The sequence below is a fragment of the Ictalurus furcatus genome, chromosome 3, assembly GCF_023375685.1.
Source record: "Ictalurus furcatus strain D&B chromosome 3, Billie_1.0, whole genome shotgun sequence".
Taxonomy (NCBI): domain Eukaryota; kingdom Metazoa; phylum Chordata; class Actinopteri; order Siluriformes; family Ictaluridae; genus Ictalurus; species Ictalurus furcatus.
In genome coordinates this window covers 35,594,400-35,664,634 of record NC_071257.1, presented here as the reverse complement: position 1 = coordinate 35,664,634, position 70,235 = coordinate 35,594,400, and the positions used below count along the sequence as shown (strand labels likewise).

Genomic DNA, 70,235 nt, shown 5'->3' with positions numbered 1-70,235 from the left:
ATAGACGGTTCTACCATGTACTAGTCTGAAGGGGTTGAGTACTTCCGCAAGCAGCATTTTTACAGTTCTAGATTTTCTTTGAAAAACTTGCTGACCAAGAATGCATTATGAATTCATTGTAAAAGAGCAGGACTTTGCAATAAAAATACTGACAGGAAGAATATGTGTATTTATCATTTGCTATTCGGACAAATTTGCAGGACTGATCAACAGTTATCGCAAACGATTATCTGCAGTTATTGCTGCACAAGGGGGTCACACCAGATACTGAAAGCAAAGGTTCACATACTTTTGCCACTCACAGATATGGAATATTAGATCATTTTCCTCAATAAATAAATGATTAAGTATAATATTTTTGTCTCATTTGTTTAATTGGGATCTCTTCATTTACGTTTAGTGTCATGTCACGGCAAACCAGCAACTCCAGTTCCCAGAATGCCCCACAAACTAGGGTTATGGTTATGGAACCCACAAACACGTCACCTTCTCCGGAGGACTTATCACACACACGTGTTCTCAATCACACTACACTGCTTAAGAGACTCTCTCTCTCACGCACACACAGCCATTGCGAAGTATACGGTCATTTGATTTGTCCCTGACGTTCACCGAGCCTTTACCTCATGTTGTTGCTCTGTTTTTTTAATTTTGTTATTCCCTCGACTTTGATTCTCTGTCTTACCTAGTTTGGGTTGTTAGCATGATCGTTTAACCCTTGCCTGTCCATGGTTACTGATTTCTGCCTAACCCTGTGGATTTGTCTTCTCATTAAACTGCCTTACCTGCACTTGCTTCCGTCTCAGCCTCCAGCTGAGTTTTTCCAGCTTAGTTTTTTGAAGGCAAACATTTATTTTGAAATTGATGAATGCAACACGTTCCAAAAACGTTGGGACAGCGGTTGAGGGGGATGTGGTTGAAGTGCAGTTATGAGCTTTATGAGCTTTATTGAAGAGAGGCAGGCAGACAAATCCAAAACGTGAATCAATAGTGTAGTCCCCCCAAGGGGGGCACTACTTCCGGAGTGCGATAAAATATTCCCTCCGCCAGTGGTCCTGGCCCTCTTGGCAAAATGTCTTCATAGCCCTTCAGGTCCTGAGGCAGGCATTGTCCAACAGATAGCAAGCTCCTCAAGGAGCCAAGGGGCAGGCATGTGGCTGGGGCAGATTCGCTGGGGTTACTAGGCAGCACCCAGGTGGGTTGTCAGCTTCGTCAGAACAGGAAGGCAGGGTGATGTCCTCAGCGGAACAGGAAGGCAGGGTGATGTCCTCAGTGGGACAGGAAGGTAGTTTGATGTCCTCAGCGGAACAGGATGGCAGAGCGATGTCCTCAGTGGCATGGGAAAGCGGAGCGACGTCCATAAAGAAGACTGGCATATCTGAGGCAGAGTAGGGAAGCAAAGCAGAGCTCTTGGTCACAAAGGGAGACGGAGAAACGTCCTCAGCTGAATAGGGAGGCTGAGTGGTGTCCTCAGCTATCCAGTGATAGCTGAGTGGCATCATCAGTCGAGCAGGGAGGCTGAACTTGGTTGGCTGTGTCAACAGACTCAGGTGAAAGAAGAGGTTGGTTGGTCGTGACATCTGCCTCGGGTGGGAGCATAACTTGCTTGGTTGTGACGTTGGCCTCAGGCATGAGGAGAACTTGGTTGGCCATCTCGTAGCCCTCAGACAGGAACACGGCTTGAGATGGCGTCCGGTCGCCCTCGGACAGTAACATGGCTTGAAATGGCATCTGGTCACCCTCGGACAGGAACACGGCTTAAGAGGGCGTCTGGTCATCCTCGGACAGTAACATGGCTTGAGATGGCGTCTGGTCACCCTCGGACAGGAACAAGGCTTGAGAGGGCGTCTGGTCGCCCTGGGACAGGAACACGGCTTGAGAGGGCGTCTGGTCGCCCTGGGACAGGAACACGGCTTGAGAGGGCGTCTGGTCGCCCTGGGACAGGAACACGGCTTGAGAGGGCATCTGGTCGCCCTGGGACAGGAACACGGCTTGAAATGGTGTCTGGTCGCCCTGGGACAGGAACACGGCTTGAGATGGTGTCTGGTCGCCCTGGGACAGGAACATGGCTTGAGAGGGCGTCTGGTCGCCCTCGGACAGGAACACGGCTTGAGAGGGCGTCTGGTCGCCCTCGGACAGGAACACGGCTTGAGATGGCGTCTGGTCGCCCTCGTACAGGAACACGGCTTAAGAGGGCGTCTGGTCGCCCTCGGACAGGAACACGGCATGAGAGGGCGTCTGGTCGCCCTCGGACAATAACACGGCTTAAGAGGGCATCTGGTTGCCGTCGGACAGGAACACGGCATGAGAGGGCGGGTGTTCAGCAGGTGAGACCACCTTGTAGTTCTTATGCTGGAACTCTGGGGAGGAGGTTGTCATGTTGACGTAATGTTGAAAATTTATGCTGTTTGCATTAACACAGACTAAATGATAAAAAAAAAAAATGAAAAAGACAAAAATGTCCATAAGGATGCACAGGGGTTAAACTTTTATTAGGTGGTGAAAGATTTCATTAACAGGGAATGATGATGGGTGAAGATTAATGTGGTATGCATGTACAAATTAAACTGAATATATGTATATTTGCCTGCTGTGTATCTGTTTAAGCACTACTTTAATAGTGATATATACACAGTATCTCAAAAGTGAGTACACCCCTCACATTTGTGTAAATATTTGATTATATCTTTTCATGTGACAACACTGAAGAAATGACACTTTGCTACAGTGTAAAGTAGTGAGTGTACAGCTTGTATAACAGTGTAAATTTGCTGTCCCCTCAAAATAACTCAACACACAGCCATTAATGTCTAAACCGCTGGCAACAAAAGTGAGTACACCCCTAAGTGAAAATGTCCAAATTGGGCCCAATTAGCCATTTTCCCTCCCCGGTGTCATGAGACTTGTTAGTGTTACAAGGTCCCAGGTGTGAATGGGGAGCAGGTGTGTTAAATTTGGTGTCAACGCTCTCACACTCCCTCATACTGGTCACTGGAAGTTCAACATAGCACCACATGGCAAAGAACTCCCTGAGGATCTGAAAAAAAGAATTGTTGCTATACAACAATAAGGTTGTTACAAAAAAGGTTGTAACAAAAAGGTAAAATCAAATATTTACAAAAATATGAGGGGTGTACTCACTTTTGTGAGATACTGTGTGTGTGTGTGTGTGTGTGTGTGTGTGTGTATATATATATATATATATATATATATATATATATATAATATGAGAGACAGACCCTGAATGTATCCGTACTGAAAGAGCCATCCTGTTGCTTATGACAAATTTTACAACACATTAACTAATTCATAGAACTCCTTTCTACCTTTTATACGTGTTTTCTTTTCCAGAATTGTCTGCAGATATTGAAATGATTACTCTGAAGGTTAAGGGCACTTTAGATTTTTGCTTTTTCAGCATCAACAAGATCTAAACAAAGACTAAACTCAGAATCAATATAACTGTCTGGTTGTGATCAGAATAAAAGACAACGTGAACGGTGACTTCATTCCCAAAGCACTTAAGTGAGATTTCTCTATGTTCTATATGACCTTTCTATAGTATGTGCCATTCAGTCCTAGTTTCCAGCCGACAGTACAGCATGGGAGAGGAAATCTCCTTCATCAGGGGGTGATGTACATCTAGAACAGAGCTTCTCAACCTTTTGTAACTAAAGCCTCCCCTGAGCTTTCCCTTTCATGTGCCCCCCCCCCATTGGAGGAGACCAGGTATAATGATTATCTATTCTATATAAGATCTGTCTATCTATCTATCATCTGTTTTTGATCGATAGATGATGGATTTCTTTTTTTTGGTTTTGTGTTTTTGTGCTTGTGGAATTCGGCTACTTTTCATAACTTTTATGATTTTCTTAAATAATCTTTATAAAACTATATAACGGACAGGTGTGGAACATGAATCGGAAATGTTTCTGAACACTATAACTACTCTGAACAACAGAACTAGGCTGTAATAAAGTGGACTAGTTTACATGTAAAACATGTTGCATTACATTCGTCTTGCATTCCAAAAACATTCGCATAAGAATGATGTAAATTGGGATGAAGGGCGCGTCTCCATTACATTGTTAAATCTCTGGGTCTCGGACTCTCACTGAACAGAGCAGACGCAGAGAGAGGTGTGAGTGCAGCGGGAAAGCGACACCTCACACTTGCAGGACAGTACTGCTGATATGTTGTTGGAAAGTTGCTAAGGTTTGTCCAAAAAGTCACCAGATTTGTTGCTAGGCGCTTTTTTTTTTGTGGAAAAAAAGTCACTAAAGGGGTCTGAAAAGTCACTAAGTTGGGAACACTGGTCTGAACTGACAGCTAGATAAAAGGCAGCTAAGCTCCGCCTCTCCCCAGAAAAAAGAAAATGCAGAGGTAGAGGGAAGGCGGGGTTTTTCAATTATACACATTCTATGTGAAAAGCAATAAAATACACCGAGGACCCAGATGATGCCCTGTCTGTTTTTTCTTGAAAACAATTCGTGCCCCCCTTCTGATCCCCCCCGTTGAGAACCAACAGATCTAGACAATCTGATAAACTACACACTAAAGAAATTTATGTTGAGAAAATTCAGCTTGGTGTTTGTTCCCAAATAACATTGGAGCAGCTCCACAGTTCACAGCGTCTGTCCACATGTAATTTAATCTGTATTACAACCCGCATGTAAAGTATTGTAAGGTATTTGATAATCAAAGTACTGAACAAGTTCGAGGACGAGAACATGTAGTGTTACTGTTCACAGGAACTTCATTGTTTATTTGGATCCGTCTTGATTCATTTTCATATGTAGTTTGATTATTTTTAGGAATATTTAAATGAAATGTAAATGTTTGCAATGATGGACACGAACCGTATGAAAACCGAGGAGATGAAACGGTTTATAACGGCGGCTGCTGATATTCTTGTAATTTCCTGCATTTGTAATACGGATGATTTTTCAAATGAACAGCAACGCACTTCTGGCAGATTCGTGATTAAAAATAAGCTCTGCCTGTGATTGATGTCACAAAATAAATCCATTAAATCTGCCTTTCAAAAATGAATGAGAAATCTGAGATATGAATGGGTTCCCATGATCGGAGATGATCCGTGATGCCTTTAACTAAATCGAGCACGTGCGAACCAGGGATTGTTCTACCTTTAAACACATTTACATTTATGACATTTGACAATGCCCTTATCCAGAGTGACTTTTTCTTTTGACATTTATCTCATTTATACAACTGAGCAGTTGAGGGTTAAGAGCCTTGCTCAAGGGCCCAACAGTGGTAGCTTGGTGGTGCTGAGATTTAAACTCATGACCTTCTGGTCAGATGTCCAATGCCTTAACCACTGAGCATCCACAATAAAAATACTGAGTTTGTATAAAATTGGGATATATCTGATGTATCATGTAGTTTATCGGCATGCACGTACTGAAGTCAATTTTTTGATACGCATGCAAAAATGTACTTTAAACATGATTCAGGGAAATACTAAGTGACATCAAAATCACAAAAGTGAAAATGTCATGTGCTGTTTATATATGCATTTCCTTGACAGCTTAAGATATCTCAGCAACATCGCCACCTGCTGCCTGAAGTAGTTCAGTGCACAGACTCGGTAACAGAATCAGATACTGCTAGTCTGATGAAGAGGAAGTGTCATGAGAGGTCACTGTAGAGACAATGAGGGCTCACTCAGAACACACAAGGAGGCGCTCCTGGATTATATTATGTTAAAATATGATGATCTAATTTAAGTATAACTGTCTGAAAGTGTTAGTGTTGTATTCTGTGTGCTAGATGTAGTGCAAGTGTCATGTAATGGCAAACTAGTGACTCCATTTCCCAGAATGCCCTACAAACATGGCTGACGACTACAACTCCCAATGGAACACACAGACCCGGTACCTTCTCCTGAGGACTAATCGCACGCACACCTGTTCCCAATCACAATCACCACACTATGTAAGAGACTGCTCATGCACAAGGTCTTCACGAAGTAATACGTTCAGCTGCCGTAGTCTCTGTTTATTACCGAGCCGTTCCATTGTTTTGTTTGTTTGGGTTTTAATTCTGCCTTGCCTCTGATGTTGCGCAAGGGGAAATCATGACGTTAACATGATGCTTACTGGCACTACAGAGGTTGTTAGGGACATTAAACCTCATCACGCTGAACAGGAAAAAACTTTGCAGATAAACTCAGGGCTCTACAGTGCGACCATTTCACTCGCATTTGTGACTGAAAAGTACTTTGTGCTACTGTGAATAAATATTTTTCGCACTGGTGCGAGTGACCGTTCGGAGTTGTATAATAGAATTTGAATATAAACTACAGGAAGTCCAAAATGCATCTACACCGAGCAACAGTTACTTTCACACTGCTTTTGATCTCCTCAGTCAACCGAAATACCGCAGAGAAGCCATTATGATGATGAGTGACACTGCACATCATCTGCTTCTCCCAACTTCCCAATCTCACAACCGCCATCTTTTATTGATCCCGCACTATGTTCCTAAATTCCGTCATAATGGACAAGCTCAAGTTTTCTCATGCCTACTTGTGTGTTATATTGTGGGACATTAACACTACCATCTGTAAATAAAAAAATTAAATAAAAAAACAGTAAACTTCAACTGTGCTCCTAAATTTTTGTAATCTCCTAAAAGAAACTGTCTGCGTCTCTCCTCCTCTAAACACTGTTATTGACTTTTCTGCATTCGCCTGAATTATTTTTATTTGGTTGCATATTGTTATATTTGATGCATATTTTCATTTGGTTGATGGCATTTTTACTTATACTATATTTTGGGTACAATTTTATTTATATTTTGCTTCTACGAGATGATGCACTTTAAGGACCAGTCTAATTTGATGTAAAGATTTGTACATTATCAGGAATGTAGCACAACATGGAGGTGAAAGCAGCGGTCTGTTTATTTAAATGTGAAAGTACAATAAAAATATGTTGTCCCTAAAATCAATGAATAATTGTGATAAATAATCAAGATCTCAATATTGATCAAAATAATCGGGATTATCATTTTGGCCATAACCGTGCAGCCCTACTTTCAATGTTATATTGTCCTATCGCCAAATACTAATTTGATGTCTTTGCTTGGTGTCTTGATTCTTCTCCTGTTCTTCTTGGGGCCATTAATAATAATAATAATAATAAAAATAATAATAATAATAATTATTATTATTATGGTGGTAGCCTTGAAGCACGTCGGAACGACGGCGTTCAACATTCTCAGGGAGATGTTGAAGATGTCCGTGAGAACATCCGCCAGCTGGTCTGCACATCTTCTGAGCACTCTAACAGGAATGTTGTCTGGTCCAGCAGCTTTCCGTGCGTTGACTCTACGTAGAGTTTTCCTCACATCAGCCGTGGTTAGACACAGCACCTGGTCTTTGGGAGGAGGGCCAGTCTTCCTCACCGCCATGTCATTCTGCACCTCAATTCAAGCATAGAAGTTGTTCAGCGCATCTGGGAGGGAGACCTCACTGTTACAGGTTGCTGATGGCCTGAATGCCCTGGCACATGCGCCCATGTGTCGCCGCTGTTGTTGTTTACAGATGTTTCTTGTTACCCAAATGTCTTCTGGTAGATTGATCGTTTAAACAATAAATAACTTTGAACATCTATTCTTGATTTTGCCTTCAGTTTCACCTCTGAAGACTGGATTTGTTGTTAAAAAGGATAACCCAACATGCAAATTCAGTGAGCTGTCTATGTGAGAAAAGCAAGCCGTTTGGAAGCTGAGAAAAGACGGAAAATCCATCAGAGGCACTGCACAAACACTTTGGAATGTCCTATAAAAGAAAGAAACCACTGGAGTAACTGTAAGAGGTGTCACACTCTTTATGGATCTGTCCAGGTAACGCTCATCTCTCAGTTTAGCTCAAGTGCAAATGTGGAACAAGGAAGTTTATTTCAATATTTATTTATCAGCTGATCATTTATCTTCTGGTGACTTTAATAAATGCAGACTTAGTCATTCGTTCAGGGTGTATCAAGGTGTATCTAATCACACCTACTAATACAATTTAAGTTATTTTAACCATATGTTCTTCAGCCAATCCTAATATAACATTTACTATTTTAACTAATCTCAGGAAAGCTGAAATTTCTGAAATGATCAAGCCAGCCAATCTGGCACCAACAACCATGCCATGTCAAAGTCACTAAGATCGTATTTTTCCCATTCTGATATTTGCCTTCATAACTGAAGATTTTGACCTGCATCTGTATGATTTCATGCATTCTGCTGCTGACACATGATTGGCTGATTGGATAAATGCCTGAATGTGTTGGTGTACAGGTGTTAATTATGAAGTGGATGGTCAGTGTATATTTTTGAATTACACAAATCCCAGTGTACAGCTTATTGTTCAGTGCTGCGAAAAGGAATTTGCCTCTTCCTGATTTCTTCATATTTGTCACACTTAATTGTTTCAGATCTTCAAACTAAATTTAATATAAGACAAATATAACCTGAGTAAACACAAAATTACTTTTTTTTTTTACATAATCATTTTATCTGATGAAGGAAAAGAATTATCCAACACCAACAGGCCCTGTGTGAAAAGTAACTTAGTTAATCAAACAATTAATCAAATTTAATTTAATTTAGACTAGACACATCTAGGCTTGATTACTGCCTGCTTTGTGTACAGGGACATTATCATGCTGGAACAGGTTTGGGCCTCTTCGTTTCACTGAAGGGAAACTGTAATTCTACAGCATGCAAAGACATCCCATACAATTTTGTGGCACCAGTTTTGGCACCAGTTTGGGGAACGCCCAAGGTGTACACACTGGTATGCAAAAGTATTCAACACCCCTGAAATTGATCAGATTTGTCTGAATAGCAAATGCCTTTGTAATGAACATATTCTTCCTGTCAGTATTTTTATTGCAAACTCATGTTCTCGTACAGTGAATTTTTAAAGTCAGAATTAATTTTTGGTCAGCAAGTATTTCAAAGAAAGTACAAAAAAACCCTTTAGATTCTGGAAGCTCCAGGTGAAAGCTATTGTCATAACGAGGACAGTCGACTTATAATTGGCCTTCGACCTGTAAATATTAAAACAGCTCCCGTTGTCCATATGAAGGAATGGGGTGAAAATGAAGACTGAGGAGCATTCTAAGGAAGTTAATGATAAGGTAATAGAATTTCATAATTTAGGAATAGAGTGTAAACTTATCTAAGAGGTTCGACATCTCATTAAGCAATGTTGGATCAATAGTGAGGAAGTGGAAGCTGCATCACACCACCCAAGCACTAGCTAGACAAGGCTATTCTTCAAAACTCAGCGCAAAAACAGGAGCGAGGCCAACAGTCACTCTGAAGGAGTTACAGAATACAGTGGAGTGAAGGTGCACCAGACAACAATTTCAAGAGCTCTGCATAATTGAGAACTGTAGAGGAAGTGTGACTAGAAAGAAACCATTGCTCAAGAAGAGCCATATGAAAGCACAAGAGTGACCCAATAAAGATGCATTTTTTGTTGTTGTGATGAGACCAAGATCGAAATATTTCTTTGAGTTTCAACCGGCTTTGTGTGGTGCCGACCTTATGCAGGTCATACCTCAAGTTAACACCATCCCTACAGTCAAATATGGTGGTGACAGCATCATGCTCTGGAGAAGCTTTAGAACCTGGGCTTCTTGTCAGAATTAAAGGGAGAATGGATGGTGTAAAATACAGGGGGATATTACAAGCTTGGGTGGAACTTCACCTTTCAGCAGGACAGTGGTCACAAACACAAGAGAAACAGGTGAACGTTCTACAGTGGCCAAGTCAAAGTCCAAATTTCAGTCAAAAAAAACATCCAACCAACCAACCAGAGGAACCTGGAGCAAATCTGTCAGAAAGAATGGGTGAAAATCCCCAACAGTGTGCAGAGCTGTTAGGAACTTACAGACTTAAAGCTGCTATTGTGGCAATAGACGGTTCTACCATGTACTAGTCTGAAGGGGTTGAGTACTTCCGCAAGCAGCATTTTTACAGTTCTAGATTTTCTTTGAAAAACTTGCTGACCAAGAATGCATTATGAATTCATTGTAAAAGAGCAGGACTTTGCAATAAAAATACTGACAGGAAGGATATGTGTATTTATCATTTGCTATTCGGACAAATTTGGAGGACTGATCAACAGTTATCGCAAACGATTATCTGCAGTTATTGCTGCACAAGGGGGTCACACCAGATACTGAAAGCAAAGGTTCACATACTTTTGCCACTCACAGATATGCAATATTAGATCATTTTCCTCAATAAATAAATGACTGAGTATAATATTTTTGTCTCATTTGTTTAATTTGGATCTCTTCATTTACGTTTAGTGTCATATCACGGCAAACCAGCAACTCCAGTTCCCAGAATGCCCCACAAACTAGGGTTATGGTTATGGAACCCACAAACACGTCACCTTCTCCTGAGGACTTATCACACACACGTGTTCTCAATCACACCACACCACTTAAGAGACTCTCTCTCTCACACGCACACACAGCCATTGCGAAGTATACGGTCATTTGATTTGTCCCTGACGTTCACCGAGCCTTTACCTCATGTTGTTGCTCTGTTTTTTTTATTTATTTTGTTATTCCCTCGACTTTGATTCTCTGTCTTACCTAGTTTGGGTTGTTAGCATGATCGTTTGACCCTTGCCTGTCCATGGTTACTGATTTCTGCCTAACCCTGTGGATTTGTCTTCTCATTAAACTGCCTTCCCTCCACTTGCTTCCATCTCAGCCTCCATTACGTGACATTTAGGACTTGTGTGAAAATCTGATAATGTTTTAGGTCATATTTTGGCAGATATATACAAAATTGTAAATGGTTCATAAACTTTCAAGCACAATTGTGGGTAGACTCCCCTTGTTACCTTGGGTTGGGTTCAGGGTGTATCTCTGCACATGTATTTGCATGTATTTAAATGTAACTCTCCTTTTCCGCATTGGCACGCCAGTGGAATTGAAAAGGTGAGTGGACAGTGGACAGACCGCAACACCTCATATAGACATCTGGGAATCACAGTTACACCAGAGCCAAAAGGTAAGTGTTTCAAATCAACATAATTATTTCACATTTGTACGAGAGAAAGCTCAATGATCCAATATAAAAAGATAATATAAATAATTTCTCCTGATACTCTACTTCTATACCAGCATTACAAGTGGAGGCTTTGTATGTGTTGATTAGAAATAATCTTTTAGGATTTGCTAAACCTGCTGTCTCACAAGTTTTGTGCTCACTAAACCAAGTAAAAAAAAGTTTAAGATCCATGGGTTTACTCATTTTGTTTTTAGCAGGAAAGCGGGTTATCCAGGTTACATTCCAACATCCTTACAGTAGTAGACTGCCAGAAGCAGTGACAGCTGCTAACTGGACCTAAAACCCCTGGCAAAAATGATGGAATCACCACATTTAGAGGATGCTCACCTGTTTTTTTTTTTTGTAGGTTTTTTTTTACTTCGTCGCAAATAAACAAATCACAGATATGACTGAACATTCTGGCTTCATGAAACACTGCAAACAAATGTAATTTAATTGTTTTAATTATGGCATTTTTCCCCCAGATCAAATAGACGAAAATATTATGGAATTACTCAGTGTTGAGGAAAAAATTATGGACTCGCCTTGTAATTTGCATTTCTAAAACAAATTCCAGCACAAGAGTGAAAATGCAAATTAGACTGCAGTGTGGTGTTGTGTTTCAGGTAGAAAGGTGATTTGCCAAGGGTTGTACGTTAGAAATATCCCAATCTGTTGGCCATTCTACAACCCCAATTCTGAAAAATTTGGGACCGTATGGAAATTGTTAATAAAAACAAAGAGAAGTGATTTGTAAATATACTTTGATTTGTATTGTATTTAAAACACACAAAAAAATATAAAGACAAGGTATTTGATCTAGGGCGCACGGTGGCTTAGTGGTTAGCACGTTCGGGGTTTGATTCCCGCGGCTCCGTGTCTGCGGAGTTTGCATGTTCTCTCCGTGTTTGCATGTTCTCCCCGTGCTGCGGGGGTTTCCTCCGGGTACTCCGGTTTCCTCCCCCAGTCCAAAGACATGCATAGTTGGCTGATTGGCGGGTCTAAAGTGTCCGTAGTGGGTGAATGTGTGTGATTGTGTGCCCTGCGATGGACTGGCACCCTGTCCAGGGTGTCCGCCTTGTGCCCGATGCTCCCTGGGATAGGCTCCAGGTTCCCCGTGACCCTGAAAAGGAGTAAGCAGTTGAAGATGGATGGATGGTATTTGATCTTTTACCTAATCAACTGCTTAGTTTTTTGAAGGTAAACATTTATTTTGAAATTGATGAATGCAACACGTTCCAAAAACGTTGGGACAGCGGTTGAGGGGGATGTGGTTGAAGTGCAGTTATGAGCTTTATGAGCTTTATTGAAGAGAGGCAGGCAGACAAATCCAAAACGTGAATCAATAGCGTAGTCCCCCCAAGGGGGGTGCTACTTCTGGAGTGCGATAAAATATTCCCTCCGCCAGCGGTCCTGGTCCTCTTGGCAAAATGTCTTCACAGCCCTTCAGGTCCCGAGGCAGGCATTGTCCAACAGATAGCAAGCTCCTCAAGGAGCCAAGGGGCAGGCATGTGGCTGGGGCAGATTCGCCGGGGTTACTAGGCAGCACCCAGGTGGGTTGTCAGCTTCGTCAGAACAGGAAGGCAGGGTGATGTCCTCAGCGGAACAGGAAGGCAGGGTGATGTCCTCAGTGGGACAGGAAGGTAGTTTGATGTCCTCAGTGGAACAGGATGGCAGAGCGATGTCCTCAGTGGCATGGGAAAGCGGAGCGACGTCCATAAAGAAGACTGGCATATCTGAGGCAGAGTGGGGAAGCAAAGCAGAGCTTCGCTGTACTCCCTTGGTCACAAAGGGAGACGGAGAAACGTCCTCAGCTGAATAGGGAGGCTGAGTGGTGTCCTCAGCTATCCAGTGATAGCTGAGTGGCATCGTCAGTCGAGCAGGGAGGCTGAACTTGGTTGGCTGTGTCAACAGACTCAGGTGAAAGAAGAGGTTGGTTGGTCGTGACATCTGCCTCGGGTGGGAGCATAACTTGCTTGGTTGTGACGTCGGCCTCAGGCATGAGGAGAACTTGGTTGGCCATCTCGTAGCCCTCAGACAGGAACACGGCTTGAGATGGCGTCCGGTCGCCCTCGGACAGTAACATGGCTTGAAATGGCGTCTGGTCACCCTCGGACAGGAACACGGCTTAAGAGGGTGTCTGGTCACCCTCGGACAGTAACATGGCTTGAGATGGCGTCTGGTCACCCTCGGACAGGAACAAGGCTTGAGAGGGCGTCTGGTCGCCCTGGGACAGGAACACGGCTTGAGAGGGCGTCTGGTCGCCCTGGGACAGGAACACGGCTTGAGATGGTGTCTGGTCGCCCTGGGACAGGAACACGGCTTGAGATGGTGTCTGGTCGCCCTGGGACAGGAACACGGCTTGAGAGGGCGTCTGGTCGCCCTCGGACAGGAACACGGCTTGAGATGGCGTCTGGTCGCCCTCGTACAGGAACACGGCTTAAGAGGGCGTCTGGTCGCCCTCGGACAGGAACACGGCATGAGGGGGCGTCTGGTCGCCCTCGGACAATAACACGGCTTAAGAGGGCATCTGGTTGCCGTCGGACAGGAACACGGCATGAGAGGGCGGGTGTTCAGCAGGTGAGACCACCTTGTAGTTCTTATGCTGGAACTCTGGGGATGTTGATGTAATGTTGAAAATTTATGCTGTTTGCATTAACACAGACAAAATTATAAAAAAAAAAAAAATATGAAAAAGACAAAAATGTCCATAAGGATGCACAGGGGTTAAACTTTTATTAGGTGGTGAAAGATTTCATTAACAGGGAATGATGATGGGTGAAGATTAATGTGGTATGCATGTACAAATTAAACTGAATATATGTATATTTGCCTGCTGTGTATCTGTTTAAGCACTACTTTAATAGTGATATATACACAGTATCTCAAAAGTGAGTACACCCCTCACATTTGTGTAAATATTTGATTATATCTTTTCATGTGACGACACTGAAGAAATGACACTTTGCTACAGTGTAAAGTAGTGAGTGTACAGCTTGTATAACAGTGTAAATTTGCTGTCCCCTCAAAATAACTCAACACACAGCCATTAATGTCTAAACCGCTGGCAACAAAAGTGAGTACACCCCTAAGTGAAAATGTCCAAATTGGGCCCAATTAGCCATTTTCCCTCCCCGGTGTCATGAGACTTGTTAGTGTTACAAGGTCTCAGGTGTGAATGGGGAGCAGGTGTGTTAAATTTGGTGTCAACGCTCTCACACTCCCTCATACTGGTCACTGGAAGTTCAACGTGGCACCTCATGGCAAAGAACTCTCTGAGGATCTGAAAAAAAGAATTGTTGCTATACAACAATAAGGTTGTTACAAAAAAGGTTGTAACAAAAAGGTAAAATCAAATATTTACAAAAATATGAGGGGTGTACTCACTTTTGTGAGATACTGTGTGTGTGTGTGTGTATATATATATATATATATATATATATATATATATATATATATATATATATATATATATATATATATATACACATATATATATATATAATATGAGAGACAGACCCTGAATGTATCCGTACTGAAAGAGCCATCCTGTTGCTTATGACAAATTTTACAACACATTAACTAATTCATAGAACTCCTTTCTACCTTTTATACGTGTTTTCTTTTCCAGAATTGTCTGCAGATATTGAAATGATTACTCTGAAGGTTAAGGGCACTTTAGATTTTTGCTTTTTCAGCATCAACAAGATCTAAACAAAGACTAAACTCAGAATCAATATAACTGTCTGGTTGTGATCAGAATAAAAGGCAACGTGAACGGTGACTTCATTCCCAAAGCGCTTAAGTGAGATTTCTCTATGTTCTATATGACCTTTCTACAGTATGTGCCATTCAGTCCTAGTTTCCAGCCGACAGTACAGCACGGGAGAGGAAATCTCCTCCATCAGGGGGTGATGTACATCTAGAACAGAGCTTCTCAACCTTTTGTAACTAAAGCCTCCCCTGAGTTTTCCCTTTCATGTGCCCCCCCCCCCCCCATTGGAGAAAACCAGGTATAATGATTATCTATTCTATATAAGATCTGTCTATCTATCTATCATCTGTTTTTGATCAATAGATGATGGATTTCTTTTTTTTGGTTTTGTGTTTTTGTGCTTGTGGAATTCGGCTACTTTTCATAACTTTTATGATTTTCTTAAATAACCTTTATAAAACTATATAACGGACAGGTGTGGAACATGAATCGGAAATGTTTGTGAACACTATAACTACTCTGAACGAGAGAACTAGGCTGTAATAAAGTGGACTAGTTTACATGTAAAACATGTTGCATTACATTCGTCTTGCATTCCAAAAACATTCGCATAAGAATGATGTAAATTGGGATGAAGGGCGCGTCTCCATTACATTGTTAAATCTCCGGGTCTCGGACTCTCGCTGAACAGAGCAGACGCAGAGAGAGGTGTGAGTGCAGCGGGAAAGCGACACCTCACACTTACAGGACAGTACTGCTGATATGTTGTTGTAAAGTTGCTAAGGTTTGTCCAAAAAGTCACCAGATTTGTTGCTAGGCGCTTTTTTTTTTGTGGAAAAAAAGTCACTAAAGGGGTCTGAAAAGTCACTAAGTTGGGAACACTGGTCTGAACTGACAGCTAGATAAAAGGCAGCTAAGCTCCGCCTCTCCCCAGAAAAAAGAAAATGCAGAGGTAGAGGGAAGGCGGGGTTTTTCAATTATACACATTCTATGTGAAAAGCAATAAAATACACCGAGGACCCAGATGATGCCCTGTCTGTTTTTTCTTGAAAACAATTCGTGCCCCCCTTCTGATCCCCCCCGTTGAGAACCAACAGATCTAGACAATCTGATAAACTACACACTAAAGAAATTTATGTTGAGAAAATTCAGCTTGGTGTTTGTTCCCAAATAACATCGGAGCAGCTCCACAGTTCACAGCGTCTGTCCACATGTAATTTAATCTGTATTACAACCCGCATGTAAAGTATTGTAAGGTATTTGATAATCAAAGTACTGAACAAGTTCGAGGACGAGAACATGTAGTGTTACTGTTCACAGGAACTTCATTGTTTATTTGGATCCGTCTTGATTCATTTTCATATGTAGTTTGATTATTTTTAGGAATATTTAAATGAAATGTAAATGTTTGCAATGATGGACACGGACCGTATGAAAACCGAGGAGATGAAACGGTTTATAACGGCGGCTGCTGATATTCTTGTAATTTCCTGCATTTGTAATACGGATGATTTTTCAAATGAACAGCAACACACTTCTGGCAGATTCGTGATTAAAAATAAGCTCTGCCTGTGATTGATGTCACAAAATAAATCCATTAAATCTGCCTTTCAAAAATGAATGAGAAATCTGAGATATGAACGGGTTCCCATGATCGGAGATGATCCGTGATGCCTTTAACTAAATCGAGCACATGCGAACCAGGGATTGTTCTACCTTTAAACACATTTACATTTATGACATTTGACAACGCCCTTATCCAGAGTGACTTTTTCTTTTGACATTTATCTCATTTATACAACTGAGCAGTTGAGGGTTAAGAGCCTTGCTCAAGGGCCCAACAGTGGTAGCTTGGTGGTGCTGAGATTTAAACTCATGACCTTCTGGTCAGATGTCCAATGCCTTAACCACTGAGATCCACAATAAAAATACTGAGTTTGTATAAAATTGGGATATATCTGATGTATCATGTAGTTTATCGGCATGCACGTACTGAAGTCAATTTTTTGATACGCATGCAAAAATGTACTTTAAACATGATTCAGGGAAATACTAAGTGACATCAAAATCACAAAAGTGAAAATGTCATGTGCTGTTTATATATGCATTTCCTTGACAGCTTAAGATATCTCAGCAACATCGCCACCTGCTGCCTGAAGTAGTTCAGTGCGCAGACTTGGTAACAGAATCAGATACTGCTAGTCTGATGAAGAGGAAGTGTCATGAGAGGTCACTGTAGAGACAATGAGGGCTCACTCAGAACACACAAGGAGGCGCTCCTGGATTATATTATGTTAAAATATGATGATCTAATTTAAGTATAACTGTCTGAAAGTGTTAGTGTTGTATTCTGTGTGCTAGATGTAGTGCAAGTGTCATGTAATGGCAAACTAGTGACTCCATTTCCCAGAATGCCCTACAAACATGGCTGACGACTACAACTCCCAATGGAACACACAGACCCGGTACCTTCTCCTGAGGACTAATTGCACGCACACCTGTTCCCAATCACAATCACCACACTATGTAAGAGACTGCTCATGCACAAGGTCTTCACGAAGTAATACGTTCAGCTGCCGTAGTCTCTGTTTATTACCGAGCCGTTCCATTGTTTTGTTTGTTTGGGTTTTAATTCTGCCTTGCCTCTGATGTTGCGCAAGGGGAAATCATGACGTTAACATGATGCTTACTGGCACTACAGAGGTTGTCAGGGACATTAAACCTCATCACGCTGAACAGGAAAAAACTTTGCAGATAAACTCAGGGCTCTACAGTGCGACCATTTCACTCGCATTTGTGACTGAAAAGTACTTTGTGCTACTGTGAATAAATATTTTTCGCACTGGTGCGAGTGACCGTTCGGAGTTGTATAATAGAATTTGAATATAAACTACAGGAAGTCCAAAATGCATCTACACCGAGCAACAGTTACTTTCACACTGCTTTTGATCTCCTCAGTCAACCGAAATACCGCAGAGAAGCCATTATGATGACGAGTGACACTGCACATCATCTGCTTCTCCCAACTTCCCAATCTCACAACCGCCATCTTTTATTGATCCCGCACTATGTTCCTAAATTCTGTCATAATGGACAAGCTCAAGTTTTCTCATGCCTACTTGTGTGTTATATTGTGGGACATTAACACTACCATCTGTAAATAAAAAAATTAAATAAAAAAACAGTAAACTTCAACTGTGCTCCTAAATTTTTGTAATCTCCTAAAAGAAACTGTCTGTGTCTCTCCTCCACTGCTATTGACTTTTCTGCATTTGCCTGAATTATTTTCATTTGGTTGCATATTGTTATATTTGATGCATATTTTCATTTGGTTGATGGCATTTTTACTTATACTATATTTTGGGTACAATTTTATTTATATTTTGCTTCTACGAGATGATGCACTTTAAGGACCAGTCTAATTTGATGTAAAGATTTGTACATTATCAGGAATGTAGCACAACATGGAGGTGAAAGCAGCCGTCTGTTTATTTAAATGTGAAAGTACAATAAAAATATGTTGTCCCTAAAATCAATGAATAATTGTGATAAATAATCAAGATCTCAATATTGATCAAAATAATCGGGATTATCATTTTGGCCATAACCGTGCAGCCCTACTTTCAATGTTATATTGTCCTATCGCCAAATACTAATTTGATGTCTTTGCCTGGTGTCTTGATTCTTCTCCTGTTCTTCTTGGGGCCATTAATAATAATAATAATAATAATAATAATAATAATAATAATTATTATTATTATTATTATTATTATTATGGTGGTAGCCTTGAAGCACGTCGGAACGACGGCATTCAACATTCTCAGGGAGATGTTGAAGATGTCCGTGAGAACATCCGCCAGCTGGTCTGCACATCTTCTGAGCACTCTAACAGGAATGTTGTCTGGTCCAGCAGCTTTCCGTGCGTTGACTCTACGTAGAGTTTTCCTCACATCAGCCGTGGTTAGACACAGCACCTGGTCTTTGGGAGGAGGGGCAGTCTTCCTCACCGCCATGTCATTCTGCACCTCAATTCAAGCATAGAAGTTGTTCAGCGCATCTGGGAGGGAGACCTCACTGTTACAGGTTGCTGATGGCCTGAATGCCCTGGCACATGCGCCCTTGTGTCGCCGCTGTTGTTGTTTACAGATGTTTCTTGTTACCCAAATGTCTTCTGGTAGATTGATCGTTTAAACAATAAATAGCTTTGAACATCTATTCTTGATTTTGCCTTCAGTTTCACCTCTGAAGACTGGATTTGTTGTTAAAAAGGATAACCCAACATGAAAATTCAGTGAGCTGTCTATGTGAGAAAAGCAAGCCGTTTGGAAGCTGAGAAAAGACGGAAAATCAATCAGAGGCACTGCACAAACACTTTGGAATGTCCTATAAAAGAAAGAAACCACTGGAGTACTGAGCAACATACACCGAATGGGTCGACCATGGAAAACAACATCAGCTGATGACAGAAACATTGTGAGAACTGTGACAAAAAACCTCCAAAAACAACAGACAGTGACATCACCAACAACCTCCACAGGGCAGGGTGAAGGTATCACAATCCACAGTTTGAAGAAGACTTCGAGAGCAGAAAAATAGAGACCATACCACAAGATGAAGACCGATCATCAGCAGTAAGAATCAGAAATCCAGACTGGAATTCACAAGGAAAAACAGAGACGAGCCACAAAAGTTCTGAGATCAAGATGAACCTCTACCAAAGTGATGGAAAAGTCAAAGTGTGGAGAAAGAAAGGATCTGCTCATGATCCAGAACATACAAGCTCATCTGTGGAACATGGTGGAGGTAGTGTCATGGCTTGGGCTTGCATGGCTGCTTCTGGAACATTCTCACTAATCTTTATTGATGATGAACTCATGATGGTAGCAGCAGAATGAATTCAGAAGTTTACAGGAACATTTTATCTGTCAATTTACAGAGAAATGCATGCGAATGAATCAGGAGGAACTTCATCATGCAGCAAGACAACGATCCAAAACACACTTCCACCTCAACACAGGACTTCATTAGGGGGAAAAGTGGAAGGTTTTAGTCTGGACAAGTCAATCACCAGACCTTCACCCAACTGATCAGCATCTCACCTCCTGAAGAGGAGACTGAAGGGAGAAACCCCCCGAAACAAACAACAACTGAAAGGGGCTGGGGTAAACACCTGGAAAAGCAACACAAAAGAAGAAACCAGCAGTTTGGTGTCAGTGAGTCACAGGCTCGATGCAGTTATTGCAAGCAAATATTCAGTGTTGTCTTGCAGTAAGTTAAAGTAAATATCTGTTCCTATACTTTTGCTCACCTAAACATTGGGTGGTCTGATACAAAAGGTTGTATGTTTTAACTTGTGTAACGCATCTAGATTTAAATAAACCCAAATGTCTTTGGCGTACAGCACAAACAATTGAATTGGCCTCGCTGTTCCAATAGTTTCAGAGGGGACTGTAGTTTTGTTTTTCATCCCTTGTCTGTCAGACCAGCCTGGCATTGTTTCTGAGCTTTCTCCAGCATCAGTCTCACAAGTTAAAATTTGCATGTTGGAGATATCATGTGCACTTTGTTTCTAACTACAAAAACTACACCCTTATTGAGCATCCCAAAGAACCAGTATTGGTTATTAAATACATTGTTAGCAGATGTGATTAGACACACCTTGATACACCCTGAACCAAACAAGAAGTCTTACATATTTGCAGTTTACCATAAGATAAATAACCATATGTGTAGTTGAACAGCACATTTCTGTTCTGTACTTGAACTTTGTTCTCCTTTTAGAGGTGCATTTTACCTGGGCTGATCTGTTAAGAAAACAAAAACTTGTAGTAATTTAGTTCAATTCAGTTTTATTTATAAATCACTATTAAGAATAGGCATAGTTGCAAAGCAGTACTTGGCAAAAAACACATCATCCACTGTGATCATCAACACCAGAACCCCCAAGGCAATGTACTGAGCCCACCTCTATGCCCTCGCTTCATTTGTGCATGGCCAAGCAGAAATGCAACACTGACGATACCACCACCATTCAGTGGAAATGATGATAAAAAAGCTTTTGCAAGTATACCAATGAACCAAACATCACAGGACATATAACATCCCGGTATGGCAACTGCACAAGTCAGGGCCATAAAGCATTGCAGATGGTGAAACAGCTTAGAGGATGATAGGCACTTTGCTCCAAGCTGCACAGAACCTTTATGCAACATGCGTGTTTACAAGAAACCCACATAGACAAGGGTATAGCAGTTCGTTTTACATTAAGAAGATTCAACCTTTTCAGCAACTTGTAGACCCACATGTTCATCCACATGAGATTTGATCAACCAGTTTTGGAGATAAAGCTTTGGCATTAATGATCTAAATCCACATCTTGATGTCTGAAGCTGCTTTGTGACAATGTCTCTTGTTAAAAGTGATGTATACATTAGATTAAAACTGAATTGAATTGAACTGTAAGAGGTGTCACACTCTTTATGGATCTGTCCAGGTAACGCTCATCTCTCAGTTTAGCTCAAGTGCAAATGTGGAACAAGTGTTATCTCAATATTTATTTATCAGCTGATCATTTATCTTCTGGTGACTTTAATAAATGCAGACTTAGTCATTCGTTCAGGGTGTATCAAGGTGTGTCTAATCACACCTACTAATACAATTTAAGGTATTTTAACCATATGTTCTTCAGCCAATCCTAATATAACATTTACTATTTTAACTAATCTCAGGAAAGCTGAAATTTCTGAAATGATCAAGCCAGCCAATCTGGCACCAACAACCATGCCATGTCAAAGTCACTAAGATCATATTTTTCCCATTCTGATATTTGCCTTCATAGCTGAAGATTTTGACCTGCATCTGTATGATTTCATGCATTCTGCTGCTGACACATGATTGGCTGATTGGATAAATGCCTGAATGTGTTGGTGTACAGGTGTTAATTATGAAGTGGATGGTCAGTGTATATTTTTGAATTACACAAATCCCAGTGTACAGCTTATTGTTCAGTGCTGCGAAAAGGAATTTGCCTCTTCCTGATTTCTTCATATTTGTCACACTTAATTGTTTCAGATCTTCAAACTAAATTTAATATAAGACAAATATAACCTGAGTAAACACAAAATTACTTTTTTTTTACATAATCATTTTATCTGATGAAGGAAAAGAATGATCCAACACCAACAGGCCCTGTGTGAAAAGTAACTTAGTTAATCAAACAATTAATCAAATTTAATTTAATTTAGACTAGACACATCTAGGCTTGATTACTCCCTGCTTTGTGTACAGGGACATTATCATGCTGGAACAGGTTTGGGCCTCTTCGTTTCACTGAAGGGAAACTGTAATTCTACAGCATGCAAAGACATTCCATACAATTTTGTGGCACCAGTTTTGGCACCAGTTTGGGGAACGCCCAAGGTGTACACACTGGTATGCAAAAGTATTCAACACCCCTGAAATTGATCAGATTTGTCTGAATAGCAAATGCCTTTGTAATGAACATATTCTTCCTGTCAGTATTTTTATTGCAAACTCATGTTCTCGTACAGTGAATTTTTAAAGTCAGAATTAATTTTTGGTCAGCAAGTATTTCAAAGAAAGTACAAAAAAACCCTTTAGATTCTGGAAGCTCCAGGTGAAAGCTATTGTCATAACGAGGACAGTCGACTTATAATTGGCCTTCGACCTGTAAATATTAAAACAGCTCCCGTTGTCCATATGAAGGAATGGGGTGAAAATGAAGACTGAGGAGCATTCTAAGGAAGTTAATGATAAGGTAATAGAATTTCATAATTTAGGAATAGAGTGTAAACTTATCTAAGAGGTTCGACATCTCATTAAGCAATGTTGGATCAATAGTGAGGAAGTGGAAGCTGCATCACACCACCCAAGCACTAGCTAGACAAGGCTATTCTTCAAAACTCAGCGCAAAAACAGGAGCGAGGCCAACAGTCACTCTGAAGGAGTTACAGAATACAGTGGAGTGAAGGTGCACCAGACAACAATTTCAAGAGCTCTGCATAATTGAGAACTGTAGAGGAAGTGTGACTAGAAAGAAACCATTGCTCAAGAAGAGCCATATGAAAGCACAAGAGTGACCCAATAAAGATGCATTTTTTGTTGTTGTGATGAGACCAAGATCGAAATATTTCTTTGAGTTTCAACCGGCTTTGTGTGGTGCCGACCTTATGCAGGTCATACCTCAAGTTAACACCATCCCTACAGTCAAATATGGTGGTGACAGCATCATGCTCTGGAGAAGCTTTAGAACCTGGGCTTCTTGTCAGAATTAAAGGGAGAATGGATGGTGTAAAATACAGGGGGATATATTACAAGCTCGGGTGGAACTTCACCTTTCAGCAGGACAGTGGTCACAAACACAAGAGAAACGGGTGAACGTTCTACAGTGGCCAAGTCAAAGTCCAAATTTCAGTAAAAATAAACATCCATCCAAACTGAGGAACCTGGAGCAAATCTGTCAGAAAGAATGGGTGAAAATCCCCAACAGTGTGCAGAGCTGTTAGGAACTTACAGACTTAAAGCTGCTATTGTGGCAATAGACGGTTCTACCATGTACTAGTCTGAAGGGGTTGAGTACTTCTGCAAGCAGCATTTTTACAGTTCTAGATTTTCTTTGAAAAACTTGCTGACCAAGAATGCATTATGAATTCATTGTAAAAGAGCAGGACTTTGCAATGTGTGTGTGTGTGTGTGTGTGTGTGTGTGTGTGTGTGTGTGTGTGTGTGTGTGTTTCTATTTACAGAAACTACAAACATAATTGTGTTCAGGGTTTTGAGTTTATTTTGAGAATCCCAATGAGTCAGTATTGATGACATTCTAGAAATTGCTTTAGCAGGTGTGATTAGATATGCATTGTTACAACCCTGATCCAATCACGAAGTCTCTGCATTGTTCACGTGTATTTAAATAACACTTCATTGTTAACACTTCATTGTTCCACATTTGCACTCCAGAGGAACCTAGAGGTGAGTGTTACCTGGATACAACTAGAAACAGCACAGCATATTTTACAGTCACCTAGAAATCAACAGGTAAGTGTTTCAAATCAGTATTTTTATTCAACCCCATAGTATCAGATTTGTGAAGGTGTGACGTAGTGAAGTTTATAATATGTAAATAAAGAATAACACACTTAGGGTCTTTCTGTTGTAGGAAAATAATCCACATCAGGGAGGTGTAATACAATTAATCATCAACTAAAGTTAATCATCTTTCATACAACAGCATGGTCCATAATGTTTTATTCCTCTTATAGTTTTATACCTATAGCAATTTGCCTGTAAAAAAAAGATTTTTTTTTATTCATTAAAGAATGGCACATTGTCCCTTATTGTTAAATTTATATAGTTTATTTACATAATCAGTCATTCTGTCTCTAGCTTCTCTCTCTCTCTCAATTGATAAGACAGAAAACCCAGGTTACCGAGGCGGACCTCAGTAGTTTTTTGTCTCTCATCTCCAGTTGTCAGATTCATTATAAAAACCAATGGTGTCCTGATAATCTAAAGGCAGAATGTGTCCTATGTGGAGGAATGTACGTTCCAACACCTAATTAGCAGCAGTGATGGGTTTTTACAATGACCTCAGGGCAGCTGAGGAGGACACATTGAGTTTGATTGTAAGCAGCCTGATAAGGGTATTGCTAATTACATTAATAACTAGTTTAAAACATTTTGGGTTTTGTAGTTTTCCAGTGTTTATAATTTATTTTTGTTTTTTTTAATTAGTTAAAAATCTCCAGAACATATGGAGAACACCTGCTGCAGTACAGCTCTGTCCTGTAGCTCAGTTTAGCAGCACCGAGGAACACACTTTCAGAGTTTATTGTTGACCCAAATATGAGCTCACTATTATATTAATATTAGCATCTGTTTACTTGCTAGATAGCTTTTCATGAAAGTAATGACTGGAAACTGGCCCAAGGTTTGTTCATTCATAGTGACACTGCGGTTCGAAATACTGATTCAATTCAGAAAATGACTAGGAAAAACTGTGAAAAAACTACTAGGAATTATATGTGCAGCAAATATAACAAAAAAGAAAGAAAGAAATTTAATATCTCCTCATGGCTATGAGGACTGTAATGTGAATAGTGAAATATACTCAATGGTAAATATAAATAAAAAATACATAGATAAATACAGTGCTGTGAAAAAGTACTGACTTCTGATTGTTTCTGTGTTTGTGTAGATCTCATACTAAATAGTTTCAGAAATTAAAACAAAATCTAAGATAAAACAAAGACAATTTGAGTAAACACACACACACACACAAAACAGTTTTAAATGATAATGTTATTTATTGAAGCAAAATAGTTATGCAATAACAACTGGTCCTGTGTGAAAATGTATTTGCCCTCGAAGTTACTAATTCCCCAAATCTGTGAAACAGCATTGACAATGGATTTCAGCTGGACTAGATACAACCAGACCTGATTACTGCAAACCCTGTTCAATCACATGAACACTTACATAGAACTTTTGCATGAAGTTGGTTAAAAGGTCTTACTCAGTAACACACTATGGCAAGGTTGAAAGAAATTACAGAAATGATGAGGAAGAAGGTGATTGAAGTACATCAGTCTGGGAAGGGTTACAAAGCTATTTCAAAGGCTCTGGGACTCCAAAGAACCACAGCGAGAGCCGTAATCTCCAAATGGAAAAACTCGGCACAGTAGTGAACCTTCCCAGAAGTGGCCGACCTTCCAAAATTCCTCCAAGAGCATAGCGACAACTCATCCAGGAAGTCACAAAAGAGCCAAGGACAACATCAAAGGACCTACAGGTTTCTCCTGCATCAATAAAGGTCACTGTTCATGACTCCACTATCAGAAAGACACTGGGCATAAACAGCATACATGGAAGAGTGGCGAGGTGAAAACCACTGGTAACCCAGAAGAACATTGAAACCCGCCTGATTTTTCCCAAAACACACCTTTTATGATCCTCAAACCTTTTGGGAGAATGTTCTGTGGACTGAAGAGTCGAAAGTGGAACTGTTTGGAAGACAGGAGTCCCGTTACATCTGGTGTAAACCAAACATAGAATTCCAAAAAAAGAACATCATACCTACAGTCAAGCATGGTGGAGGTAGTGTGATGGTGTGGGGATGCTTTGCTGCTTCAGGGCCTGGGCAGCTTGCAGTAATTGAAAGAAACATGAATTCTGCTCTCTACCAGAAAATCCTAAAGGAGAATGTCCCGTCTTCAGTCCGTAAGCTGAAACTCAGTCGTAACTGGATTATGCAACAAGACAACAATCCAAAGCGTAGGAGTAAGTCCTAGTCCTAGAAGTAAGTGAAAGACTGATCTACAGTTCTCAGAAGCGTTTGGTTGCAGTTATTGCTGCTAATGGTGGCACAACCAGATTTAAGGGGGCAATTAGCTTTTCACACAGGTGATAGGTGTTGGATCACTTTTTTTGCTTCAATAAAAGAAAACTGTATTGTGTGTTTACTCAGGCTGAGTTTGTATTATGTTGTATTTCGTTTGGAAGATCTAAAACTATTTAGTATGAGATGTACACAAAAATAGAAGAACTCAGAATGGGTGCAAATACTTTTTCACAGTACTGTAAAGGTGTCTGTAATATTTAGCTTCTGCAATTATGCAATAAAAGTTATATACTGATTTATTTATTGATAGACATTTATTTATTTATTCAGAGTAAGCAGCTGTGTTTTCAAAGCCTAAGTGGTGCGATGGCCAGCAAACGCAGGAGTAACGAGACGAACTGTGAACCGGTGCCACATAAGCGGTGAGTGCAGGAAGTTTGTTATCCACATTAGAGTTTTGATTTGTGTAATAGTATTTCACTATTATCAATCGCTAGACTTGATTTTGCTAACTCTTCTAATGATATGTAGCAAAACACTAGCATGTATAGATGTACAGTATGCTAGGTAAATGTGAATTTAAATGCAGCCATAAAAACACTCTTTACAACCGAGACGTTTCAGATTTCAGTCTTTCGTTGGCTGTGTGTCTAAAAGCCGGTTCTCGGAACCCGTGTTTCTGAAATAGTTTTTGCCACATTTATGTCACGTACTTCAAGTGCATTTCTTTTCAACAGACATCTAAACCCACACCAACTCTGAGTGCATCCTTCTGTGCTTGTTTTCCATGTCTCAGTTTAATATTCAATTATCCTTATGAGTTTGTATGTTTAATCTAATGTGATGTAAGAATTCTGGTATATAGATATAGTCAGTAATGATATATGAAGATATCTGCAATACTGATATACAGTATGTACAGTATCTCACAAAAGTGAGTACACCCCTCACATTTGTGTAAATATTTGATTATATCTTGTCATGTGACAACACTGAAGAAATGACACTTTGCTACAATGTAAAGTAGTGAGTGTACAGCTTGTGTAACAGTGTAAATTTGCTGTCCCCTCAAAATAACTCAACACACAGACATTAATGTCTAAACCACTGGCAACAAAAGTGAGTACACCCCTAAGTGAAAATGTACAAATTCAAGTCAGGAGATGGTCTCGGCCATGCAAGGCCTTCGTGAGCTATTGTGGGTGTCTGTTTGGAGACTTTGTCTTGTCGAAATTTCCATCATCTCACCAGATTTAGTGTCTTGGGCAGTGATATTAAATTGAACTCTAATATGATCCAGAACATCACTCCATTCATGTGTCCTTCAATGACATGTAATGCACCAGTACCGTTTGCAGAGAAGCAGCCCCATATCATGATGCTCCCATCACCATGCTTCACTGTGGATATGGTGTCCTTGGGATGGATCATTTTTTATTTTTTATTTTTTGCAAACCTTCTTTCTGCTAAGATGACGATTATTAATCGCTAAAATCCTGCAACTCATTTCAAGCGACTGCGAGCTTCTCTCTTACCCTCATCATTAGTCTCTTTAAGAACAAAACCAGAAGACATTACGTGTGTAAATTTTAAGTGGATATACATATACGCACTGAAGATATATTAAATAAGATAAAGAAAAAAGGGTCCATATACTTATTTCCCTTTCCCTGTTTCCCACTGTATGTAACTTGATCTCTCTTTCCTCAAACCCTCTACAGGGCAGGTGACCCAGCTGTGGACGAGAAATATTTTATGTCAGTTGCCCTCCTGTTTTCTAAGAAGAGCCCTGATCCTAACACACAGGTATCAAAAGCTTTGTCCTAAATGGTGCAATCACAATGTCGCCCCCTTATTACTGCCTTCCTGTGAGGTCCACAAGGCCAATGGGTGTCTAGTCTTTCTATCTCTATTTGGAGATTTAAAATGATGCCCACAAATCAGGAAATTACCCATAATCCTCCATGTTAACACTGTTTCCACTGCTAAGAAAGTCACGTGTTACCCTAATGCTCATATAGAATTTAGTTACCCTTCATGGCCAGGTACCAAGTGTGCCATCCTCGGGCATGTGGGCGGAGCTAAAAACATAATGCAGATCATAGTTCGGTAAAACACACAGATGCCCTGATTTTGTGTGAGAGAACATGAGGAAATTCATGAGTTTAAAGCATCCATTATGGTCATCAGTTTCCTTCTCTATTGTGTTGTGGTGATACACACTTCTCTATTGATTAGATCTACAATCTCTTCTGTATTTATCACGACCTTCTAAACATCCCAGGGTTTCCTCTCTTCATGGAGGATCGTTTAATCTCCTGGTGGTGTTTTGGGCTTTTTAAATAAACCTGACAGGTTGCCATCAGTTACTTTCACTTTCTTCTCCTTCCCTTTTCTACAGATGATTTAATCTGAACTGTTTGTTGTAGGTGGGTGCGTGCATTGTAAATGAGGAAGGGAAAATTGTGGGTATCGGCCACAACAAAATGCCCAATGGCCGTGAGAATGACTTCCCCTGGGAGCGTGACGATGAAGACAAACTGAACACCAAATATCCATACGGTGAGTTACGGCACTGCAGCATGCTTTAAAATGTCATGCTTCATTTTAAAACTGTAAACGCTTTATTTGTTTCCAAACCTAGATATCTAACTAGTTGGCTATGATTTCTTCTCTTTGTTTCTCCAACTTTATAACTTTTACAGCAACACTCTATCGCTATTCAGACCTTACTGCTGCTTTATTTATCTCTATAATCTAAACATATTTCATTTGAAATGTTTACCTGTGTGTTACAGTGTGTCATGCGGAGCTGAACGCCATCATGAATAAAACCTCAGTGGATGTGAAAGGATGCACCATTTACGTCACTCTGTTTCCCTGTAACGAGTGCGCCAAAGCCATCATCCAATCGGGTAATGGAAAACACACACGCGCACACACACACACACACCTAAATACAGCTTTATTCCTGTTATGCACTGCAGTATTCTACATGTATTTTACACAGTTCACATTGTACATCTGTCTCATAGCAAACTTTATTTAACTGAAATATAAATACAGCTTTAAGTTTCTATGGTTTTATTTCACTCACTTCCTTATTGTCACAACAGGAAGTGTATAGATGTTGTTAGATTGCATTGTTATCTAGTAGCTAGCAGGTAAAGAGCGGACTTTTTATTTAGAAAGTCTAGCTCAGATGTAGTGAGCAATCGTCCGTAAGAAAATGTCCTCTGTCTTATGATAAAGCTGACGTGTGTGTGTGTGTGTGTGTGTATACACATCAGTAAACATCTGTGTCTATTAATATTTCCACTATAGGTATAAAACATGTGGTTTATTTATCAAAACCACCGGCTAGAGATCCAACTGAGAGAGAAGCAGCTGAAAGACTGCTCAGTGGTATTGAACCCAGGTGAGTCTGAGAGAGAGAGAGAGAGAGAGAGAGAGAGTGTGTTTGTGCCATCTTTTGAAGAAATTCTAAGCAATCCTGCACTTCTTTTTTGTTTGTACCTGCATGCCATATTTTCTACAGTACTGTGAAAAAGTATTTGCCCCCATCCTGATTTCTTCTGTTTTTGTGCATCATACTAAAATGTCACCACTTTTGACTAACGCCATTAAACACTGAGACACACCTTCTGAATTTGACACATGAAGTAACCATGTAAATATTCCTCATAGACTTTTTTATTGAATCAAGCTGTTTGTTGTGTTTACCCTCTCTGATCTGACTAGTGAAGTGTGTGAACACGCTCTCCTTTCTGAGCTAATGTTTTTAGCCTTGTAGCAAAGGATATGTAACCAAACATTAAGTGACTATCTGTTCCTATACTTTTGCTCACCTACAAATTGGGTGGTGCGCCACCAAAAGGCGCAATGTTCCAGGTTATTTAACACATCTAGATGCAAATATCAGGAAATGAAAGCTGAAATTCTGATCTATCGTCTCATTCATCTTTCGATCTCAAATCCAAATGTCTTCAGTGTGTAGCAGAAACAAAACAATTGGCCTTGCTGTTCTGATACTTTGGGAGGAGACTGTATCTTACAATAGACATGGTTGTGTATATCATAGACACACTGTCTGCACTTATATTGTGCCATTGTTTGTGAATTTATTAGATTGAGTTCTAATAAAAAAGTCATTAACCTGTATTAGTGCTTGCTGCAGTTCACAGTTTTGACCACTAGGTGTACTAATAACTCTGAATGGACCTGAATGGGTCTGTGAGCATGCTGCACCATAATTCTGCAACACCTAGAAAGCTGAGCAAGTCAACAGCTTAAATCTGTCTAATAGGGAATTTTTAAATGGTTGGTTTAGTGTTTTAATGGAATTTATAGCGTTGTGAATGTGGAATTTGTTGAATGGTTGATATTTACAGTATAGTGGGGCCAAAAATCACAAATGACAGGTTGCTGATGTCCAGTTTGTCTGCTGAAAAATACATCTCATTGCCTGATCAGTCAGAGGAGGAGGTGTACATGTGTCAAAACATGCTGTTGAGAGTCCGCTCTCTATTTTTCATCCAGTACAGTACAATAACACCATTACAGCACTCCTGAGCGTAGAAACACTCCTATTGGTCTGTTTTCCTCTCTGCTATTGCAGATTTATAAATGTGTGAGTGGTTAGATTTATCATACTGACCTTTACAATAAATGTTTGATTAATTTCTTTTCTGTTTTGCGGTTTTTAGAGAGTTTCTGTCTAAAACTGAAGCCCATGACTTACTGACGTCCATCTTACCTTTGCTGAGAGAATGAGACTGGGGCTGCGCTCTTCACCACTGAAATACATTCAGCTTTAGATTTAACTTTACTGAAACATTTACCTTTACTGAAACATTTAACTTTACTGAAACATTTACCTTTACTGAAACATTAACCTTTACTGAAACATTAACCTTTACTGAAACATTAACCTTTCCCCAAAACACTGGAAATCCCAGTATATTCAAAATGACTTCAAACTGCTAATAGGTGAAAATGCTGAAAACTGATTAACTACTGAAATGTAACAGAAATCTTTAAACTGTACTGAAATACTGAAATTCACTTTAAACATTACTATAAAAGATACATTATGAAAAATAAACATTTTTAAAATCAAAAAGAATCCTTACAGGAATATTAAACCAAGCTTTATTTCCTCAGACATCATGCTAGCAGCTTCTGTGCTGTCGTGTTTAACTAGCGGGACGTTTCTCACTGCATGTGCACTTTCTCGTGTAATGAAGCTATTGTTAAATCCATTTAAATCACCTTCGTTGTCTTTTTGGTGGGTGAACGTTAAGATCATTATATTAGCTACTTCACTTTCTGCTTTCTGTATTTTCTTTCAAATGACAGATTATTCATTATTATTAATTACTGAGTGGTGATTTGAGCAAACTGACAGCTGAACTGAATAAACATTGAATAAACTACTCATCCTCAATGGGTTTTTATTTATTTTATTTCAAGGTCTTTAATAAATTACATCTTGTGTTCAGAATTAAAGGGTGAGTGGATGGTGTAAAATACAGGGGGATATTACAAGCTCGGGTGGAACTTCACCTTTCAGCAGGACAGTGGTCCCAAACACAAGAGAAACGGGTGAACGTTCTACAGTGGCCAAGTCAAAGTCCAAATTTCAGTCAAAGAAACAACATCCATCCAAACTGAGCAACCTGGAGCAAATCTGTCAGAAAGAATGGGTGAAAATCCCCAACAGTGTGCAGAGCTGTTAGGAACTTACAGACTTAAAGCTGCTGTTGTGGCAATAGACAGTTCTACCATGTACTAGTTTGAAGGGGTTGAGTACTTCCGCAAGCAGCATTTTTACAGTTCTAGATTTTCTTTCAAAAACTTGCTGACCAAGAATGCATTATGAATTCATTGTAAAAGAACAGGAATTTGCAATAAAAATACTGACAGGAAGAATATGTGTATTTATCATTTGCTATTCGGACAAATTTGCAGGACTGATCAACAGTTATCGCAAACGATTATCTGCAGTTATTGCTGCACAAGGGGGTCACACCAGATACTGAAAGCAAAGGTTCACATACTTTTGCCACTCACAGATATGCAATATTAGATCATTTTCTTCAACAAATAAATGACTAAGTATAATATTTTAGTCTCATTTGTTTATTGGGATCTCTTCATTTACGTTTAGTGTCATGTTACGGCAAACCAGCAACTCCAGTTCCCAGAATGCCCCACAAACTAGGGTTATGGTTATGGAACCCACAAACACGTCACCTTCTCCTGAGGACTTATCACACACACGTGTTCTCAATCACACCACACTGCTTAAGAGACTCTCTCTCTCACACGCACACACAGCCATTGCGAAGTATACGGTCATTTGATTTGTCCCTGACGTTCACCGAGCCTTTACCTCATGTTGTTGCTCTGTTTTTTTTTATTTTGTTATTCCCTCGACTTTGATTCTCTGTCTTACCTAGTTTGGGTTGTTAGCATGATCGTTTGACCCTTGCCTGTCCATGGTTACTGATTTCTGCCTAACCCTGTGGATTTGTCTTCTCATTAAACTGCCTTACCTGCACTTGCTTCCGTCTCAGCCTCCATTACGTGACATTTAGGACTTGTTTGAAAATCTGATAATGTTTTAGGTCATATTTTTGCAGATATATACAAAATTGGAAAGGGTTCACAAACTTTCAAGCACAATTGTGGGTAGACTCCCCTTGTTACCTTGGGTTGGGTTCAAGGTGTATCTCTGCACATGTATTTGCATGTATTTAAATGTAACTCTCCTTTTCCGCATTGGCACGCCAGTGGAATTGAAACAGTGAGTGGACAGATCCATAAAGACCACAACACCTCATATAGTCAACATCCTTACAGTAGTAGACTGCCAGAAGCAGCGATTTACAGCTGCTAACTGGATCTATAACCCCTGGCAAAAATTATGGAATCAAAACACTTGGAGGATGCTCACCTGGGTTTTTTACTTTGTAGCAAATAAACAAATCACAGATATGATGTGCTGAACATTCTGGCTTCATGAAACACTGCAAACAAATGTAATTTAATTGTTTTAATTATGGCATTTTTCCCCCAGATCAAATAGACGAAAATATTATGGAATTACTCAATGTTGAGGAAAAAATTATGGACTCGCCTTGTAATGTGCATTTCTAAAACAAATTCCAGCACAAGAGTGAAAATGCAAATTAGTCTGCAGTGTGGTGTGGTGTTTCAGGTAGAAAGGTGATTTGCCAAGGGTTGTACGTTAGAAATATCTCAATCTGTTGGCCATTCTACAACCCCAATTCTGAAAAAGTTGGGACCGTATGGAAATTGTTAATAAAAACAAAGAGAAGTGATTTGTAAATATACTTTGATTTGTATTGTATTTAAAACACACAAAAAATATAAAGACAAGGTATTTGATCTAGGGCGCACGGTGGCTTAGTGGTTAGCACGTTCGGGGTTCGATTCCCACGGCTCTGTGTGTGCGGAGTTTGCATGTTCTCTCCGTGTTTGCATGTTCTCCCCGTGCTGCGGGGGTTTCCTCCGGGTAGTCCGGTTTCCTCCCCCAGTCCAAAGACATGCATGGTAGGCTGATTGGCGTGTCTAAAGTGTCCGTAGTGTGTGAATGTGTGTGTGATTGTGTGCCCTGCGATGGACTGGCACCCTGTCCAGGGTGTCCGCCTTGTGCCTGATGCTCCCTGGGATAGGCTCCAGGTTCCCCGTGACCCTGAAAAGGAGTAAGCAGTTGAAGATGGATGGATGGTATTTGATCTTTTACCTAATCAACTGCTTAGTTTTTTGAAGGTAAACATTTATTTTGAAATTGATGAATGCAACACGTTCCAAAAACGTTGGGACAGCGGTTGAGGTGGATGTGGTTGAAGTGCAGTTATGAGCTTTATGAGCTTTATTGAAGAGAGGCAGGCAGACAAATCCAAAACGTGAATCAACAGCGTAGTCCCCCCAAGGGCGCTACTTCTGGAGTGCCATAAAATATTCCCTCCGCCAGCGGTCCTGGCCCTCTTGGCAAAATGTCTTCACAGCCCTTCAGGTCCCGAGGCAGGCATTGTCCAACAGATAGCAAGCTCCTCAAGGAGCCAAGGGGCAGGCATGTGGCTGGGGCAGATTCGCCGGGGTTACTAGGCAGCACCCAGGTGGGTTGTCAGCTTCGTCAGAACAGGAAGGCGGAGTGATGTCCTCAGCGGAACAGGATGGCAGAGCAATGTCCTCAGTGGCGTGGGAAAGCGGAGCGACGTCCATAAAGAAGACTAGCGTAGTGACATCCGAGGCAGAGTAGGGAAGCAAAGCAGAGCTCTTGGCCACAACGAAAGGTGGAGAAACGTCCTCAGCGTAACAGGGAGGCTGAGTGGTGTCCTTAGCTGGATAGGGATGCTGAGCAGCATCCTCAGTCGAGCAGGGAGGCTGAGAGTTGTTCTCCATTGACTCTGCAGGCTGAACTTGGTTGGCTGTGTCAGTACACACAGGTGAAAGCGGAGCTTGCTTGGTCGTGACATCCACCTCAGGTGGAAGCATAACTTGGTTGTGACGTCGGCCGTCTCGTCGCCCTCACACAGGAACATGGCTTGAGAGGTCGTCTCGTCGGCCTTCGACTGGAACTTGACGTGGGAGATCAACTCGTTTAGCTCTGACGGGAGTTCTGGAGATGAGACCACCTCGTAGGTCTTATGCTGGAATTCCGGAAGTGAGACCCCTTCTGGGTCTCGTGTTGGAGCGCTGGTTAGGAGGTTGCGTCGTTGACCTCCGAAGGGAGTTCAGCAGGTAAGACCACCTCATAGGTCTCATGCTGGAACTCTGGGGCCGAGGTCGCCACGTTGACCTCTGGCAGGAACTCTGCAGGGGAGACCAACTCATGGATCTCAGACTGGAGCTCTGGGTTTGAGGTCACCACGTTGATCTCTGGCTGGAGCTCGGCAGGGTAGATCACCTTGTGTTTCTCAGACTGGGGCTCTGGAGATGAGGTTGCAACATTGACCTCCGGCTGGAGCTCTGCAGGTGACACCACCTCTTGGGTCTCAGGGTGGAGCTCTGGAGATGGTGTCGCCATGTTGACCTCCTGCTGGAGCTCTGCAGGTGAGACCACCTCGTTTTCTCCCAAATGCCATCACAAATAGTCCCACAAACTGAGTTACGTACTCAAGTTCCCTGGATCCCTTGGCCACTAGGAGCTGCACCCACTGGCGGGCTGGGCCGAAGAATCGGGACCGAAGAACTTGAGCCATTGCTTCTCGTCAGGCTTGGGGTCTGCTAGGCTCACAAAATAAATCTGGCAGTCCACAAGAAAATGTTCAGGATAGCCATAATGAAGTTTAAAAAAGTGAAAGGAAAACAGTGAGAGTAATGAAGATGTGGTGAAAGGAGAATTCTTTATTTTCTTCTGTCTTCAAAAACCCTGCAGTAGATCTGGGGAGGCAAAACAGAAACAAACCAGAACAAAGGAAAAGAAAGGAAGAAAGCATGGAACTTAGAAAGTAATAAAGAAGTAACAATAAAGAAAGAATGAAATATGAAAGGAAAGGAGCCAAAGACAAAAAAAAATAGTAAAAATGAAAGAAACTATAAAAAAGAACAAAAGTGAGAAAGAAAGGAGAAGATAAAATTAAAAAAAGTAAAAAGTAAAAGAGGAAAGAAAAAATGCAAGAAACAGATCAAATAAGAAAAAAAAGAAAGCTAGAATGAAAGAATTTGAATTTGAATGCTTTTTATTGTCACTATACACATGTACAATGAAATTAAGAGCCACTCCTTTTTTTGTTCCGTGCCAACATGTACATAGAATAAACAAGAAGAATAAACAGATAAATAAAATAAATAAACAGATAAATAAACAAGATAAATAAACAAGATAAATAAACAAGATATTGGGGCGGGTGGGGGAGGTACTATGAAATGCACAGTTTTGAGACACTATATACATATGCTGTGAACTCAGTACATGTATGTGTTTAGAATGGTAATAGCTTTTGGGAAAAAACTATTCTTAAATCTGTTAGTCCTTGTTTTGATGCACCTGTAACATCTCCCTGAGGGCAACAGATTGAACAGATCAAAGCCAGGGTGAGAACTGTCCTTAATGATGGTTTTTCCTCTGCTGAGGCAACGGGAGGTGTAAATATCCATCAGGGAGGTGAGAGGGCAGCCAATGATCTTCTGTGCTGCTCTTACTACTCTCTGAAGCCTCTCCCTGTCTGCTGCGGTGCAGCTACCGTACCACACCATGATACAGTATGTCAGCAGGCTCTCGACGGACGAGCGGTAGAAGATCAGCAGCAGATTGGAGTCCAGATTGTACTTCCTGAGAACCCTCAGGAAGTGTAGCCGCATTTGAGCCTTCTTGATAACCGCTGTGATGTTGTCCGTCCAGGAGATGTCTGCAGAGATAAGGACGCCAAGAAACCGGAAGGTGTGGACCCTCTCCACACACTCACCATTAATGAAAAGGGGGGCCAGCTCAGTGTTGTGCTTCCTGAAGTCTACAATGAGTTCCTTGGTTTTCTTGGTGTTTAGAGCCAGATTGTTCTTTGAACACCAGGCTGCCAATTTTAGGACCTCCTCTCTGTAGGCTACCTCATCTCCTTTTGAGATGAGTCCGTCCACTGTGGTGTCGTCAGCAAACTTGATGATAAGATTATTGTTGTGGACTGGACTACAGTCGTATGTGTAGAGACAGTACAGGAGGGGGCTCAACACACAGCCCTGTGGAGAACCTGTGCTCAACGTGCGAGTGGAGGAGAGGTGGGGTCCGAGTCTCACTGTCTGAGACCGGTTGGTGAGAAAGTCCTTTATCCAGGCACATGTGAGGCGGGGGAGGCCAAGGGTGACCAATTTGGTGATGAGAATGTCCGGAATTATTGTATTAAAAGCCGAACTGTAATCCACAAAAAGCATCCGGACGTAGCTCTGTTGCTGCTCTAGATGTCTCAACACGTAGTGGACAGCTACGGCGATAGCATCCTCTGTGGATCTGTTTGTGCGATAAGCAAACTGATAAGGATCGAAGTCTGGGGGGAGGTAGTCCTTGATGTGCTGAAGAACCAATCTCTCAAAGCACTTCATGATAACTGGAGTGAGGGCCACAGGACGATAATCATTCAGGCTAGTGGTGGGCGACTTCTTTGGCACTGGGATGATTATGGCTGATTTTAGGCAGGCCGGGATGACTGCTTGGGCCAGGGACAGATTGAAGATTCTGGTAAAGATGTGGGCAAGCTGGTGGGCACATGATCTGAGCACCTTACCAGGTACTCCGTCTGGGCCAGCAGCTTTCCTGGGGTTAACTGCCAGAAACATCCGTCTAACATCGTGTTCCCTCACAGTAAGTAGAGTGGTGCAGGAACCAGGAGGGGATGGAGGCAGGGTTGGACTGGTACGGGGGCCAGATGAGGGTGGAGGTGAGGCTGGAGCAGATGAGTGCTGTTGTTGTGATGTTTCAAAGCGAGCAAAGAAGCAATTTAGCTCTTCTGCCAGCATCGCACTCAGGTCTCCTGTTGTCGCATCACGGCCTCTGTAGTTCATGATGTTCTGTATGCCCTGCAACACCTCCCGTTTATTTTTGCTGGACAGGTGGGACTCTATGCTCCTCTTATAGACCGCCTTAGCTTCCTTAATACCACCTTTCAGGTTGGCACGAGCGGTTCTGTACAGAGCTCTATTACCAGACCTGAAGGCAGCGTCGCGGGCTTTGAGTAGTGTGCGGACCTGTTTGGTCATCCATGGTTTCTGGTTTTGGAAAACCCGAATGTTTTTGTCCACAGTCACATTTCCGATACAGAACTTGATATAGTCCAGTACCGTTCCTGTTAATGTTTCTAGCTCTTGATGTTCAAACAAATCCCAGTCTGTCTGTTCGAAGCAGTCCTGTAGTTTGCAGAATGCATCATCAGGCCAGGTGGTAACAGTCTTTATAGTGGTCTTGACACTGCGTCTGAGGGGGGTGTAGGCAGGGGAGAGCAGGAGGGAGAGATGGTCTGATTGGCCGAGGTGGGGGAGAGGTATGGCTCTATACGCATGCTTAATGTTGGTGTAAACATGATCCAGAGTGTTCGCCCCTCTAGTAAAACACTTAACATGTTGATAGATTTTCCGGAGTACAGTCTTCAAGTTCGCCTTATTAAAGTCTCCTGCAATTATGTGAACACCGTCGGGGTAAGCCCGCTGCTGTTCATTTATGGTGTTCAACAGGAGAGAGATCGCCGTGTTCACATTGGCGTCGGGTGGAATATACACAGCCGTGATAATCACTACTGTTAGCTCTCTCGGTAGAAAAAAGGGCCGACATCTTACAGACATGTACTCGAGGTCAGGGGAACAATGTTTATCTATTATTGTTCCGTTATTACACCAATTCTCATGCACATACATACAGAGCCCCCCCCCCACCCCCGCTCTTACCGGACTCCTCAGTCCTGTCCCAGCGAAGCGTAGTACGACCTGCTAGCTGCATGCTAGCATCGGGTATCCTCGGATGAAGCCAGGTTTCAGTAATAATCAAAACACAGCAATCACGAACGTAGCGATTTCCAGCTAGTTGTAATTCCAAATTGTCGATTTTATTCACTAGGGATCTGGCATTGGAGAGAAACAGGCTCGGTAAAGGTGGCTTGTGTGGTTGTTTTCTTAGCCTTAACATAATACCGGACCTGCATCCCCGCTTTTGCTTCCTCTCCCTCCTCCGTCTGCGCCGCCTTCTGGACCCGACAACAATCCACGGAGAGCCCGGCAATCTCGCTATGTCGTCTGGGATGTTGTGCATGTGATGAAACATTCTCGAAATAGGTATAAAAGAAAGAAAGAAAGAAAGAAACTTTCAGAAACAGGCTTTCCGCGGGTCCTTAATTAGCATTAAAATGTCTTAAATTCATGCTTCAATGGTCTTAAAAATGCAACCGGACCGACACATTAAAGAGATTTAGATGGTTTTTTTGGCCCGTTGCTGTGTGAGACAGTGAACCCATGTGATCGTGTTACACTCGGAGTGCATGTGGCTCCGCTGCTCCACACCGACTTCATCTCTGTCTGTGCTGTGAGTTTGGGTCGCTTATAACCTGCATTTAGACCCGACACGCTCCAGATTCTCTTTGGTTTTACGTTAGAGTAATCTCAGTGTCACGATTCCCCCTTGAAGCAGCGTGCTCTAAGCGCGAATGCGCGAGCACCTGCTTTTCCGTTGTTGACTGTAATGACATCTGGACACGTGTGTTTTGTTTATGTTTCTGTCTCCTCCCTGTTCTGTCATTGGCTGGGATTTCACGTGGGTCTGAATTGCTCTCAGCTGCTAGCGGTTTAGACGCTGATCATGTCCGCATATACACCGCGCGCCTCCCAGCACACAACGCGGAAGATTAATACTTTAGAGTTAGTTTAGTTCGTAGAGTATTCATAGTCACGGTCCATGTTTAGAGTTAGTTTAGTTTGGATCATAGTCATAGTCACGGTCCATGTTTAGAGTTAGTTCGTGTTGGTTTATCCGCTTCCAGTCCCTCGTCATAGTTCGTTTCTTGTTTTGTTTATCGACCTAGATTCCTGCCTTGCCCCGTGTATGCCTGTTTGCCAATCGCCTGACCTCTTGCATGTTTGTGGATTACGTTTTGGATCACGTTTTGGATTTGTCTGCCTGTCTCTCTTTCTAATAAACAACTGTTCATCCAGCACTTGCATCCGTCCTATCTCTGCTCCGTCACGATTCGTGACACTCAGACATTTCTGTGTGCAGAAGTTTACAGCATTTCACCTGACCGGTAATGAGAAGTGAATTAAAAAAACACTGTTGCCAGTTAAAAAAAACACTTGATTGTCCAGCGAATCGGCTGGACCATCAAGCACAGTAATACCACGGTCAGAAAACCAGTTACTGGTAGTTTTGGCACTGTTGGCAGGTGCCGAGTCCTGCTGGAAAAGGAAATCAGCATCTCCATCAGATAAGCTTTTCAGCAGATGAAGCATGAAGTTCTCTAAAATCTCCTGGTAGACGCTGCATCGACTCTCGACTTGAGAAAACACACTGGACCAACACCAGCAGAGGACATGGCTCCTCAAATCATCACTGACTGTGGAAACTTCACACTGGACTTCAAGCAGCTGGGATTCTGTTCCTCTCCACTCTTCCTCCAGACTCTGGAACCTTGATTTCCAAATGAAACGCAACGTTTACTTTCATCTTCCCCGTGATTGTGTGTGTGTACTGGACTGAGAGATTAAAGCCTCAGGTGTTTTGAGATAATTAGCTGATGAGAGTCTTCTCAGGTCGACATTTCTATATTATAAATTCTTCATTCTAATATTTTTAGATACTGGATTTTTGATTTCTGTGAGCTGTAAACCGTGATCATGAAAATTAAAACAAAAAAAAGGCTGGAAATATTTCACTTTATGTGTAATGATTGTAAGTTCCGTGTGTGTGTGTGTGTGTGTGTGTGTGTGTGTTTATGTGTAACCAAGGGAAGAGCTCTGTGTTTAGGTAAAGTATAATGTATGAGGGAGTGTGTGTGCGTGTGTGTGTTTATGTATGTTTACACTTTGTGTGTGGTTCTGAACACGGGAGCTGGATGAACAGGTAGCGTGTGTATATGTGTGTGTGTGTGTGTGTGTGTGTGGTGGTGGTGGGGGGGGGGTTATAGAGAGATCATAAATTGCAGTGTGCGTGAGTGTGAAGCGCATAAGCTCAAGATTGACACCCAGAAAAAGTGTGTGTCTAAGAGTGTGTTGCGACGAAATGAGAAAGGGAGGGGGGGTGTGTGTGTGTGTGTGTGTGTGTGTGTGTATGTATATATATGTGTGTGTGTGTGTGTGTGTGTGTGTGTGTGTGTGTGTGTGTGTGAAGCATGGTGGCTTAGCGGTTAGCATATTCACCTCATTCTTCCAGTGTCGGGGGTTCGATTCCCACCTTGGCCCTGTGTGTGCGGAGTTTGCATGTTCTCCCCGTGCTGCGGGGGTTTCCTCTGGGTACTCTGGTTTCCTCCTCCAGTCCAAAGACATGCATGGTAGGCTGATTGGCGTGTCCAAAGTGTTCGTAGTGTATGAATCACTGTGCCCGGGGGCCATCTTCAGTCGTCTTGACTCAGTCTTGCCACTGGATCATGGCGGTCACCGGGAAGTGATAGTGAGGCCGATGCTGCGCGAGTCTTCGTCACTTGAATCCAATTCACGTGCAAGTTGAGTCCCATATTGTGTTCTCCATAATGGAGGCGGAAATGGAAAATTCGGCCTTCGTCGAAATTGACGGACGAACTCCTGTGTGTGTGTGTATGTAATCTTTAGATTAGAGAAGTAATATACTAATGTTTTTTTTTAATTCAGAGTAAGCAGCTGTGTTTTCAAAGCCTAAGTGGTGCGATGGACGGTGAACCAGAGCCAAGAGCGCGGTAAGTGTAGGAAGTTTGTTATCCATATTAAAGATTTGATTTGTGTTACTAAGTAATCATATTGGACCATTATCAATCACTTACACTTGATTTTTCGAACTCTCCTAGTGATAGCTAGCAAAATGTTAGCATGTATAGATGTACTATATGCTAGGTAAATTTGATATAATAAATTATATAATTTATATAATAATTCAATAATAAATGCAGCCATAAAAACAATCTTTACAACCGAGACGTTTCAGATTTCAGTCTTTCGTCGGCTGTGTGTCTAAAAGCCGGTTCACGGAGCCCGTGTTTAAGAAATAGTTTTTGGAACGTTTATGTCATGTACTTCAAATGCATTTCTTTTCATCAGACATCTAAACCCACACCAAGTCTGAGTGCATCCTTCTGTGCTAATATAATATAATGTGGTGTAAATTGTGGTATATAGATATAGTCAGTAATGATATATGAAGGAAGATATCTGCAATACTGATATACAGTATGTGTAGTAGTATATGTAAACAGTCAGACAGGTCAGTGAAGAGTTAAGTACTGTAGTGCAGTCTATACACCACAGCACATGGGATAACATGCAGTCATTCAGCACTCGTGTTATTTAACAATTAAGTGTTAGCCCTATTTAAGAACAGCTGTTGCTGAATTAGTTCAGAATAATCCAGGTTAGAACATGTTTTATTTTATCTATGGTAAGAAATGTAATCAACCTTTCAGATTCAAGAGCTTTCCATTTCCAGTCCCTATAAACACTGCGGTGTACATAACATTAATATATTATTACTGGTAATGCTGCATGTTTTTGCTGTGGTAGTAGTGAAATTCAGAAACCTAGATGGTGTATACAGTGAGGGGAAATGAGAATTTGGACAGAAAGATGCTTTTTCTAATTTAATATACCGAAAGTATTTGGACACCTGACCATCACACACATATGGGGTTCTTCCCCAAACTCTTACCGCACAGTTTGATGGACTCCCAATTTCAAAATCCTCCATAAATTTTCAACCGGATTCTAGTCAGGAGACTGTCTCGGCCATGCAAGGCCTTCGTGACCTATTGTGGCTGTCTGTTTGGAGTTGTTCTCTTATTAAAATGTCTATTTTCTCCCAAGATTCAGTTTTTTGGCCAATGATAGTAAATTTAACTCCAATATATATTCCAGAACATCACTCCATTCATGTGTCCTTCAGTGACATGTAAGCAGCCCCATATAATGATGCTCCCATCACCATGCTTCACTGGGGATATGGTGTCCTTGGGATATATATATATTTTTTTTGCAAACCTTCTTTCTCCAAACATGACAATTATTAATTACTAAAAAATTCTATTTAGGTTTTCTCCGACGAGTATATTGTTCCAAAAGAGTTCTAATTTGGCTAAATGCATTTAAACTCACATCTCAGTCATTTTTCTTTTCAGCAGAGGATTTGTGCATGCCGTGTAGGAATGGAGATGATTGCAGTGCGGTGCGTTGCTTATTGTTCTCTGTGTAACTGTTGTTCCTGCTGCGTTCATGTCATCCTGCGACTCATTTCAAGTGACTGCGAGCTTCTCTCTTACCCTCATCATTAGTCTCTTTAAGAACAAAACCAGAAGACATTACGTGTGTAAATTTTAAGTGGATATACGTATACGCACTGAAGATATATTAAATAAGATAAAGAAAAAAGGGTCCATATACTTATTTCCCTTTCCCTGTTTCCCACTGTATGTAACTTGATCTCTCTTTCCTCAAACCCTCTACAGGGCAGGTGACCCAGCTGTGGACGAGAAATATTTTGTCAGGTGCCCTCCTGTTTTCTAAGAAGAGCCCTGATCCTAACACACAGGTATCAAAAGCGTTCTCCTAAATGGTGCAATCGCAATGTCGCCCCCTTATTACTGCCTTCCTGTGAGGTCCACAAGGCCAATGGGTGTCTAGTCTTTCTATCTCTATTTGGAGATTTAAAATGATTCCCACAAATCAGGAAATTACCCATAATCCTCCATGTTAACACTGTTTCCACTGCTAAGAAAGTCACGTGTTACCCTAATGCTCATATAGAATTTAGTTACCCTTCATGGCCAGGTACCAAGTGTGCCATCCTCGGGCATGTGGGCGGAGCTAAAAACATAATGCAGATCATAGTTCGGTAAAACACACAGATGCCCTGATTTTGTGTGAGAGAACATGAGGAAATTCATGAGTTTAAAGCATCCATTACGGTCATCAGTTTCCTTCTCTATTGTGTTGTGGTGATACACACTTCTCTATTGATTAGATCTACAATCTCTTCTGTATTTATCACGACCTTCTAAACATCCCAGGGTTTCCTCTCTTCATGGAGGATCGTTTAATCCCCTGGTGGTGTTTTGGGCTTTTTAAATAAACCTGACAGGTTGCCATCAGTTACTTTCACTTTCTTCTCCTTCCCTTTTCTACAGATGATTTAATCTGAACTGTTTGTTGTAGGTGGGTGCGTGCATTGTAAATGAGGAAGGGAAAATTGTGGGTATCGGCTACAACAAAATGCCCAATGGCCGTGAGAATGACTTCCCCTGGAAGCGTGACGATGAAGACAAACTGAACAACAAATATCCATACGGTGAGTTACGGCACTGCAGCATGCTTTAAAATGTCATGCTTCATTTTAAAACTGTAAACAGCTTTATTCCTGTTATACACTGCAGTATTCTACATGTATTTTACACAGTTCACATTGTACATCTGTCTCATAGCAAACTTTATTTAACTGAAGTATAAATACAGCTTTAAGTTTTCTATGGTTTTATTTCACTCACTTCCTTATTGTCCCAACAGGAAGTGTGTAGATGTTGCTAGATTGTGTTAATTATCTAGTAGCTAGCAGGTAAAGAGTGGACTTTTTATTTAGAAAGTCTAGCTCAGATGTAGTGAGCAATCGTCCATAAGAAAATGTCCTCTATCTTATGATAAAGCTGATATGTGTGTGTGTGTGTGTGTGTGTACACATGAGTAAACATCTGTATCTATTAATATTTCCACTACAGGTATAAAACATGTGGTTTATTTATCAAAACCACCGATTGATGATGAGGAAGACAAAAAAATTGCGAGAGTAGCAGCTGAAAGACTGCTCAGGGATATTAAACCCAAGTGAGAGTGAGTGAGAGTGAGAGTGAGAGAGAGTGAGAGAGAGTGAGAGAGAGTGAGAGTGAGAGTGAGAGTGAGAGTGAGAGTGAGAGTGAGTGAGAGCGAGAGAGTGAGTGAGAGCGAGAGAGTGAGTGAGAGCGAGAGAGTGAGTGAGAGCGAGAGAGTGAGTGAGAGCGAGAGTGCCATCGTCTGAAGGAATTCTAAGCAATCCCGTACTTTTTTTTATTTGTGCTGTGAAAAAGTATTTGCCCCATCCTGATTTCTTCTGTTTTTGTGTATATCTCATACTAAATACTTTCAGAACAAAATCTAGGATAAGCACAAAATACAGTTTTAAATGATGTTATTTTTGAAGCAAAAAGTTATCCAATACCAACTGGGCCTGTAGTTACTAATTCCCCAAATCTATGAAATTGTATTTATAATGTGGTTCAGCTGGACTAGACACAACCAGGCCTGATTACTGCAAACCCTGTTCAATCACATCTACACTTACATAGAACTTTTTGTTCTACTGATGATGAAATGATGAGGAAGAAGGTGATTGAAGTACATCAGTCTGGGAAGGGTTACAAGGCTATTTCAAAGGCTCTGGAACGCCAAAGAACCACAATGAGAGCCGTTATCTCCAAATGGAAAAACTCGGCACAGTAGTGAACCTTCCCAGAAGTGTCCAAACTTCTTATACACTGTCTTCAGTGTATAGCAAAAACAAAACAATTGGCCTTGCTGTTCCAATACTTTGGGAGGAGACTGTATCTTACAATAGACATGGTTGTGTATATCATAGACACACTGTCTGCACTTATATTGTGCCATTGTTTGTGAATTTATTAGATTGAATTCTTGTAAATAAGTTATTAACCTGTATTAGTGCTTGCTGCAGTTCACAGTTTTGACCACTAGGTGTACTAATAACTCCGAATGGAACTGAATGGGTCTGTGAGCATGCTGCACCATAATTCTACAACACCTAGAAAGAAGAGCAAGTCAACAGCTTAAATCTGTCTAATAGGGAATTTTTAAATGGTTGGTTTAGTGTTTTAATGGAATTTAAAATGTATAGAGTTGTGAATGTGGACTTTATGAAGAACATTTGTTATATTTACAGTATAGTGGGGCCAAATATCACAAATGACAGGTTGCTGATGTCCAGTTTGTCTGCTGAAAAATACATCTCATTGCCTGATCAGTCAGAGGAGGAGGTGTACATGTGTTAAAACATGCTGTTGAGAGTCCGCTCTCTATTTTTCATCCAGTACAGTACAATAACACCATTACAGCACTCCTGAGCATAGGAACACTCCTATTGGTCTGTTTTCCTCTCTGCTATTGCAGATTTATAAATGTGTGAGTGGTTAGATTTATCGTACTGACCTTTACAATAAATGTTTGATTAATTTCTTTTCTGTTTTGCGGTTTTTAGACAGTTTCTGTCTAAAACTGAAGCCGATGAATTACTGAAGTCCATCGACCCCTGTGCCAAATGAATGAGACCGGGGCTGCGCTCTTCACCACTGAAATACATTCAGCTTTAGATTTACCTTTACTGAAACATTTACCTTTACTGAAACATTTAACTTTACTGAAACATTAACCTTTCCCCAAAACACTGGAAATCCCAGTATATTCAAAATGACTTCAAACTGCTAATAGGTGAAAATGCTGAAAACTGATTAACTACTGAAATGTAACTGAAGTCTTTAAACTGTACTGAAATTCTGAAATTCACTTTAAACATTACTATAAAAGATACATTATGAAAAATAAACATTTTTAAAATCAAAAAGAATCCTTACTGGAATATTAAACCAAGCTTTATTTCCTCAGACATCATGCTAGCAGCTTCTGTGCTGTCGTGTTTAACTAGCGGGACGTTTCTCACTGCATGTGCACTTTCTCGTGTAATGAAGCTATTGTTAAATCCATTTAAATCACCTTCGTTGTCTTTTTGGTGGGTGAACGTTAAGATCATTATATTAGCTACTTCACTTTCTGCTTTCTGTATTTTCTTTCAAATGACAGATTATTCATTATTATTAATTACTGAGTGGTGATTTGAGCAAACTGACAGCTGAACTGAATAAACATTGAATAAACTACTCATCCTCAATGGGTTTTTATTTATTTTATTTCAAGGTCTTTAATAACTTACATCTTGTGTTCAGAATTAAAGGGTGAGTGGATGGTGTAAAATACAGGGGGATATTACATGCTTGGGTGGAACTTCACCTTTCAGCAGGACAGTGGTCACAAACACAAGAGAAACGGGTGAACGTTCTACAGTGGCCAAGTCAAAGTCCAAATTTCAGTCAAAGAAACAACATCCATCCAAACTGAGGAACCTGGAGCAAATCTGGCAGAAAGAATGGGTGAAAATCCCCAACAGTGTGCAGAGCTGTTTGGAACTTACAGACTTAAAGCTGCTGTTGTGGCAATAGACGGTTCTACCATGTACTAGTCTGAAGGGGTTGAGTACTTCCGCAAGCAGCATTTTTACAGTTCTAGATTTTCTTTGAAAAACTTGCTGACCAAGAATGCATTATGAATTCATTGTAAAAGAGCAGGGTGCACGGTGGCTTAGTGGTTAGCACGTTCGCCTCACACCTCCAGGGTTGGGGGTTCGAGTCCCACCGGGGCTGTGTGTGTGGAGTTTGCATGTTCTCCCGTGCTGCGGGGGTTTCCTCCGGGTACTCCGGTTTCCTCCCCCAGTCCAAAGATATGCATCTAAAGTGTCTGTAGTGTGTGAATGTGTATGTGAGTGTGCCCAGGCTCCAGGTTCCCTGTGAGCCTGAAAAGGAGTAAGTGGTAGAAGATGGATGGATGTAAAAGAGCAGGATGTTGCTCTGTTAGAAAACATAATGAGCTTTACCTGAGTGTTATAAAGCACAGACACTAGAAAATATTCCATCAACATCTACTTACAGGAAATGTTGTTGAACATTATTCCCCCTTTTGCTGTTTATGATGCGCTCCACTCTTCTCTTCTGCGAAGGTTTTCCACTAGATTTTGGGGCGTGGCTGTGGGGATTTGTGTTCATTCAGCTACAGGAGCGTTAGTGAGGTTGAGGCGCTGATGTTGATGTGAGGAGGCTCCAGTTCCAGTTCATCCCAAAGGAGTTCAGCGTGGTTGAGGTCAGGCCTCTGTACAGGACACTCGGTTTCTTCTACATTCTTCCAACCTTCACACACCGTGTCTTCATGGAGCTGGCTTGGTGCACTTTGTGTCATGCTGGAACAGGTTTGGACCTCTTAGTTCTTAGGGAAATTGTAATGCTACAGCATACAGAGTCATGTTATACAATAGTGTGCTTCCAGCAGTTTGGCGAAGAACCGAATATGGGTGTGATGGTCAGGCGTCCACATACTTTTGGCCATACAGTGTATATTTAATCCAGTATATACAGAAATACAGTGCTGTTCTTCTTCATACTCACTCAGTAAGGCAGTGTTTAGCTCAGAGTAGATAGTGCACTTCTTTCTCCTCTTCATATCGTGTTTATTAATGTGGTGTTTTATCCTGTGGGCTTCACAGCTTTCCGACACACAAAGCTACTAATATAAACAAATGTTCTGACCCGCTTTCCAATGAAGGCTTTGGAATATTAATAATATTGTATTTAATAGTTTGTATTTAAAATTGGGATATGTTATAATTTTATCAGCACGTATATACTGAAGTAAAAAAAAAAAATGTATACGCACGCAAAAATGTACTTTAAATGTGATGAAAGGTAACGTCAAAATCACTACAGTTTTTCCACAAAAGTGAAAATGTCATGTGCTGTTCATGTATGCATTTCCTCGACAGCTTAAAATGTCTGAGCAACATCCCCACCTGCTGCCTGAAGTAACTCAGTACACAGACTCGGTAACAGAATCAGATACTGCTGATGCGGAGGAGGAGGAAGTGCCGTGAGGGGTGATTGGAGAGACACTGAGGGCTCAGACTAAACACGCAAGGGTTCCTCCTGGTTCATATTGTGTTACAGTATGATGATCTAATTTTATAAAGTCTGAAAGTGTTCTATAAAACTCGAAATAAATTCCACCTGTGAGTGAGACGAGGTCCAGTTTAGCAGGGTTCCTGGTATAATGTTGTACATTACCCATCAGAGGTTGTGGGGAGAGTTCTGCAATTCGAGGTCTGACATTTTCATACTGATCTGCGTCTCATACATGCCAGGATTGTTAATTCTTGCTTTGTTAATTCCAGTTACACCAGCTTTTCTGTTTCTCTGAAATCAGGACGTTAGTCTGTCCAGAATGTCGCACAGACGCTCGATCGGATTGATATCTGGGGAATCTGGAGGCCGAGTCAACACCTCAAACTCTTTGTAATGTTCTTCAAACCGTTCCTGAACTTTTTTTCAGTGTGCCAGGGAGCATTATCCTGCTGAAAGACGACACTGATATTAGGAAACACTGTTGCCATGAACGTTTGTACTTGGTCTGCGACAATGTTTAGGACCCGAGGTTTCCCAGCAGAACATTGCCCAGAACATCACACCTCCTCCACCGGCTTGCCCTTTTCCCATAGTGCAACCTGGTGCCATCTCTTTCCCAGGTAAGCAACGCACACACACCCGGCCTCCACACGATATAAAAGAAAACGTGATTCTTCAGACCATGACACCTTCTTCCACTGCTCCATGGTCCGGTTCTGATGCTCACGTGCCCATTGTAGGAGCTTTCCGTGGTGGACAGGGGTCAGCATGGGTGCTCTGGGGTCAGCATGGGACCGGTGTGTTCTCAATCCGTTCTATAAGATCCAGCATGAACTTTTTCAGCAATTTGTGCTACAGGAGTTCTTCTGTGGGATCGGATCAGACGGGTTAGCCTTTGCTTTCCACCGGTTGTCTTTCCTTGGAGCACTTTTCATAGGTACTAAGCACTGAATATCGGGAACACCTCACAAGACCCGCCTTCTAGTCAGTCTGTAATTAACTTCACTACATTGATTATTTTAAGACATAAATTCATCACACTATCAATATTATACTGTCATATCACCAAACACGCATTTGATTACGCCTTTGCTTAAAGGAACAATTCATTAATAGTCATAATTAGGTGTTTAATCTTGGCTTTAAATGGTATTCCATAGTGTTTTTGACGGTATGTTTTGAAGAACGGGTCAAAAATCCCACCTGAATACTGCGGCACATTAATTTCTTCATACCGGAAGAGTCTTGAAGCGTCATTACAAACAAAGACTTCTCCACTAAAGTATTAAATACATTTCAGTTAGCGTGTTCAACACTTTTTTCCCGTGTCGTTCCGCTTTATCACACATAACTTCATTTATGGACTTTAACGTTGTGAATTCTTTCTATTTCCAGATTTCTTGAGTTAATACTGACGTCTGGTGAAAATTTCATGTGAATAACCTCATTGGAGATATATTTAGTGAAACAATGTTGATGCGTCCAAAAAAAAAAAAAATCTTAGTAAGTGAAAGTCTTTTTGAATATGGGCAAATTGATATATTTTCTATTATGGGATTATAATAAATCAAATATAAGATTATTCATGTTCTTATTCAATTAGCATATCATTTTGCTTCCTTTAGAAATAAATACTTCAAATTCTAAAAAAAATTTTTAAAAAAAGCCTGTGGGTTTTTTTTTTTTTTTTTTTTTAAGCTTTAACTATGGACTTTAAACTTCTAAAAGCTGCTTCCAGAGTTCCAGAGAAGTCTTGATCATTAGTCTAAAGTGAACAGTTACATAACCATGAGGCCTTGGGGTTTAATTTGTGTTTTACACTTTTAGGCAATTCTTCTGACACTTATATATGACGAAACGTGTCCCTGCTGTTCATCTGAATTCCATGTCATTGTGATCCGCTTAACAACCTGTGGGAATGAAACGTATCAATGTTTCAACAGCCTGCTTTTTAATTAGTTCTTATTGAATATTTAATATTTGAATGACACGTGTTTTAATATATATCCACCGGGTGATACTTCTAACCACTCCCCCCCTCCCCCTCCCACCCCCATGTTTCACTTTTCCTGTAATGAGATTCTGAGCGTAAAGCTCTTCGGGTGAGAAATCCCATCTACTGCACCTTTATGTACTCGCCGTATAAAGTCTGACAGTAAATAAAATCCTGAGACTTTCATTAGAGGTGGATCAAACATAGACGGACAAAAGAAAACGGTTCGATAAAAATGGAGAAAATCCTTGAAGACACCTTCCTGCTGGCTGTGAGAGCTCAGAGGTTAATTCCCTCCCCACTACCTCGTGAAGGTTTTGTCTTCTAGCTGTAAAAATATTTGCTGCATGACGGCGTTGAACATTATCCCTGCTGCATGGCTCTGTTTAATCACTTGGACTTCAAAAAAGCTGATGGAAGTTTTTTTTTTTTCATTTACGTGCTGAATGGATCACGAATCTCGCTGAAGGTTATAAAAGACCTTTCTGACCCCAAAGGGAGAAGAAGAATATGGTGCTGTTCGGTGTAGGCGGTATTGAACGTAAAGGGTGAAAATATTGCCGCTGAATGTTTTGCAACACCAAGGCTGAAGCTTAGAAAGTGTTTTGCAGAATTGCGTAGCCTCGTTTGTATCAGTCGTGTAGAAAAGCCGTGTGGAGATGTTCTCGCAGGACAAACCCAACTGCAGATTCCGGCCAGGTTTACGCAAGTTTAAAAAGCACTGTGGAATTTTCTTCATACTCATGTGCACATGTTGAGAATGATCAATCAGCTCTAAATGACCAAGCCTGTTCACGGCACGTTTTTTACCTTTTTACCTTTAACCACACCCACAAAACTCCATAAAAGGTAACGCGCACTGACAGCTGGAAGCGAGAAAATGACGACTAAACAGTTTTCATTATTTTAATTATTTCTGTCTTCTTTTTTGTTGTTGTTTTTTTTGTTTTTTACAGTAGTCATGTTTACAGTGTTGTTTATGTGAATACGATGATGTTTATTATTATTTTTTTTAAAAAGTGGCGGAATCTTCAATCTAGGACACAGACTAGCTCCTCCTCCTTCTATAGGGTGCCATTACTTTTGCACTAATTGAACAGCTAATCTTATTTATCCTAATTTATAGATGTGTATTTGGAATTGCTTTAGTTCAAGACGGTAATAGGAATTGACTTTCAGTCGATGTTAATTAACTTTGGTGTGTAAATAAAATGAATTCTGTTATACTCTATTCTATTCTTCTGTATTCCACTCCTTTCTACTCTTCTCTACTATCCTCTATTTCTTCTCTACTTCATTCTACTCTACTGTACTCTATTTTAATCCACTCTATTCCATTCTCCTTCATTGCATTCCATTCCACTCTACGCTGCTCTACTTTATTCTACTGTATTCCATTCCATTCTACTCTATTCTACAGTACTCCATTTCATTTCGCACTCCTCTATTCTGCTCTACTTTATTACAGTCCATTCTCCATCACTGCATTCCATTCAATACTAATCTATTCTACTCTACTTTATTCTACTGTATTCCATTCCATTCCACTCTACACCATTGTACTCTATTCTCCTCTACTTCATTCCATCCCACACTACTCTACTCTGTTCTACTATATTTTACTACGTTGCATTTAATTCCCCTCTACTCTTCTCTGTTCTCTTCTTATTCGGCTTTATTACGTTCCATTCTACTCCACTGCATTCAATTCCCTTTTACTCCACTCTTTTCCATTCTACTCTACTATCCTGTACTACACTCTCTTCTCCTCTACTTTATTCTACTTTATTACGTTCCGTTCTACTCCACTCAAATCCATTTTATCCCGCGATATTCCCGTCCACTCTATTCTGTTCCATTCCACCTTATTCTACTCTACTTTATGCCTTTCTAATCTGCTCCCTTCCGTTTGATCCTACTCTAATCTATTCTGTTCTATCCTACTGAACTCTATTTAACTTCTTCTACTTCTACCTTGCTTTATTCTACTCCGCTCCATTCTACTCTTTCTAATTCCATTCTCTAATCTACTTTACTCTACTCTGCTCTACTCTGTTCCATTCTATTCTATTCCTTGACACTCCATTCCGTTCCATTTTATTACATTCTACTCTGTTCTCATCTATTGCTTTCTCTTCTCCTATATTATATTCGACTTTGGGCCATTCTGTTCTATGCGCTGTCCACGGTACTAAAATGATGTAGACAGTTAGTCAGTACTAAACACTTGACGGATGACCTCCAGGTGGAGATATTTTACAGCGTGCCAGATGGAAATGTGATGGTTAAAAATCCCACTGGCAGCGGATTTAAATCATCAGTCAGTCGGGCAACATCGCTGCGTGAAACTACTGAAACTCGACATCATTACACTAATAGATAACCCAGGTTCTGCCAAAACTCATATTCATGCTTCTCTATAAAGCTTGTAATTAGTCTGTAGCTAATACTAATAATATCATTCACAGGAATGTAAATGACTCCTCTGCTGGAACACACACTTGTGCTGCATTAATATTTATTCTCAAATATCTAGTTTTCTCACCTGTGGTCCTGTCTTCGCTCTTCACCTCAGAAACGTGAAAACACTTCATCTGAGTTTTTAATGAAATGTCTTTATTACTCGGAAATATTTCACATTTATTGTTACTAACATATGAATGAGAACTGCATAGTGACTTGTTCAAACGTGGTTTTATCTTGCTTTTAACTCTTAGGAACATTAGAGCTGTTTAATAATAATAATAATAATAATAATAATAATAATAATAATGTGTCAAATATGTAATTATTGGCTTCAGAATTCAGAGTCGTATCGTATTGTGTGGACGCCTGAGGTTGAAATATTTCAAAAGTTATTTTTTCCCCCTTAATTTCCTGTGATTTAAGGTTTTAAAACATCTCGCACTCTTCTGATGTGCAATCAAAAAAAGATTGGTATTATATTAGGGTATGTTCTGTTACAAAATCATAATTAACAATGCAAACGTGTGCTAAATGTACACAAAGCCTATCTTTTTATTCCTAATGGTACTAATGAAGGAAATTAATTCCATGTAATTGTTTTCTATTTACCATTTATTCACAGTTTTACCAAAAAAAAAAAAAAGAGAAGACAACGCTTAATTTAAGTGCATTTTAATTTAAATATGACCCATTTGGCGAAACTGTGCTTAATTCTCAGAGGCTGTGGTATGTTATAACAAAACTACTGGACGTATTTTACAACAACAACAACAACAAAAAATCTAGATGAATCGTTTAGATGGTGATTCAATGTGGAGTCGATTCTGTTAAAAGATTTATTTTAAATGATTTGCGAATTGCATTTTAAACAAACACAAATTCCAACTCATCAGGAGCTGTAATGAAGAAAAAAGGCAGCTGAGTCCTGATTAAAAAAAAAAAAAAAAAACGTTCAAGGATTGTTTTTTAAAAATATTTTTTTTTATTGTAATTTGCTCAGTTAAGTCTGGATAATAGCTTAGAAATGTAATTTAACTAAAAAGTCAAGACCATTTCCTGTTAAATCCACAATCTCATGCTGAATATGATGGAATAATAATTAATATCTCTCCAGTTTGTATAGTTCATTTCAGCTAACCTTAAGCGATAGTTAATTAATTGTTAATTAGTACATTATATTAATGATCCGTTTATATTAATGTGCTCCTTTTAATACGTTTCCATAGTAACCCCTTACAGGCTCATATCATTTTAACCTAATAATGAACAGATTAAAAAAGAAGAAGAAAAAAAAAGATCAGTAATTTGTTGTTGATATTGGTGAAATGTTCCTTAAGTACATGTTTATTTAGTATTTACGGAAGGAGTCTCCAGTGTCAGAGGTAAAGCTGTACCTTCGGTTTTCAGTTTTCTTTCTTATCTTCAGCACAGAAGACTGCTTTCTGTGTGACACTACACGCTCCTTTTCTTTTGTCTAATTTGCTTCACGAACATTTAATGTAACTGTAAACGGATAAAACCTATGCTGTTTTTTGTAGTAAATAAAAAGATATAAAGGTTGTCAGGTTGCTGTGGTGTAAGAGGACTCCGGGACCCGCTACTATATTACTTTACAATACTAACATGACAGGATGTTTTATTACTTACATTATATATAACGTTATAAATACGGCAGGATTAAATATTATATTAGGCCAATTGCATCCCAGTCAAAATGAACGGATACTAGGATTGATAGTAAATCTGATTAATCACACACGCTTTCTGTTTTGTTTTGTTTTTTGCACATCTTTTAATATACACGCAAAACTACACTCATAAGTAGTAATAAATAAATCCTGTTGCCGTTTGTGGATGTGGTGATGATGTACTGGAGAAGGATTTATCTGGCTTGCTCTTGAAATAACAGTGGAATGTCAGGAAATCGGATCACTCGTCTCCAAAGGTTGAATTGTTGAATTTTTGGTGATTGACCACTAGGGGGCAGTCTTGCTTAAGTTTTGATTATTTCATGGCTTTCGTGGCCTTTCTCTTTCTTCTTTCTTCTTTCTTTCCCCATAAAATGTCTGAACTCCAAACAGAATGCAACAATCCTGGCACGCTTTTGACCCATTACCATGACGACGAACTCTAACCTCCATTAATAATACACTTTCAGCTTTTGGCCCTGAAACCGAGTGCCACTTCAGTCTACGGAGCAGAACAGATGAGGAGTTTTAGAAAATGATGCGTGATGAAGAAGTGATTGTGTTTTGGTCGGATGCCAGGCCAATCATCTCCAGTCTTAAATGACAGCGTCTTAATCTTGCTTGTCATAAATGGTGCGTCTTGCAGCAGCGGGATCGTTGACGTTGGCTCCGTTTCAGCTCTCGGGAGACACACGATGTCAGGGCTGTTTAAATGAGAGATGATTTTGTCCGACATGAGACAGCTTTATCCGCAGGCGCGGGCCAAAATAACTAAAAGGGCGTGGAGAAACCCAGAATTAGTCAGCGATGAAGTGAAATCAAGATGGCAGCTTTGGCCAACAGCCAATATCATTAGCTTTTATAAACAGGTACTCGTGGAGTGAATAGATTTAATATCAGTAGAAGGAAATGAGATATCACCGACTTGCAGTAACATAAATTAGGTCATGTGACAATGCCAGTAGCTATAACATGGAGTAGCTAGCGGTTTAGCAATTTTATAACGGAATAACAATTCTTTAGTTGTTCAGTGAAAAAACTGCTTCGGTCAAAAAAACAAATCACATTTTCGAAGCTTAATAAAATATCGGTTGTAGTATATTTCCATTATCGTGAAAAAAAGAGATACTGTGTCGTGCTATATTTCAACTCAAGTGTAAAAAACAAGCTTCAAGTTGCTCGTATCTCTCGTGGATGCGTACTGACTGCTACTGTTGTCACTTGTGGGCGTGGTCTAGCTAGTGTTTTTTGTTTTCTTTTCAATAGCTATGTGGTATATAACGTCTAACATTTCGTAACATTTTATGTGCTTGTCATCATACTAGCTTCTTCTCAGATTAGATTAGCAAAGCGAGCTAACCGCACTAGCTACGTACGTATGCTCATCAGAGGCACCGACGATCGCTGATACTTCCTTCTACGCTTCATTTTTCTTCTTAATGTCTCTACAGCCATTTAACGAGGGGCCGTATACTGTATGACGAGATGAAACCGAGGTTCTTTCCCGTCAAACAGTAAACGGGAGATAATTGCAGGTAGGAGCTGTTTGAAGTTACGATTGGGGAACTGTAGAACCGTTGAGACAGTTAAGAACAGTTAAGAGGAATGGATTGAGACACGCGTTTGGATTTGTCACTTTATAGTGTAATACCTCATTTGCATAGAGTTGAGAAATTCTCAGGTGAAATGCTGCTTTGTTGATGTTGCTGCAATTGCAGCTCTGAGCAAAGCGTTCGGTATCTGCGTATGAATCTGGTAGGCCTGGTGATTTCTACTAACGTCTTTGCCATCGGGTCTTCTTACTGAGGGGCGGGACTTGTGTAATTCAGCCGTGTATATGTCAAGCAGTGTCCTGTCTCCTCTCACAGGGGTGCCAACACGTACAGTTTCGCCTCAGCATTTACGATTTTTGACCTGTAGCTACAGCGATGCGAAAGAGCAAATGTGAACACGAGAAAATTCACCCCACAATCAATTCACCGAAGGGGAAAGGACGCAGGATGTGAAAGATGTACGTTAGTTTGTAGGAGCGGTCACTTTTGAATTCTCAGCGATGCTTATGATTTTCACGAGCTTTGGTCTCATGACCCAACAGAAGCCAAGTCGGTGAGACTGGGATAAAAAACGGAGGAAATGCTTATTCCTTACTGTTGTTTGGTGTGCGTGATGTTTGGCGGTTTGATATAGCAGTCCCTGCAGGATTTTGCGATCGCAGAAATGAATAAAAAAATCAAGGAAACTCTGCAATATTTGGAGGAGCTTGCAGTTTTTCAAAATTACCTGCAGATTTTCCGCAGATTTGAGCCAAGACGCGCCACGTGACGTCATCACCTCTTCACTTCACGTGTGTCCAGCATGAGTACAGCTAAAAGGTCTCATTTACCTTACCAACAAACATTCGTGTAATCACAATTTGCCAATAGTAGTTATTTTTTTGGAAACTTCTGCAAATCGTAAAATTTTGAAAAAAAGCCGCAGCAAAATCGAACATTTTTGGCCACAACAATCACAAAAAACTTCACAAACTCCTATACAGTGCAAGCACTCGTACCTCTGACCATAACAACACTTTCCTTCAGTCAAGAAAGAGGAGACAGGAAGTAACTCGACAAGTTACTTGAATTGAACAAGCTCAAATTGAATAAAACAGCTGTACGATGCTGTGGTAAATGAGCTCTTTGATGTAGGTTTCATGTTTTTATCTATACCTCAGGTAACAACCCGGAGCTGGTGTCTATGTGAACAGCTGTTTAAGTCCATCTGTTCGTTACTAAATTGCGATACACACAAGTGTCAGCGATGGTGCGACGGCAACCTGTGAAGTTTTTTCCCGTTGTGTAACGGAGCCACGGAGAAGGTACTGAACAGGTGTGGATCGTACGACAGGGATTGACCACTGCTCTCCGGTTCCACCTGACTCAACACACCATAAGGTCCTGGATTTATTGTTTTCCTCGCCTTGTAAACACCGAGTGTGATGGATGTCCTCCCTGACACTAACGCTAAGATCTTCTGCAGAAGTCATTTACACTCGCTCTGCGTTTTTAACAACCCTCTCAGCATCTTCTGACCCATCTCGCCGTCTGCGTCTCAAACCCCAAGCAGTGGCTTCTTGGAAAGACGCCCAGATCCTGAGCTCGGCTTACGATGCCTGTGTGCTTTAGAGAAAACATTAGGCGAAGGAGTATCTCTCGGCTGCATGGGATTTCTGGGTAATATATGGAGGCGGCTTGTTCGCTCTCCTAATGATGAAAGCTTGTTTCTTCTGGGGTTTTGTGTTGAAGCCGGAGCTGATGGATGGCTGTGAGGAGAATTAGAGAGGCGCAACGGGCCGTGACAGAGGAGGAGGTTTGGCTCGTTGCGTGTTTTTGATGGGTCACGCAGGAATGGAAGGAATAGTCGTTTATCTTAAGCCCTCAGACCAAGTTAGGACCTCAAAGGAACAATCGGAGGCAGAAAAACACACTCACTCTCGCTCACTGGGTCTGTAACATCATTCTTAAGTCAATCATGATGAATGAACACTCAGTGTTTGGACAAGGAGGGACTGTGTGTATTTCATATTTCACCTATGCTGGTGATTTTTTTTCTCAGTCTTGGAGAACTTAATCTAAGGGCTGAGTCTTTAAGGAGTCTGTAAAAATAACCCAACTATTATATACAGCTGCAATCAGAATTATTCAATCCCCACTGCAAATCAGGCTTATTGTCAAAATTTACAGACTTGCAGCTGTTTGCAATGAACAACTCAAACAAAAGCAATTGAAATAGTTCGACACCACGAATGCGGTTTCCATTGGTTTCCATGCGGTTCCATTCCACAGCGGTTTCCCCAAATTCAACTGAAAATGAAACTTATAATGACTTCTCCAGTTTCAAAATTATTCAACCCCCTCCATGGCAAACATCTTTAGTACTTAGTAGAGCTCCCTTTTTGCTGTTATGACCTGCTGCAAACGAGATGCATACCTTCTGGCAGCGTTCCTGAGGAATCTTCTCCCGTTCCTCATGAGCGATGGCCTCCAGTTCAGTAATATTCTTGGGTTTGCGTGCTGCAACCGCCTTCTTCAAATCCCACCAGAGATTTTCTATGGGGTTGAAGTCAGGTGACCGTGACGGTCCTGTAGAATCTTCCAGGACTTCTTCTGTAACCGAGCCTTGGTGGAATTTGAGGTATGTTTGGGATCATTGTCCTGTTGGAAGGTCCAGTGACGCCCAAGCTTCTGCTTCCTCACAGACGGCGTGATGTTTTCTCCTAGGATTTCCTGATACTTCAGTGAATCCATCTCACCTTCCACACGCCGCAGGTTTCCAGTGCCAGAGGATGCAAAGCAGCCCCAGAGCATCACCGAGCCCCCACCATGCTCGATTGTGGACAGAGTGTTCTTTCTTCATTCTGCTTCCTCCAGACATACCGCTGATCCGTCGTGCAGAACAGAATCCCAAAACTTCTGTGGATTATTTATATGATTTTGACTGACTTTTCTTGTGCTTTTGGGTCAGTAGTGGTGAACGTCTTGGAGTTCTGGCATGGAAACCTTCCGCATTTAGTACGCGCCTTACTGTGCTCACTGAAACCTCAGAGCCTGTTACACCAAGTCTTGCTGCAGGTCTTTTTCAGTCACTCGAGGGTTTTTCACAACCTGCCTTCTCACAAATCTGCTTGCAGACATTGATAGCTTCCTTTTTCTGCCCCATCCAGGTATTCCATACATTTTCAGCTCCTAGTTCAGGTATTCCATGTGTTCCAGCTCAAGCACACCTGGAACTAATGAAGCCCTTGATTAGCTTGAGACAACACCTGTGTGTAGTTTTCACCGATCATCCTGTTCAAAAGTTTACACCCCCCTGGCTCTTAATGTATCGTGTTGCCTTCTTGAGTGTCAGTGAATGTTTGCACCTTGTGTAATAGTTGTGTACGAGTCCCTCAGTCGTCCTCGGTGTGAAAAGACGGATCATGAACAACTATCACAACAGTTGTGGATCATCCAGGTAACAACACACAGTATTAATAATCAAGGGTATGTAAACTTTTGAACGGGGTTATTATTTATTTTTTTAAAAATAAATTCAGTTATTATCTTGTCTTGTGGACTAAATGTAAACATGTTATGTGAAATAGCTTATTCAGGACAGAACTAAATAAACAACAACATTCTTATTTTATCAACAGTATTAAGATTTAGCACATTCTGAAAGGGGTATGCAAACTTTTGGGCACAACTGTACAATACCATTTTCTATAATTATGCAATAATAGTAAAGATAATAACTATAATAAAAATAAGACGTATATAAAATGTAAAAAAAAAAAATATGTTAACTTTCTGTGGCGCTTTAAAGAAAAAATCATAACTTTATTTTGCTTTTCATGGCTCTGCCAGCTGAAAAGGTTCCGGACCTCCGGTCATACAAAACAAAACACTGAGGAACAGCTTAACGTTTAACACTTTGTTACTCTGCTGACTTTCTCTTCCTGAGCTCATCTAACCATTATTCTGAGAATCTATAGCATCATCGATGTGCTGCTTTTTGTGCATTTTACTTTGTTACTGCCATCATTCAGAGACGAGGCTCACCCTTGTGTTTTCTATCAGTCACACTTTTGATTCCATTTTTTTTTCAATTCAGTTTTATTCGTGTAGCGCTTTTAACAGCGGACATTGTGTCTCAAAGCAGCTTTACAGAAATATATAAACACAGGATGGAGATTTTAAGTGTGTGAATTTATCTCTATTGAGCGAGACGGTGGTGACGGGGGTGAGGAAAAACTCCCTGAGATGATATGAGGAAGAAACCTTGAGAGGAACCGGACTCAGAAGGGAACCCGTTCTCATCTGGGGAACGACGGATAGTGTGAGAGTAAAAGAAAGTTCATTATGGTTTTATATGAAGTCTGTTTGTTGAACTAGTCCACTGTTCACTAAAGGAGACCTGAGTGTAAAACTGTACGTGGTAAGTGCAGTCCCAAGGACATCGCAGCAACCGTCGTCCCAGCAACCACAGCGAGAACGTCCATGTGGAATTGACGTCCAAAACCGTTTCCATGGTACTTCATTTAAAACTGCATTAACAGTTTTTGGGCACAGCACTATGTGGTGCAGTAGAGGTACTGGAGACAGTAAGAGCTCAGTGGTTAAGATGTTGGACTTCAGATTGGAAGGTCATGAGGTCAAACCCAAGCTGCCACTGTTAGTTCCTTTATCAACTGCTTAGATATAAATTAGATAAATGTAGGTTGCTCTGGATTAAGGCGCCTCCCAAATGCCATAAATGTAGTAAGAAGTTCTGCTGCCGCCCCCTACAGTTTCACAGTGCTATTACGTTCCATTCGGGGATAGAATCAAATCTAAAAACAGTTGATGTAATCAATCAAATTAGATATGATGCTGTCAAGCCTCAGCACAGTGGGGTGAGTTGTCCACCGCACCTTGTCTCATACTGACCCAGATTGAACTACAATATAAAGTCAATTTTAAATAAAGGTAAAATGGTCATTGTTATTAGTTTTATTGTAGAGTGCACATTTTGACATATCTGAGCTTAAAAAAGCCAGACAGGCCACACCCACAGTTGACAATGCTAACGAACCGTACAAGTTACCACCACAGACCTGCCAACTTTTTTTAGCATTGTTGTCCATTTGTTCCCAACAACAACAACAACAAAATCAGTAAAAAGTCAGTCTTACCCCCCCAGTAAAAACCACAGGTGAAATCCTTCAACACGTGACTCTGGAATGACTGACAGTTGTGTAGGTGTTTTTGAACTCCTCCATCTTAACTGACACCCCCTTGGAAGCCCCGCCCCCTTCCTCCCATCTCCCATTAGTATTGTTTCGGCCGGCGTGCTTTCAGACTCGACTCAGAGAATTTCATGACTGTGACCTTCGCTTACGTTAGACAAGTGTATATAGTAAACATCACTTAACTCAATTGAACTGGAAGTGGTAGATTACACTCTTTTTTTTTTGCCCAAAAGAGAAGAAAGAAAGAGAAAAAATTTCTGACAGAAAAAAAGATGAACTAGGTCTACAGTGAAGTGTCAGACCAAAGACTTTATAAATAATTTTCTAAGAGGGCATTATTCACGTCATTTATAAGAACTATATCGACTATATTAAACCTATACTGAAATGTTTGTTTTTTTTCCACAAGGTTATTGTTGTACTTTAGACATGATTTCTTGATTTACTGGCTCCAAAATTTAGTTACAGTATATAGGGGTATAAAACCGAATAATGAAATAATGTGTAGTGTTAAATGGCGCTTAAGTAGGCAGCATTTCTGGGTAGTATTTTGGTGCTCCTGGGAAAGGGCTCTAGGCCTAAATCCACATCCGGATTTCCGTAAAGCTGTTTTGTGGCTTTGTCTGTTGTTAAAATTAATTAAATAACGTCTGTCCCATTCGTAAACTAGCATAAGGACTTCTGAGCTTTCATACTGTGGCCAGATTTTTTCTCTCCAAAAAAAGAAAAAGAAAAGCAGTCCAATAATTCTGTTCACCAGTTCCATGAATGTTTAAAAAAAAAAGTGTAGGACAGAGTGCTTGGTTTAACGTAAGCATCGAACACCTCAACATTTTTTTTCAGTAAATATATTTCCAATGAGGTTATTCACGTGAAATTTTCACCAGACATCAGAATTAACTCAAGAAATCTGGAAATATAAAGAATTCACAACGTTAAAGTCCATAAATAAAGTTATGTGTAATAAAGTGGAATGACACGGGGAAAAAAGTATTGAACACGCTAAGGAAAAGCAGTTCTCCAAGGCAAGGTAAGGCAAGGAACCAATTTAAATCCATAAGTAATTACACCCCTACCTGTGCACATTAATATCAGCTGGGTTAGTACATTGATGGTCTATAAAAAGGCTTATCGTTACCAAGGTGTCACACAAGAAACATCTCATGATGGGTGAAAGCAAAGAGCTCTCCCAAGACCTTCACAAACTTATTGTTGTGAAACATGTTGATGGAATCGGATACAGACGTATTTCAAAACTTCTGAATCCTCCAGTAAGCACCATTAGGGCCGTTATCCACAAGTGGAAGCAACATCACTCCGTCATCAACCGGCCACGCACAGGAGCTCCTCGCAAGATTTCTGAGCAGGGAGTCAGGAGAATATTCAGAAGAGTAGCCCAGGAGTCAAGGACCACTCGGAAAGAGCTCCAGAAACACTTGGAGGCAGCAGGTGCCATCGTCACAGAGAAAACAATAGGCAATGCACTCCACTGCTCACGCTCACCCGCAAGACTCCATTACTAAAGAAAAGGCATGTCGAAGCTCGTTTAAAGTTTGCTACAACTCATTTGGACAAGCCTATGAAATACTGGGAGAGTGTAGTCTGGTCAGACGAGAGCAAAATTGAACTTTTTGTCTGTTATACTACACACCATGTTTGGAGAAGAAATGGCACTGCACATCTCCCTAAAAACACTACACCAACAGTGAAGTTTGGAGGTGAAGCATCATGGTGTGGGGCTGTTTCTCATCACATGGTGCTGGCAGACTTCATATAACTGAAGGAACGATGAATGGAGCCCTTTACCGGGAGATTCTTGAGAAGAATCTGCTGCCATCCACCAGGATGATGAAGATGAGACGTGGGTGGAGCTTCCAGCAGGACAACGATCCAAAGCGTACAGTAAAGGAAACTCTCAATTGCTTTCAGAGAAAAAAATCAAGGTGTTAGAACGGCCCAGTCAATCACCTGACTCGAATCCAATTGAACAAGATTTAAAGACGATACATTTAGAAGAATGGATCAAAATCACACCTGAATACTGCAGAACATTAATTTCTTCATACAGGAAGCGTCTTGAAGCGTCATTACAAACAAAGGCTTCTCCACTAAGTATTAAATTCATTTCAGTTAGCGTGTTCAATACTTCCCCCCCCCCCCCGTGTCATTCCTCTTTATCACACATAACTTCATTTATGGACTTTAATGTTGTGAAGTCTTTATATTTCTTGAGTTACTACTGACGTCTGGTGAAAATTTCATGTGAATAACTTCACTGGAAATATATTTACTGAAAAAAATGTTGACTCGTTCAATACTTATTTCCCCCACTGTATCTTTAGAGGATCTCCGTGGTATTAGCTGACATCGAGAACACATACTATCACAGTACACAGTCCGTACGAGACTTTATCGGGATCTCGTACGGTGTGACAAGTAATAATCTTAAAATCCCGGCGAACCCGCGCCTGCTGAAGATGTGACTGTTCTGTGTGAGCAGGTAAACAGATCAGTCGCTCTGAATGACAGTCTATGAAACTGTAATGCCTTTCCACTGTACAGTACGTGGTTATATCAATGAACAGAGCAGAGACACTTTGAGTATTACGTTTTTATTTAAATGATCGGCGTCTGTGGAGCATTAACATGTTGCAAAGTAAAAATGTAATGGGTCCAGCATTGACCTTACTTGGGATTAGTTTACAATTGCACTTAAAAGCCTGGATAACGCTTTACCCCTGTCGTATTCATACACGTTGCTTCTCTCAGTAGTTAATATGAATAAATCAGATAACCAGTCCGAGATTTCTGATGCCTTTCTCTCGTAAGTGGCAGTAAAACGTGTCATCAGACTGAAATTTTTTAGATTGGACTCGCAAGTGATTGCCTGAACAGTGCATCAAACTCAAGTGCTTTTTAAGTTTTCGGTTTTCTGTCCTAATAATATGTATCCAGGCTCTTAATTGCACTCCAGACTTTTTTTCTTTTTTTTAAAAATTTTTTTTTAAACCTTATCAAACAAACGAGAAAAACCCCAAGATCTGTTACGAAAAAAAAAGAACCCCACAAAAACAAACAAACATGAGCGAAGCTCGTTCGTAGTCCTTTCACAACGAGACGGCAAGACAGTTCTCACTCACGTCGGGTTTTTACCTCTGCTGCATTTTTTATAGTACAAAAACGAACATTTCTGTAAAAAAAACAAAAAACCTAAACGACAACAACAACGAAAAAGGAAACTCTTCCATAAAACAGAAAGAATGCATATAAACAAGGCTGAACGCACATGTGTTTTTTCTGGGTTTTTTTTTTAACATCCTCTTTAAACTTTGACGCGCCTCACAGGCCGTACAGACCTACTGGACAGAGTGGAGCGAGATGGAGAAAGAAAACATTCAGTACATTTCACACACATCTGATGCAGTCTTCATTTGAAGAAAAAAAAAAAAAGACTGTTACATAATGATCTGGAGTAGAAGCAGATACAGTAAATAATCCATCAAAGCAGTGCGTTCGAACACCCGACTTCTGAAAATGACCTTTACAGTGCTTGAAGTGGTTTCAGAGAGGCAGTTTTACATCATACGCATGCAACAAATTGCGAAGCTAAAACCTCGTTCGCGTTTCCTTTTCTCTACCGTTCCTCCTTCGCTAACCGCCACGGCCTTCGTGAGCGCATCTCGCATTAAGTGCCGCGTTATGAAATGGCGTGTAGTGTTGTTATGCGTGCTCGGAACGTGGCTGTTTGTTTGTTCCGATCATTTCTTTAACCGCTCGCGGGGTCAGGACGCCGCCTCGTGCTAACGTCATGGCGAGGACAGGATTGTCAAATCGGGAAGGTCTAGCGTTTCTCAGATCCGAGCAGCCAAACGCACAGCGCTTGGACAAAAACCACAGCGATCGGAATCAGGATGAGTAGTTTCCTAAACCACGGAGAGCACCGCTTTTCCTTTTTAGATGCCTTTTCATTCACGTAGAAAAATAGGCTTCGCCGTACAAAAAGAAAAACAAACAAACAAACAAAAAAAGCAGTTATGTTCTCTTTTTTTTAGTTTTTTTTTTTAATTTGATTAGATTTTTTTATTATTATTATTATTATTATTATTTTACGTAAAAGGCCTCAGAAGTCGACTTTGTAGCGATAAATACAATTTAGATGACTCGATCCGAACTAAAAAAAAAAAAGAGACGTATGTGAACGAAGGCAAGCGTGAAGAACATTCTGGACAGATCTTTTGTTTTTCACCTGCACTCGTTCACTGGTATTAGTATGTAAAAGTAAAAGAAAGAATTTATTTAACGTGAGACGTGACGTTTTGTTTCCTCACACGTTTCGATTCGGTCGTTCCTGTCGTTATCCGTCTGAATGTCCTGACTGTTCTTTTGTTTTGTTTTTAAATACATCTAAAGTAATCAATACAGGCCCGATCAGAATTTCGCTACTAACAAGTAAACACCCGAGAATTTAAACCCGTAACTGGAACAGAATCGCGTCCGGTTTATTTTCTAACTAATATCCGAAGGCCGTTTTGAACCGCGGAGCCGTCGCCTCGATCGTAACTTCGATCACGGTAACACGTGAAGAGGCGGGCGAGCAACGAAACCAGACAAGAGCGTAAAAAAAAAAATACTAAAAATAAAGTGTGCAAAACAAACAAACTGTAAGAGATGAAAATGCAGAGATTAATGAGACAGTACAGCTGATTTTATTTCGATTAGCATTACCATAAATTCTGATAAGATCAAATATTAAACTTCATGAAGTGTAAACAGTAATGCATGACAAGACGGAAAAAAGAAAGTCGATATTTTTTAAGGTTTTATTTTTGTTGGTTTTTTAAATTTTATTTATATGTATAAACACTGTACATAAATTACTTTCTCTGAGACTAATATTGATGTACGGATAAGTGGAATATTTTTTTTTTAAGTTTAAAAAAAAAAAAAAAAAGATTCCATAAAGATATTCTCACATCTCTTGTCAAAAGACAGGCCAGTTATGATATATCATTTTTAGTTTTGTTTTGCTCTCTACTCTACATCCGCCAGCTGGTTCAGCAATGACATTGAACACGCAGACTCGACTGAATACTTGAATCGTAACGGTGTCCTTAAAAACAAAGCGAAGCAGGAAAGAATCACGTGCCGTTTCAGTTCTCACGGCTGTACGTCTCCGAACCCGAAACGTCCACCAAACGTGTGTTGTTGTTTTTTTTTCAATACCGATAGCGAGAAGAACTTTCAGAGCGAGAGATGCGACCCAGAGGCTCTGTACTGTACACGTGAGTCCGTTAGCCGAGTGCAGCGGTTTTGTAAACACGTTCCTTCTTTTTCTTCCCTTTATTTAAATCCGTGAAGCGTACCATCCTTAAGAATTTTATACAAAAAAAGCACAAAAAAGATTCAGATTGAAGGGTTTTCAAAAATTTTTCATACCGAGAGTCCTTCGGAGAGAATTGGCTTGTCCGTCCAATGCCGCAGCGTGAAGAAACGTGGTTGGTTGATGGAGCTCGGGGTTTTTGTACACGGTAACATACTGTAGAGAGGCAGCTTCTGTCTACCCTGTGTTTGGGGGGGGGGGCTATTAGTGAGTATATTCAGTACAGTATAGAGAGGGGTTTCGGGTGGGGCGAGAGAGTGTGAGGCAACTGAGGCGGTACTGAGCGCTTGAGTCATTTCTTCACTTTATTTCTCTCTTCAGTCTGAGAAAACTGTCAGCTAAGTAACAGTCAGTTACCTCTACCTAGCTAAAGCAGTTTAAAAAAAAACAAAAACAAAAGGTTCTTATTGAGTGCTTTCAGAAAGAGTTGGTTTCGATGCTGCAGAGGGAGAGACGTGTCGGTTACAGAGCTCATCTCAGGTCTTTTCTACACGGTAAACGAGAGAGGCAGCTAGGCACAGTGCAGTCTGTTGTTACTTCTTCCCGGCTAAAGCATCGCTGTGCAGTCGGTTGTTACCTCTTCCCGATCTCGCTCTGCCTCAAGAACTGGATGTTGTTGGCGCTGTCGGCCAGTTCGGGGTACTGCTCCACAGAGAGCACGTAGTAGCCGTCGTAGCCGAGAACCTTTCCTGAGCTCAGTAGTTGCCGTTTCTCGCCTTCGGTCCAGAGCCTGGCGCCTTCCTCGCCCTCTCGGACCCGTTGCTGTTCTCTTTGCCACGCGCTCGCGAGCGCTCTTTGTCTGGCCTGCTCGAGCACTCGTGCCTTTTCCTCGTCCAGCGTCATGCCGTAGCGTACGTGCAGTGCCAGCGAACCGTACTGGAGCTCGACGTCTGCGAATCGCCGCGTACGCCCGTTCACCACCGTGGTAGACTGAGACACGGTCACGTTCACGCCGTTCTCCAAGCTGCGGCGCCCACTCGTCAGCCGTAAAGCCCCCAGGTCGCTTTCGGGAAGGCTCGTTTTGATGAAGTAATGCGTATCGCGACCCTCGATGGTGAAGTGCAGGTCTTCCAGGTAGAAGGCGTTGTTCAGAACTGCTGCCACCTTGATGCAGTCTTCGTTGGCAATGTTCAGCGCGTTCGTGGCCACTTGGCCTTTGCTGGTGATCGCAAGCATCACGCCTTTCCCAATCAACGACTTGACAGTGGCGAACCACAGCCAGGGTTTATCCCGTGCAGAGCGGCGCCGGCTAAACTGGATTTCTGGCATCCTCTCGAAAGATAAGAATGCCTTGGCTTGACGTGTCACTTCCTCCTGGACACCTGAGATGGCCTGCAAAGGACAGGAAGAGAAGGGGACAAAAAGTGACCAGAGTTTTATATAACGGTATCAAGAGGAAAAAAGAAGGAGATTTAACAACATTCAGTTTGGACCACTTATCATGGCCCATGCTGTTTCATTTGACCAGATGATGGTGCCATAATTAACTCCACATACTGCACATTAAATTCTTGTTTACCCCGAGTGATTTAGCTTCGTCTGGCCTCGCTAGGTCTCTGCTTGTGAATCTTGGAAAAACTAACAAGTCCAAGTAACACTTTCTAACTACGGAAGATCGAGAAAACCGGAGTGCAAAAGCGTATAAAAGGTGTCAAGCCGAGATCCTGGAGGGCCGAGGCACCATTGAATTTACACATCTAATTAAAATCCTGAAAGACTTGTTAATTAACTGACGGCTGTCTCGTCGTAAACTCCAGAGCACTGTGCAGAATGGGATTCTCACTCGTTTGACTCCCAAGAACAAATAAAAACTGTGACGGTAAGAGATTAGGGCGGGGTATACGTACCGGAAGGTCGTCCCAGAGCTGACTCTTTCTCATCTCCAGCGAGGGCTGCGTGAGGTCAAATTTAGGAATTGGGAATCCAGGGATGGCGTTGTGAAGATGGAAGCCAAATGTTACCAGCCAGATGTTGACATCTAGAGACAGACATTTGACATTTAAATTAAGCACTGTTGCTTGTTTGTTTTTGTTTTTTTTTTTTAAAATAAAATAAAAAATCCATTTGAGCATTTAGTCTAAATATACACACAACATCTTGTCACTTTAGATATATTTGTTTAATTTAGTGTGGCTGGATAAGACAGACAGCTTAGATACAACAGATGGAGGTCAGGGAGAGAAAAAAATCATGCTTGTCCTTACCTGTAACATACTCTTTGACATCATGGACCTTGCTAATAGGGTTATTGTTGCGAAACATGTACAGGTTAAAGGGGGCAGGATCTTTCCCCACTCTGGTCCAGGTGCTAATATCTGGGGTGGTCCAACGGCCGGCGGGAATGTCGTAGTCTCTTTCTCCAAAATGAAGGAGCCTCGTAAGTGGGTCGTACAATCCTCCGTGGAACCCAATTACCAGCTGGAAGTCAGGGTTGGAGTCAAAGTAGATCTCTCCATAAGCAGTGTACTGAACCTGCTTGAGTAATAGCCCGTTACTGCTAAAGACAGCCAGTGGAGTGCCGGTGTTGTCGCAAGCAATGTAGAACTCCTCTCCACTGCTAATCTCCATGGCGAAAAGGTGGCCTTGCAGGTCGTAGTAGAGCGAGGTGATCTCCGAGCTGGAATGGTTGTAGACGTGGGTAATGCGTGTAGGGTAGTTCAGATCAGCATAGAAGAACTGAAGGTGCTGACCGAGGCTGTTACGGGACGCCAGGCGCCTCCCCAATCCGTCGTAACGGTACTGGATAGTCCAACCGTTAGCCTTGCTGTGGACTCGTACCAGCAGGCCTTTGGAGTTGTACTCGAAAATCTCGGTGCCTCTCTGGCGCAGGAATCCGTCTTCGTCCATCCGGTACTGTACGTCGCCGAGGCGCGTGATGCGATCCCGAAGGTCGTAACGTAGCGGCGTGAGCCGAGCACTGTTACCCGGGTTTAGCAAGTGAAGGTTGCCGTTGAGATCGTAGCTGTAGCGCCACATCATCTTTTCGTTCAAGTAGACGGTCTGCAGTTGGCCGTCCACATCGTACTCGTAGCTGTATTTGGTGGTGTTAGCGAACGGTCCGATCTTGACCTCGCGCTTGGTGACACGGCCCATGTTGTCGTACTGTATGGTGATCCAGTACATAAGGGACCGGAAGATCTCGTACTGAATCTCCTTGATGCGGCCGTGGACGTCGAAGTGCTTAGTGTACGTCATGACTGCCGTCGAGATGATCTGATTAATGTCGTAATAGATCACGCCGAACTTGCCGAACTGCTCCACTTTGCCCGAGATGTCATCGAATTGGTAGAGGTCGATGGGCAGCGGCGTCTCGTTGATGACCCCTTGCATGCTGGTGACCCGGAAGCTGTTGTC

The 70,235-nt window shown here is 41.1% G+C and overlaps 2 protein-coding genes and 1 long non-coding RNA gene across 7 annotated transcripts in view; 2 read left to right on the top strand and 1 right to left on the bottom strand.

Moving 5' to 3' along the window:
• Window positions 1-11,004: 11,004 nt before the first annotated feature.
• On the top strand, window positions 11,005-31,602 carry LOC128606126 (deoxycytidylate deaminase). The gene is made up of 8 exons (XM_053622157.1): window positions 11,005-11,058; window positions 23,788-23,865; window positions 26,498-26,589; window positions 27,889-27,973; window positions 28,597-28,729; window positions 28,966-29,082; window positions 29,492-29,585; window positions 30,874-31,602. Exons 3-8 carry the CDS (start codon window positions 26,534-26,536, stop codon window positions 30,938-30,940), a joined length of 552 nt encoding a protein of 183 aa, XP_053478132.1. The 5' UTR covers window positions 11,005-11,058; window positions 23,788-23,865; window positions 26,498-26,533; the 3' UTR covers window positions 30,941-31,602.
• Window positions 31,603-40,968: 9,366 nt separating this feature from the next.
• On the top strand, window positions 40,969-44,330 carry LOC128606125 (uncharacterized). Its single transcript, XR_008385631.1, has 3 exons — window positions 40,969-41,538; window positions 43,294-43,376; window positions 44,000-44,330. It is a non-coding gene; the product is annotated as an uncharacterized LOC128606125 (long non-coding RNA).
• Window positions 44,331-63,703: 19,373 nt separating this feature from the next.
• Window positions 63,704-70,235, bottom strand: part of LOC128606122 (teneurin-3) — a 430,029-nt gene continuing 423,497 nt past the window's right edge. For 3 of the 5 annotated variants that reach the window (XM_053622152.1, XM_053622153.1, XM_053622154.1), the window contains 3 exons: window positions 69,086-70,235; window positions 68,729-68,859; window positions 63,705-68,213 (listed from right to left, as the gene is read on the bottom strand). The exon at window positions 69,086-70,235 is cut by the window's right edge and continues 462 nt beyond it. In XM_053622152.1, coding sequence (XP_053478127.1) covers window positions 67,455-68,213; window positions 68,729-68,859; window positions 69,086-70,235 — 2,040 coding nt within the window. In that variant the 3' untranslated portion in view covers window positions 63,705-67,454. Of the gene's footprint in view, window positions 68,214-68,728; window positions 68,860-69,085 lie in introns of all 5 variants that reach the window. The other 2 variants (XM_053622151.1, XM_053622155.1) reach the window with 2 other exon arrangements.

Coding starts and splice junctions, on each gene's coding strand:
- LOC128606126 (XM_053622157.1), top strand. CDS start 26,534: ATGGCCAGCAAACGCAGGAGTAACGAGACGAACTGTGAACCGGTGCCA. Junction 26,590..27,888: donor GAACCGGTGCCACATAAGCG/GTGAGTGCAGGA, acceptor AACCCTCTACAG/GGCAGGTGACCCAGCTGTGG. Junction 28,730..28,965: donor GAACACCAAATATCCATACG/GTGAGTTACGGC, acceptor TGTGTGTTACAG/TGTGTCATGCGGAGCTGAAC.